Source organism: Leptodactylus fuscus, chromosome 6 (genome assembly GCF_031893055.1).
Source record: "Leptodactylus fuscus isolate aLepFus1 chromosome 6, aLepFus1.hap2, whole genome shotgun sequence".
Classification (NCBI taxonomy): Eukaryota; Metazoa; Chordata; class Amphibia; order Anura; family Leptodactylidae; genus Leptodactylus; species Leptodactylus fuscus.
The window spans coordinates 9930642-9994123 of record NC_134270.1 but is presented as its reverse complement, the minus strand read 5'-3'; the positions used below and the strand labels follow the sequence as shown (position 1 = coordinate 9994123).

Genomic DNA, 63482 nt, shown 5'->3' with positions numbered 1-63482 from the left:
GAGTTGAACAGGTGATGACATCATTATAGGTGGTGTGTGATGTCACCAAGGGGGCGTGGCTAATATATAGTTTAGGAACTATGTACAATTTGCGCAGTTGGCTATAGTAGTGCATTGGCCACGTTCCCTCGGCACATGTTGGAGGTGACAATGCCTGCCGTTTCCCATGCGCCTATATTTCGGGAAGCTGTTACGTCTCCTCCCGAGTGGAGCTTCCTTGCACATTCCGCAGACGGCCGCTCCAGTACGTGACCCCTACAGCCGCTTCCTGAACAATGCAGGAAAACACTCAGCAACTCTCCGCACAAATCCCATAATTATTGTATTAGTGATCGTATGGGGGGACATAAGGGAAGTCACCGCGAATGACTCGACTTTAGATGGAAGAAGAGGAAGGGGCCCTGACGTAGTCCTTGATCCCTCCAAGCCACAAGGCCAGGGACAAGTGTCTTGGGTGGCCAAAACTTCTGGAGACTCAAAATTAACCCTAAAAAGTGGAGACAGGTTGTGTAAGGTGGTGGCACCCCATTCCTTGACCAAGACAGGTGACCTTCTCTGCAACGCTTGACCCAGAAGGCCCTAGTCTGCCACACGAGACCACCCATTCTAGAAACCCAACAGGGTCTCTCGTAAGGGTCCTCCATCCTGAAAAAATCCAAGTGACAGCCATGCCTAGCGAATACACATTGACACAAATATGCCATACTTTTTGCTTATAGTATTGTGCACTGCACCTATAAAGTGGGTTGACCAACCCCAAGTGATTTTTGGGTGCCCACCATATGACCACACCTGACCTTTAGATGACCTCCGCAGCCTGCGTACACCCAGGTCTAATAGGTGTAATAGTTCATTTGTATCTATATGATAACCATGGAATGTATGGTTGTCATGGCCCCGCCCATTTTAATAGCATGGCTTAAAGGAATTATCCATTTTAGAAATTTTTTTTTAATGCACTAGAATTGTCCTGATCAGACCCTGCTCTACAGCCCAAGTGGTAGCCTCCATCCCAATGAGTCGTTGGCTGAATTTAACCCCTTGATTTCCCCATGTCATGCTTCCTATAGGCTTAGTGGTCATGGTGTTGTTGTGCGAGTTCCTAGTTACAGATTTGTTGACTGACCTTAGTCATCGGCAGTCATGTGTTGCAGTCTCGGCCACGCGAACTGCTGTGGTTTTCCGCGGCCTTGGCACACCCTGAAGACATCTATTGTGCAGCTCCAGGGGCTTAAAGGGTTACTTTTTTTTCGTGAGCTAAGCGTGACTGCCAGATGGGGAGCAATATGTTTGCAATCATTGACGTGTAATACGGTAGATGTTGTGTGAACAGTCTGTTATCTTGATGGAAACGCAATTCGGCTGTTGAGGTGTGTTATCTTGTTGGGGACTACCGATAAGCCAGGGCCCCCACCATGTACCATTATACTGCTATGGCCACGTAAAAAGTGTTCCTAAGGGTTGACCCATCCCTGGCACCTCCCGTCACCCTTGAGGACGCTGTCCCGGCTAGAAGGAGTGGTTCCAATCAGTTCCAAATTGCTATTTACTATTTGACATTCCCGAAACAGTCAACAAAGACCAAGCTCCAATCTGGAGAGCATTAAAGGGGTTGTCCATAATCAAAAAAACATGGCCTTATTATTTCAAAAACAGCACCTGAACATGAGCTCAACTCCATTGAAGAAATTGCGGCTGAGCTGAAATACCACCTACAACCATTAGCTAAGGGTGGCGCTATTTTTAGAAGAAAGAAGCCATGTTTTTCTAATCTTGGACAACTCTTTGGAGGAGAACATCCATGGATGGTATTTTAAGATATATATCTTACCTTGTTCTCTTGTTCTTTATAGGAAATGGCTCTTCTCGGTGGTTTCTGTCCGTCTGGGACCATCTTGGCATCAACATGGCTTTTATGTATCTTCTCTAAAGTGGTCAAGGCTCAGACCTCACCTACGGGCTGCGGAGAAGGACTACTCTCAATCTACTATAATTTATGTGACTTGTCGGCAGCATGGGGGATTGTCCTACAGGCCATAACCAGTGCCGGCATCGTGTCTTCCTTCATCCTTACCATTGTCTTAATAGCTAGCACCCCCTTCATTCAGGACAAGAGGAAGAAGAGCATGCTGGGAACTCAAGTCTTTTTTCTCCTTGGCACCCTCGGACTATTTTGCCTTGTTTTTGACATGGTGGTCAAGCAGTACTTCTCCACGTGTGCCTCTCGAAGGTTCCTCTTTGGAGTCTTCTTTGCCATTTGCTTCTCCTGCTTGTGGGTCCATGCAGGGTATCTCAACTACTTGGTGAGGAGAAACACCGGGCCTAGCGGTTGGTTGATTTTTGGCATAGCCGTTGCCCTTTCACTGGTAGAGGTGATCATCAACACAGAATGGTTGATCATCACCATCGTACGGACCACTGGTACGGCAGGAGATCCTTGCGCTATTGCCAACGAGGACTTCGTCATGGCATTGATATACGTCATGTTCCTCATCCTTGCCGGATTTATGACCGCATGGCCGGCCTTGTGCGGACGCTATGGTCACTGGAAGAAGCATGCGGTCTTCATTCTACTCACCAATTTTCTATCCATTTGCATTTGGATCGTGTGGATTGTTATGTACGTCTACGGCAACAAGCAGGTTGGAACCCCGATCTATTGGGACGACCCAACGTTGGCCATCGCTCTGGTATCCAACGCCTGGGCATTTGTGTTCTTCTATATCATCCCCGAGATCTCTCAGTTGACCAAGCCAAGTCTAGAGCAGACATTCGAAGAAGAACTTTACCCTCCAAGAGGGGTTGGCTACGAGACCATCCTCAAGGAGCAATCCTCCCAGAGCATGTACGTGGAGAACAAAGCGTTTTCGATGGACGAGCCACAGGCTGGTAAGCACATATGGTGGTCGCAAGGTGTGTGGGACCTAATGGGTTCTCCACAACTCTTATTTTGATATGTCAGAAGTTTTTTGTGAGCACCCACAGGACCTAAGGCACCACTTGTGAAGCTAGGGTACTTCCACCACCTAGTGGATCTAAGGGTCTCCACCAGGCACCTTGTCTAGCCTTGTTCTACGTGTAGTGTATAAACTAAACCTTATGGCAGATCAGAAGAACCTTGTTGATTCCAAAAATTGAACGAGTGGAGATCCTCAACATGGTTTGATCCATTTTATTTAGGTCCCCAGTGCCTGCCCATGGGCTGCCACAGCATATGGACAGGAAGTGTTGTCATAGGGACACAGTAGCAGAACTAGAACATGGCACATTTCTCATATATTCATGTCTATATCAAATTTCCACCAAGCCATACTCATATCCGTTTTTTCTGTTGTCAGCCAAGCGCCCGGTATCGCCATACAGCGGCTACAACGGACAGATGAGGAGCAGCGTATACCAACCCACGGAGATGGCGTTAATGAATAAAAATACGGTAAGAGCCAAGTGCGAGCCAGGGGCTGCCTGCAAGCGCCTTCTCCCAGATAGCAGCTACACTGCGGCTATTCATAGTATACCGGGTACTCATCCAAAACAGACACGGCTTCTTAAAGTCACAGCGCAATTAAAGGGACTGTAACCTGAGTCATTCCTGACTTCTCACTGGCTCGTCTCCAAGAAGGTGGGATGGAAGCAGTGGTTGTGTCTGCAGCATCATGTGCACTGTGTCTATTGCGTGCCTTATTAAAGGGGTATGCTGGTTTCTAGGATTAAAGGGGTTGTGCATGATTAGAAGAAGTCAGCTGAGCTGCAGTACCGCGCACAACCTGTGGACAGGAGTGGTGCTGTTTGTAAAAGCAACTGCACAGGTCACAGATATAGCTTGTCCACATGCAATCTACTAGGGAGCCCTGCACAACTACTACCAACACCACCACAACTACTACAATATAGTGTCTAACCACAAGGTATCTCCTAAAGTTGTGGTTGGGCACTGTATTGTAGTAGTCGTGGTGGTGTTGGTAGCAGTTGAGCAGGGCTCCCTAGTAGATTGCATAGTTTAGGACCTAAACTATGGAGAAGGCTAAAGCTGGCCTAACTAACTTTCCTAAGTCCTCCATACACATGCATACTCGGCTCAGCCAAATGGTGCTTGTGTATTGAAGTGGGAGAGTGAAAACCAACAGAGATGGTCGGCAGCTGCCATAGAAAATAGCAGGTTGCCCCAATACACATCTATAGCAGGGGGCCGGGCATGTAGCCCTTTTCCAGTTCTCTTTTTGCTGGTACAGGAATTTGCTGATAATCTTCTAGCACATGACTTACACTTCTCCATTCCCTCTGCTACAGACAGAACTTCCATATGACATAATCATTCCCAGAGCCACTGCCAACAGTCACCCAGCTGCCAGCGGAACGTCCACACTAAGAGCCGAGGATGCGTATCCGGCACAGAATCGGCACAGTACAAATAATGGACAGGTACGAATCTAATTCAATGACTTTGAAACAACATGATATCAACTACTCACCCTGAGTTACATCCTGTATTATACTCCAGAGCTGCGCTCACTATTCTGCTGGTGCAGTCACTGTGTACATACATTACATTACTTATCCTGTATTATACTCCAGAGCTGCGCTCACTATTCTGCTGGTGCAGTCACTGTGTACATACATTACATTGCTTATCCTGTATTATACTCCAGAGCTGTGCTCACTATTCTGCTGGTGAAGTCACTGTGTACATACATTACATTACTTATCCTGTATTATGCTCCAGAGCTGCGCTCACTATTCTGCTGGTACAGTCACTGTGTACATACATTACATTACTTATCCTGTATTATACTCCAGAGCTGTACTCACTATTCTGCTGGTTCAGTCACTGTGTACATACATTACATTACTTATCCTGTATTATGCTCCAGAGCTGCACTCACTATTCTGCTGGTACAGTCACTGTGTACATACATTACATTACTTATCCTGTATTATACTCCAGAGCTGCACTCACTATTCTGCTGGTGCAGTCACTGTGTACATACATTACATTACTTATCCTGTACTGATCCTGAGTTACATCCTGTATTATACTCCAGAGCTACGCTCACTATTCTGCTGGTGCACTCACTGTGTACATACATTACATTACTTATCCTGTATTATACTCCAGAGCTGCACTCACTATTCTGCTGGTGCACTCACTGTGTACATACATTACATTACTTATCCTGTATTATACTCCAGAGCTGCACTCACTATTCTGCTGGTGCAGTCACTGTGTACATACATTACATTGCTTATCCTGTATTATACTCCAGAGCTGTGCTCACTATTCTGCTGGTGCACTCACTGTGTACATACATTACATTACTTATCCTGTATTATACTGCAGAGCTGCGCTCACTATTCTGCTGGTGCAGTCACTGTGTACATACATTACATTACTTATCCTGTATTATACCCCAGAGCTGCGCTCACTATTCTGCTGGTGCACTCACTGTGTACATACATTACATTACTTATCCTGTATTATACCCCAGAGCTGCGCTCACTATTCTGCTGGTGCACTCACTGTGTACATACATTACATTACTTATCCTGTATTATACTCCAGAGCTGCACTCACTATTCTGCTGGTGCAGTCACTGTGTACATACATTACATTACTTATCCTGTATTATACTGCAGAGCTGCGCTCACTATTCTGCTGGTACAGTCACTGTGCACATACATTACATTACTTATCCTGTATTATACTCCAGAGCTGCGCTCACTATTCTGCTGGTACAGTCACTGTGCACATACATTACATTACTTATCCTGTATTATACTCCAGAGCTGCGCTCACTATTCTACCGGTACAGTCACTGTGTACATACATTACATTACTTATCCTGTATTATACTCCAGAGCTGTGCTCACTATTCTGCTGATACAACTTAATGTTGTATTTTTGTTTCTATTCCAGGCGAACTCTTCCCCGTACAGTCAGTGGTGACGTCCATTTTCTGCAGTTACCAGCGCCGGACACACTCCTCGCCTTCAGAAACCATCCAGTATAGTTGACTAAAGAAGTGTCTTGTCATTGACGGATTGGGGGATGGGAGGGTTAAAGGTCATTACAAGGTCAAATTTATCAACGACAGGTTAACGTGGCGTTACATAACACAACCACGTGCGGTTTAATGCTTTATTTGCACAATCCTTTTGGACGTTCACCATGAAGGCGGCCATTTTGTGCTCAGGTCTCAATGATGTCACTAGTGTCCTAGTGTATTGACAGGCCACATTCTCACTGCAACAAAATGGCGGCTTCTATGCCAAGCTCTGCAGGTACTTTCTAAGTGAATCGTATAATGTAGTGGTTTCCAACTTGGGGTAAAACTACAACTCTCAGCATGCTGTGACAACCTGTGGCTGGGGGTTGGAGGCAAAGTACTTGGGCCGGGTCCATGTGGGTAATGGTAGAGAAAAACACAACTACTGTGAAAGCAGAAACTCCCAACATCTCACTACTGTGTCCCAGTGATGTATTATACCGCCATATATGCCCCCAGAGATATACTGTACAACCATATGTATGCCCACAGAAGTATAGTGTGCCGCCAGATGTACCCCCAAATTTTCGTGTGCCACGTGCAGTATATGCCTCCAGAGTAGGGTTGAGGGATCGGGAAAGATCAGATCCCGATCAGCGATCGAACAAATTTCACGATCGGAATCGGCTGGAAAATTATCGAAATTCGGATTTTGAAATCTCAAGATCGACTCATCCCTACGGCATATATAATATACAATTAGGGTTGAGCGATCGGGATCGGGAAAGATCGGATCCCGATCGGCGATCGAGCAAATTTCACGATCGGGATTGGCTGGAAAATGATCGGAAATCGGATTTTAAAATCGATCCTGAAATCTCAAGATCGGCTCAACCCTACTCCAGAGATATACTGTGCTGTGATATGTTCCTCAAGAGATATACTAAGCTACAGTATATGCCTCCAGAGATATACTGTGCCGCCATACACGCGGCAAGAGATATGCAGTATACATCCCCATAGATATACTGTGCCGCCATATATCCCCCCCGAGTTAATCTGCTGCTATACGTTCCCCTCTTCTTCAACTCCGGGTGCTACTGTGTCAGTGTTTGGACCTTTGTGCGGCGCCGCCTGGAGGTGAAAAGAGGTACTGGCCGTGGCCTACGTGGTCAAACCCAAAAGGCGGTGGCGTGCACCAACCCTCTGAAGACCACTCCGTTATGTCTCTGCTGGGAGTTGTAGTCCCATAACAGGTTGTAGACCACTGACACAAAGTGATAGGCCTTATGTACTGACTGCTAGAGGTCTGATTGCCCATACCAACCAATCAGAGTCCAGCTTTCATTTTCTACTCTGCACTGCAAAATAGTGGTCACTGATCGGTTGCTACGAGCAAAAAGAAGACTTTTCCTGACCGGCCTTTTTTCCTCCATGAGGCCTATTAGTCTCTTTAGCCCTGTGGCAATAATGTCTGCTGCCGTACTGCTCCTGACTATATACTACACACATATATACCAGTGCCTTGAAGACACCCGATATGCTCTTAGACAGTCTGTGTATTTCACCGCTTGATAACGGAGCAGTCATGGGGGGGGGGGGGAGACTCCATATTTTTCTGTATATTTTATTGACGTGAGATTCTGTATAGAGAGTGTTATTTTTACACTTTGTTTTTGCGTATGAAAGTGACGAGCGATTGGATGCTGGTGTGAGTGATTCCGCTATGGGGACGATCACGTGGTGCTCGGTCACCGCGCATGCGCCGGTTCCTAGAAGAGCGAATATGTTCTATTTAAATCACCCAAGAAAAAAAAAAATCCTCTATCTCTTGGCTTCATAGCTGAATTTATGTTTCCGGTTAAAAATATATATATATTAAAAAAAAAAAAGTGAATATTTAAATTAAATTTTTTGGTTATATTGTAATTATTTGTGAATAAATTGAAATAAAACTGTACATTTCATGGCTGGATTGTAGTTTGTTATCGTGTTTCCTTCCTAAAAATCCCTTTAGGTACGCCCCCCTATAGCTAGTATTATGAAGGGTATTATGTAATTTTTACCCTGGCCACTAAGCCTAATAATAGCCTGATAATTGCCAAATTTGTAGGGGTTTTCTTTGCAGCAGTCAGCTGATTTACATAGCAGACAGTATTACAATAGAAGATAACACCTCTATAGATAACACCACTGAGCCATCATTACAGACAATAGATATCTTCATCCCTGGCGGGGTGTGAATACTTTCACAACACACAACCTAAGGTCATTCATTTTCCTAATCTCTCATTCCCCCTGCTCTTAGAGTACCATAAGAGGCGCAGTAAAGCAGCTGTAGAGTGACCCCTGGCCCCTCACCGTGGGGGCCCCACATCAGCCTGCCATATTGGATCTTGATAGAGGCAATGGAAATCATTAAAGGGTTAACACCAAAGCTAAGCAAACCAGTTCAGAACAAATCGGATTTGTCACAAAAATTTTGGACTCGTCCCTTACCCGAAATATATAGGGTTCATCACCCACGAATCTCTGTTGTATTCTGGGATCTTCAGACCATGGAGTATAAGGAGGAGGTGCGGAAACCTATTAGACACATTCACGTCTCCTTACCCCTCCTGGGCTCGCTCAGCTTCCCCTTCTGGCCTCTTGGGTGACGTCAGAACCCCCTGAGGACCATTGAGGCCTAGCCACGTGGGGTGCGCCAAACTTATAATGCTTGTGATTCCCGGGAAGCAAGATGAACCTCTCAAATATTGACCAAACAAATTTTACTTGGTTTCCCTATCTCTATGTATCACACCTGAGTTAGAAAAACATGGCTGCTATTATCCAAAAAAAACAGCGCCACTACTGTATACAGGTTGTTTCCGGTACTGCAGCTCGGAACCAATGACTTCAGCTGCAATGCCAGGACAGGAGAAGAAAGCAGCCATGTTTTTGTAACCTTGGACAAACCCTTTACCTGGTGAAGATTTACTTTGCAAAAACAATGTCGATGACGAACACAAGAAGCAGAATTTTCCACTGACGCCAAATAATCCAACTCAAACATCCCAGTCACACAACACGGGGCAGTTTTCCTATTTGCAAATACTCTTCTGTGTGTTTTCAATGAAGCAAATTATTTGTTCTTCCCCGGTCTCGGCCATAAATCCTCGGGGCGAGCCGTGATCAATAGTCACTTACAGGACGGCCATGTCATCACTTGCCAAAGTTTTTCCTCAAATCTGCAAAGATGGCGGTCACTGTCCATAAATGATGTGATGGTTCTCATGGAATAGAAGTCTTCACTGGTCACATCCAGAGGCTGAAAACCCATCGAAATTGTGTCTAGCCCTGGAACAGCTGAAGATCTGTGTATCGGTTGGAGGTCGGTAGAGGCATCTACACTTAACTAGAAGACAATCGGAGCACACTCCGGTGACATCCAAGATTCACTCTTTTATATAGGGTGTTTCATCCCCGTTCCGATATCATGGAGCAGGACAGGACCTGCTAGATAGTTACAGAACAGAGCACCAGAGCCACGCATGGCCTTAGGGAACTGTATATACTATGTGACTGATTACTTGTAGTAAGCAAACTCTTTTACCTTACGGCCTACCCATTTATATAGAACAAGACCCTAACCCATGACCTTCCACAAGTGATGCGTATCTAAACTCAATCCAGACCCCCTAAAAACATATAGACCCCAAACCAATTCTCCAAATTAATACATATACGAGATCAAACTCCCTAATATAATACAGACACAAATACACCCTAAATAAATATGGACCCCAGACCAAAACGTCTGGATTAGTAATAACTCCAGACCCCCTAAACTAATACAGACCCCAGACCAGACCTCTAAACTAATACAGACCCCAGACCAGACCCCTAAACTAATACAGACCCCAGACCAGACCCCTAAACTAATACAGACCCCAGACCAGACCCCTAAACTAATACAGACCCCAGACCAGACCCCTAAACTAATACAGACCCCAGACCAGACCCCTAAACTAATACAGAACCCGGACCAGACCCCTAAACTAATACAGACCCCAGACCAGACCTCTAAACTAATACAGAACCCGGACCAGACCCCTAAACTAATACAGACCCCAGACCAGACCCCTAAACTAATACAGACCCCAGACCAGACCTCTAAACTAATACAGACCCCAGACCAGACCTCTAAACTAATACAGACCCCAGACCAAACCCCTAAACTAATACAGACCCCAGACCAGACCTCTAAACTAATACAGACCCCAGACCAGACCCCTAAACTAATACAGACCCCAGACCAGACACCTAAACTAATACAGACCCCAGACCAGACCCCTAAACTAATACAGACCCCAGACCAGACACCTAAACTAATACAGACCCCAGACCAGACCTCTAAACTAATACAGACCTCAGACAAGACCTCTAAACTAATACAGACCTCAGACAAGACCCCTAAACTAATACTGACCCCAGACCAGACCCCTAAACTAATACAGACCCCAGACCAGACCCCTAAACTAATACAGAACCCGGACCAGACCCCTAAACTAATACAGACCCCAGACCAGACCCCTAAACTAATACTGACCCCAGACCAGACCCCTAAACTAATACAGACCCCAGACCAGACCCCTAAACTAATACAGACCCCTAAACTAATACAGACCCCAGACCAGACCCCTGTTCAGACTGTGTAGATATTCACCTCTCCTTGTTCCTGCCGCTCACAATCCTCTGTACCCCTGAGACCGCAGGCTCCTGGAGAGGTGAGTATTTTGGGAGCTCCCCCAGCACCAGAGAGATTTGCTCTGGGAAAATGGACAAATATGGAATTGCAATATAAATAATTCCCTTATAACAGCTCACTGGAGAATTCCTCATCAGAGAATTCCCTAATATATAAAGTGGCCTCGGAGTGTCACCTTAATATTTACCTAAGTAATAAACAGAAGGAATGCTACTGTATGGAGGAAGGAACGTGTCTGTGCAAGGAGGGGGAAGAGCCCAGGAGAGATATGGCAGGACTTCAGAGGAGATGGTTGTGTTTTAGTGAGTAATTTCGGTTTATGGGTTATTAAGAGGCTACAGTTGTAAAAATAGGCCAAAGAAGGAAGTGCTCGGCCTGGGGGGTTGGGGGCGGGGGGTGAGGGGCTGCGACTCGGCAACCTGTACAATGAAGAATCTGTTTTAAGACTTAAAGAGCCTGAAGCTCGGGGGCCTCTCTGCAAAAAATATACCTGGTCCCTGCATGTTACCTCCGGCGACTTTATGTGGCCCCATATAGATGCCCCTTATGTCCCTCTATATAGGACCTACATAGTGTGGAAGTTGTAAGCAGGTCTTCTCTAGCAGGGGCAATATGGCCATGTCTATGTGATGGCATCTATAGTCTTGGCTCTTCCATATGATCGGTCAAGTCTGTGTATTCTGTCCAGACATTCGGTAAAGGAGAACTAAACCGAATTTTTTGCATAGAGGGAAATAAAGTTCAGTTCTATTATGGAGTGTTTACAATGGCGGGCGTCGCTGTGATACCATTATGTGACATCGGTAAGTATGAAAATATAAGGATAAAGCGTTCCATGGTGCAGGTGCAGCACAAGAGAAGTCTGGAGACTGGAATAGGAGGGAGGACGGCAGGGAGAGCTCAGTGACTATAGACAGGGTGGGATACAGAGACGGAGCAAGCTGCAACTTTAAGGAGAGCTGGTAGATGAGTTACAGAACTTCATGTTTAATTCTCGAAGGAATGGACAACCAATGTAATGATTGACAGAGCGGCTACTATATCCGAAATGTGGTGTAACAGAGGGAGACGACTCCATAGATGTATGTGCGACCAGCAAATCCCAGCATAACCTGGGGCAGAATCCTCTCCTACCTGATCCCTACAAGGTCTGACATGTCTGCGCTGGTCACCTGAGGAATGCGAGGCTGGAATCATAAAGCTGAGACATCTAGAAGAAGATATCTGAATTATCTGTAAACCTATGGATACGATGCCGTGTATATATAATGTCCATATAGCACAGGGTCAGATGATGTATGTGCATTATACACTGCCATTGTCCAAGGTCCAAATCATAATAAGATCCCAAGAAAGGTTAAAAAGTTTTCAGTCTGTCATTAACAATAATCATTTACTAGAGACCCGAGCACATAGGGCGGTATACTACAATAGTGCGACATGAATGCAGTGAGGAATTTGTGCAATATCTAACATTTATAATATACCTCACAACTTTTGAAGAACCAAAAGAAGGACAAAATGTGTGGCACGCGTAGCGCGCCGCGGCAAATGTAGCCCCGCCCACTTTTGTGTTGACTTCGCCCACTCATTAAATTTTCATGTGCCTGCACACAGTATAATCCTCCTACAGTCACCTGTAAATTATATGTCCCCCCTCCATCTCTGCCCCCAGATTCTTTCCCCCCCATCTCTGCCCCCAGATTCATGTCCCCTCCATCTCTGCCTCCAGTTTCTTTCCCCCCCCATCTCTTCCCCCAGATTCATGTCCCTCCATCTCTGTTCCCAGATTCATGTCCCCCATCTCTGCCCCCAGATTCATGTCCCCCATCTCTGCCCCCAGTTTCACGTCCCCCCATCTCTGCCCCCAGATTCATGTCCCCCCATCTCTGCCCCCAGTTTCATGTCCCCCATCTCTGCCCCCAGTTTCATGTCCCTCCATCTCTGCCCCCAGATTCATGTCTCCACATCTCTGCCCCCAGATTCATGTCCCCTCCATCTCTGCCGCCAGATTCATGTCCCCCATCTCTGCCCCCAGTTTCATGTCCCTCCATCTCTGCCCCCAGATTCATGTCTCCACATCTCTGCCCCCAGATTCATGTTCCCCCATCTCTGCTCCCAGATTCATGTCCCTCCATCTCTGTCCCCAGTTTCATGTCCCCTCCATCTCTGTCCCCAGATTCATGTCCCCCATCTCTCCCCCAGATTCATGTCCCCTTCATCTCTGCCCCCAGATTCATGTCTCCACATCTCTGCCCCCAGTTTCATGTCCCTCCATCTCTGTCCCCAGTTTCATGTCCCCTCCATCTCTGTCCCCAGATTCATGTTCCCCATCTCTTCCCCCAGATTCTTGTCCCCCATCTCTGCCCCCAGTTTCATGTCCCTCCATCTCTGCCCCCAGATTCATGTCCCCACCATCTCTGCCCCCCAGATTCATGTCTCCACATCTCTGCCCCCAGATTCATGTCCCCTCCATCTCTGCCCCCAGATTCATGTCCCTCCATCTCTGTCCCCAGTTTCATGTCCCCTCCATCTCTGTCCCCAGATTCATGTCCCCCATCTCTGCCCCCATATTCTTGTCCCCCATCTCTGCCCCCAGTTTCATGTCCCTCCATCTCTGCCCCCAGATTCATGTCCCCACCATCTCTGCCCCCCAGATTCATGTCTCCACATCTCTGCCCCCAGATTCATGTCCCCTCCATCTCTGCCCCCAGATTTATGTCCCCTCCATCTCTGCCCCCAGATTCATGTCCTCTCCATCTCTGCCCCCAGATTCATGTCCTCTCCATCTCTGCCCCCAGATTCATGTCCCCTCCATCTCTGCCCCCAGATCCATGTCCCCCCATCTCTGCCCCCAGATTCCTGTCCCTCCATCTCTGCCCCCAGATTCATGTCCCCTCCATCTCTGCCCCCAGATTCATGTCCCTCCATCTCTGCCCCCAGATTCATGTCCCCACATCTCTGCCCCCAATGTCATGCCGTCCTCTCCTTCATCTGCCCCCAGTTTCACGTTCCACCTCAGTGTACACATTAAACTTACCTTCTCCTTGCTCCCCCGCCGCTCTCTCTCTCCCGCAGACAGTTATAGGCACGATGTGACGTCATCACATCGCGTCTACACAGCCAGTAGGCGGCGTGCAGCGGTGAAGCAAGGAGCTGACCTGTGACAGCTCCTTGCTTTAGCCGCGAATGTGTTCAACTCAGATCTGCGTCCTCTGGACGCAGATCTGAGTTGAAATCGGGACATACCTCCCTCCAACCGGGAACGCGGGACACATCACTGAAATCGTGAATGTCCCGTGGAAATCGGGACGGTTGGGAGGTATGTTATAATACTACTCCAATGTCCAAGAATATAACTACTATATACTGTATCCTATGGAAGGGACTGCGTCACCAATGATCATTCTTTTGCTGAAACTGTATATTATGGGGAACTTTGCACATCAGGACCACGCCTGGTGATAAGGCCTCATCTACATATTTATCAGTATACTGTTCTCCGGGGTATCTGGGTATATACAACACTATCTAATAATTCCAGATAATACTAGCTTTCCAGTATTTACCTAGTAATTGATAAGACCTTGTCAGAATACCAAGAACAGCAGCTGCACATCTACTATACAGTCTCTCACATTATACTGTAGATGATACGAGGTCCTCCGATCTCCAGGAGTCAGGAGATGTCCCAACATATGGGCTACTCTCACACTTATATAGTGTCTGCAAAGCTGGAGGAATAAATCAATATAGGATGATGTTTAGAGGTTTACATATATTGTGACCAAGGGGCAGGCATAGCAGGCAGCCGCCTAGGGTGTTGTGGGGACATCGATAGGACTCATCTAAGCATTACGTTGGTCCTACGCAGTAAATATTTGTCAGCCAAACCAACCAAAGGGGTCAGGGTCATAGGGCTATCTAATTTGTACAGTATGTTTGGAAGTGTTGGGGAAAATGGGTTGGGCATGTTGGATTGCAGCGTGTCTAATCCTTTTGTGATATACAATAGGTTATGGACCCCCTGTGTCACTTAAGTGCTTTGGGTTACTCCTAAAGGTGTTGTCTAAGCAGTCCTCTCGTTTTCTTCCTTTTGAGGCATCAGTCAAGAGAGTAGTCAGGTACAGGCTGAGGTCAGGGTTGGTGGAGTAGAGTTCATAGTTGGTGGTCTTGGAAACAGATCAGGCAACACAGGTTGGAGCTCACTGACCGTATAAAACAAAGCAAGGAATCAAGCAGAAGAGTAGTCAATTACAGGTCAAGGTCAGGGCTGGCAGAGTATGTTCATAGACAATGGTCCAGGTCAGGGAGCAAGGGTTTGGAGTGGTTGATCAAGCTGGGTTAAGGCAGAAACAGAGTGAGGTAACAAGCTGGGGTCAAATACAGATAGTCAGACAGAACTCTAGTAAAGCACACCTTGGCTGAAATTAGCAGGCTAGGAACCTATTTTGTTAAGGCCCCGTTTTGTGGGGGAACTTGCCTGAACAGGGACCAAAGAGAATTGGATGGGGACACAACTCTGATGTGCTCAAGACATAGCAAGGAATCAGGCTAAAGAGTAGTCAGGTACCAGCCAAGGTCAGGGCTGGTTGAGTATGTTCACAGTCAGTGTTCCAGGTCAGGCAGCAGAGGTCTTGATGAAGTCGGGTCGCACCTTGTTGTAAGACCAGCCTTGATAAATCTACGCTGATACGTCACAAAATAATATTCAGTGGCACAAAACTAACTTTTGGAATCGCAAATATTGCTCTGTAAACACGAGTACTTTCTGTGCACACAATTGCTGTATTGTTGCGTACAGAGAAGGTATTGTGTGACATATTTTTCCCGTATTTTGTGTTTACCCAATGCATCCTTAGCACCAGCGAGTCCTCAGCGTGGAAGGCGGTGGAAAATATTGTCGGATAATTTTTCTTGAGGTGTCAACCGTGTGGTATGAGAGATGAGGCAAACAGAGATAAGAGCTCAGAGGTTCAGATAGAGGCAGAGAGATAAGAGGCAGCCATGAGCCCGGCCATGTACTGAGCCGGGATGAGCTAGAGGTCACCGACAAGGAGAAAGCAAAGGTCAGGAGTTGGATGAGGACACAGAAGCCATGTGAGTGTATGAACCGCACCTACATGATAAGAGGATATTTATGACTAATACAAACCTTAGACAGTTCACATCTGCATCACGTCCTGCTTTGCCACAGTGCCAGATCTAGTACACGACTGAGACGTATTCATGGCATGTTCAGATGGCGGAAATTGGAATTAGAGACGGCCTCATAGCCAGAGGTGTAGCTTAAAACTCCTAGGCCCGAGGCAAAATCGGTGATGTGCCATTTAGAAGAGTGTCATGCTTTTGGGGCCCCCATTAGGTTCTGGGGCCTAGTAGAGACCGCTACTACTGCACCCACTATAGCTATGCCCCTGCTTAGGGCTCAAGATCCTCTCCAAAAACTGAAGCCAAGGCCTGTCTTATCGATCATGTGACCTTGCGCTGCAGTTGACTCTGTAAATGGAAAAAAATAAAAAGTTATGGGATTTGGAAAGCGGGAGTCAAAAACAAAGATGGCCTGTGGCAAGAAGGGGTTAACAGCGGGCTTACAATCTGCACCACAGATCAATTTCTGGATTTTTCCATAATGACTCTGCACTTTCTCCATCTCTGTCTAAAGTTGAGTTTCTGTTTGTTTCCATCTAAAAATCCTTAACAATGAATAATTTCCAGCCCGTTGTGTAAAGCCAAGCCCTTAAAAACCACACCCTGTGTAAATTTCGTGAAAATGTAAGCACTTGTCTCAACATGATCACATGATCGAGGAAGCTGTGGCAGATGACACGTTTCCCTGCAGTGGCCACTACAGGAGAAGTGTGGTATTACAAGAGGTCATTGTAATCCAATGGCCGCCATGGTTGGGCACAGTCCTCCAGAGCAGGAATAACTTGGAACCTACTACAACGACATCCATGGGCCGTCTATGATATCATTCTGCTTGTTTACTTCTTCTCATTGCCCCCCCTTAGGATATTTTCAGTGCTGGGCTGTAGTCCAGGCTCATCCACCGTATCCGAATTAACCACCGTGCCCACATTTGTCCCCCACCCCATTGAATTTATGGGTTTTATTAATATCACAGGGCAAACAGAGGAGTAAACACACGAAGGCTCTGAGATCTATCCCCCAGACGTCGTCCTTTCCTGTTCCTCCACTTCAGTTTCACACATACGTATACAAACATCCTGAAATATATCGCCCCTATATAAATTATTCAGCTCCTCGGCTGACCTCTCCATCCGTGGCAAAACAAATAAGACTTCCTCCTCCTGAACGGGGGAAGTGTTTTTGAGAACAGCTTCTCGTTGCTGATTCTCCCTAAATAAAACCCCTTTCACAGTCTGAGCATCAGGTTGACGCTTAGCAAGTCCGGCTCCACTTCGTCCTTTAAAGTGGCCCCTTCACCACCTCCCCAGGCTCCAATTCTTTGCACCCTCTATTAGGCGTCGCTTCACTGATTTCGACGCAGTTGGAATTTTTTCTGTAGCCCACACCATTCCTGAGCAATCTATGTTGTTAGTTTCAGCACCCAATATGCTAATTTGCCTCTCTACTGTCAGATGGGCAGTCCTAGGCGGGATCATATAGTCTGAGACCGCCCACCTGTCAGTCTAATTAGCGTATTGGGTGCTGAAACTAACAAAAATGATTGCTCAGGAACGGTGTGGGCTAGAGAAAAAATTCCAACGGCGTCAGAATCAGTGCAGCGGCAATTATTGAAAGATGTAAAGCATTGGAGGTAACGAAGGTGGTGAAAGGTCCTCCTTAAGATGTTCTCATAGGAGTGTCAGAAGCTGAGCTATGCGATGTTGTTTGCTGGGATTTTAACACATGGGCGAACCGCTCAAGATTTGATTCCCTTTGGGTGGCTCAGGTTCCTGATTCGTTTCGGGATGAAGGTTGGGAAAACTCGGAAGTGACATTATTATATTCTTGGGTCTCTTTAGATCCCAGCATCCTATATTTTCTAAGGTCTCTCTTCTCTTACCAGAACATGTCTCATTGCAGGATTACAGCCTGATGGTTGGAAGCCAAGAGGTGACCCCAGGATCTGGCAGAGAATCTGAAGGGAAACCTGATCAGTGTGGGCAGCGGGCCATGGCGGCTGGCGGCCCCAGTCACAGAAATCTAACACATTGTCAGGATGAAAGGATCTCGGCCAGAATGGATACACAAGGGGATTGAGGATAAAAGTCTACAGCGCCCAGTGAAGGGGTGAATGACGCAGAGAGGAAGCTGGCGCATGGAGGGAAAAAATATACAAAAATACTATGAAAAGGGTGAATATTCATATTCTAGGAGACGCAGCTGGGGATAGGGGTGAGAGGTGGCCAGAGCTCAGAGAAGGGTATCAGGCAAGGAGATAAAGGCACATATTATGGCAGTCACGGTTATGGGGACTATGTGGCGGTCAGTGTTATACTGGCCCTATTGCTGCTCATTATCTTTCTGTGATTGCTTCTGTTATGGGGGCACTATGGCAGACAGCAGTCCATAAGCTTCATGGTCGCTTTGCTTGTTTGGTCTGCTATGGGGGCACTGTGGCAGTCAGCGGTACATAAGCTTCATTGTTGCTTTACTTGTTTGGTCTGCTATAGGGGCACTGTGGCAGTCAGTGGTACATAAGCTTCATTGTTGCTTTACTTGTTTGGTCTGCTATGGGGGCACTGTGGCAGTCAGCGGTACATAAGCTTCATTGTTGCTTTACTTGTTTGGTCTGCTATAGGGGCACTGTGGCAGTCAGCGGTACATAAGCTTCATTGTTGCTTTACTTGTTTGGTCTGCTATAGGGGCACTGTGGCAGACAGCAGTGCATAAGCTTCATTGTTGCTTTACTTGCTTGGTCTGCTATGGGGGCACTGTGGCAGTCAGCAGTACCTAAGCTTCATGGTCGCTTTACTTGTTTGGTCTGTTATGGGGGCACTATAGCAGACAGCGGTACCTAAGCTTCATGGTTGCTTTACTTGTTTGGTGTGCTATGGGGGCACTGTGGCAGTCAGTGGTACCTACACTTCATGGTTGCTTTGCTTGTTTGGTCTGCTATGGGGGCACTGTGGCAGTCAGTGGTACCTAAACTTCATGGTTGCTTTGCTTGTTTGGTGTGTTATGGAGGCACTGTGGCAGTCAGTGGTACCTAAACTTCATGGTTGCTTTGCTTGTTTGGTCTGCTATGGGGGCACTGTGGCAGTCAGCGGTACCTTAGCTTCATGGATGCTATGGGGGCACTGTGGTGGCCAGGCTGATACCAGTTCTACTGACATAGTAATAGTGCTCACAGCTGCAAGGGGGCCCAGATGATAGAGGGGCCTGCAGAAAACCTTCAACAGACACTTGGGCTTTCTGATTTACTTTGCTGGCTAACAGTTTGTACATCGTAAATGTATTCCCTCTGCCCTCTTGTGCACTGGAGTGAGAAGATTTATCATACACAGCCTTCCACTGTCAGAAAGGAGAATATTCACTCTTTATTAGCAAAAGTAGGAGTTATCAGCAGCATATAGTCAAGGGGGGAGGCTGTGGCAGAAAAGGGGACATGACTATTCTGTGGGGTGCACTGACAGGGGGTGGGAATGATGGGGAGCGTGTATGTACAGACATGCTGAGGAGAAGTCTTCATGGTGGTCCGGGCCAGATAGAGAAGGAAAGGGGAATGTAAATGCTGCTAAAACATACAGATGGGATGAGACGGGCGGTTGTGAGATAGATTTACAGGGGATTTTCTGTTTTTGTGGGGCACGGCCTTCGTTTTTCGTTCTTCTCGCAGTTGTCAGCACCCCCCCAGTAGATTTGTCCTTGACGCTTGGGAGGAGGAAGGAAAGGTCATTGATTTTTGCATTGTATTACAGAACAAAGCTTAGTAAGCTAGAATTTAACTCCGCGGTATCATCCAGCAGAGATTCAGCCTCAGATCTCTGCTGCCGGAGCGTCTTCAATTCCTAATATTCCTTATCGGCATCTTACACTATAAAAAGATTTGGTTACCAAGACAGTCGTGGCCTTAAAGGGGCTCTAAGGAGATTATTAAAGTGGCACTCCACCAATGGAATAGAACTCCAAGTGGTCTTCAAGGCTCAGGACCTTGCAGTTGTCGTCAGCCATTGTGGTAGCTATGGAGAGATAGGTTTGGTCACCGCCATGTATACGTAGACACCTGCACTTTGCCCTTCACGCTCTATACACATAATCATCCCTTGTCATTGGATTAGTAGACAAGGCAAAGACTCTCGTACACAGAGTGTGAACAGTCACATAACAGCCTGCACGTACCTTTGGGGTGAGGAATCCGTCTATTTAATGAAGGTGGCAAATACCGTAAGAAGAGCGCGGTAATAGGGAGAAACTTGTCTCAGGCCGAAACCAAACTGCAGCTTCACTTTCAGCCGTGGGTTTGCGACCTTACGTTGAAAACAATCAAAAGCCAATTCTGGCCAAAATTTGGAGCCGATTTTGAGGCCGAACCCATCTCAAAATAAGCTGCAAATCCGTCCGTGTTAGGGCGGGTTCCCACCTGCGCTCGCTTTCGGGTTTCCGTCTTCTGCCGAGTGAAACTGGACAAGAACTGGAAACCCGGTGTTCAGTTTTCAGTCGCAGTCACTTGAATGTGTTTGCAAAGTGACCACCGTGAGCGTCTTCTGCCTCTCCGCGGCGAAACCGTTTTTTTTTAACCAGACACAAAGTCAGGCATGCAGGACTTTGTGTCCGGTTAAAAATGAAACGGTTTTGCCGAGGAGAGACGAAAGACGCTCACGGGTGGTCACTTTGCAAACCCATTCAAGTGACTGCGATTGAAAACTGACCGTCGGGTTTCCGTCTCTTGTCCAATTTCTCTCAGCAGAAGATGGAAACCCGAAAGCGGAGATCGGGCATGGGTGTGAACCGACTCTCCCATTTCTGCTTTTTTAGCGATTTTCTGCCATTGGTCATGAGGACTTAAAGGGATGTTATCAGTTCACACAGGGTTTTTGGATCAGAACCTGACGTGGAGGACGCCTCAGGTTCCGATCCAAAAGCCGGGCAGCCACGACTGAAAACCTGTTTACTGCACCGGCATCCAGTCGCGCACTCCGCTCTGGATTAGGCCGGAGGAGGGAAGGTCTTCAGGCTGAATCACGAGCTGAAACGGCCTAAAGAATGAGCGCCTCGTCTTGTGCCAACTCCCGGGCAAAAGCTCCTGAGTGGCTCCCATTGATTTCAATGGGAGCCGTCTTTTTGGTCAGGATTTTGAGGTGAATATGGCGAACTTACCCTAGGTGTCGGAGACCACAAGTACGGGGGGTCCGGAGTCCACTGTGTGAATGGAGGCGTCGTGTGCATGTGTGATCAGTGTCCATTAACTTCTACGGGACTGATGGACCACTGTACTAAGCAGTTCCCTAGTATCAGGAACATAGCTATAGGGGGTGCAAAAATGGTAGTCACTACCGGGCCCTGGACCTGGACTTTCGGGAGACCCCTAAGGCCCTTCTCCCCCATAAAATATACCACTATTCTAAATGGCACCATGTAGGTTGGGGCCCAGGAGCTTTATGTTACGCCTTGGCCTAGTATATTAATTTGGGAAGTCACTTCTAGGTATCAAAAAGCCCCGGTGATCTTTAGGACCCCAAAACATACAATAGTTATCTTAGCTAAGGTCCAGTTCTGGTCGTAGTTATTAGGCCTCCAACCCCCCCAAAACAGAAGTCTGGTAGCCCTCCATATATATTAGACAAACAAGGACCGTACCAAACATTGTACCATGTACGGGGGAGTTGTTGCCATGCCAGAGAGGTGTCTGTGGTTTCAGTATTTGCCTTGTGTGTTTGTTTATTGCACTTTCCGAGCTCTCGTCTAATGAAGACGCAGCAGTCCCTGAGGATCGCTCCACTGGGGCCCCCACCCCTTATAATGAAGCTTATTCTCTGCAGCCTGGGGGCCAATTAATTCTGTAAAAGGCTTCTTCAAGCAGAAGCTGACGACAAGTCCAAACATAACCAGGAACCCAGCTGCCGCTTAACCACGTCGCTGCCAGAAACGACGTGACTCACCGCACACTAGGCCACAAGTCAGATAGCAGAACAATGGTCTCCTTCATACAGGAGAAATGTGGGTCACCATAACGCTGCCGCCACCGCCGCCGTCACACCCACCTACCTAATAAACTACACTTTGGTGTTTTAAAAAAAAAAAAAAAAAAAAAATATCTGGATTAATACCAAAGGCTTACAGTTTTGCGTGTGCGTCCCCATGACAACCCTTCCTGGCTCTGTGACCTGGAAATGTAGGGTTATCACAAGAAAAATAGTCCACATAGCAACTAATCCGATCTGTCCTGTAAGGCCGGTCATAGACATGAGATTTCAGATAGTTGTCATAAGGATGATGGGATCGTTCGGAATCGGGAGTTAGTGCAAGTTAGAAGGCGGACAGCCGTGAGGGGTCCAAACACTGGCCAAAAATATCCAACATGGCCGATCTCCTTTTGGCACACCAAAGACTGCCATTGGCGGTATCAACTTGGTCGATCATCAGCCAATCGTTGGGCAAAACTAGATGAAAATCTAATGTATATGGCCAGCTTAAGAAAATACAGAGTAAATACTGACTGAAGGCCAAGGCCCGGAGCTTTTGCTTCATTTTAGTTCCTCCATTTGCTCTTCTCCCCGGTTGTAACATCTTGACTGTTGACCTCTTGTCCCATCTTTTGGCCACGTCTGTGACTACATTTGGCTCAAGAGTCCTCACTTTCAATGGCCAGTTCCTGTATTGCAGATGACACCGATCGGCAAGAACTACCCTCTAGCCAAAGTCTTCAAGGGGGTTGATGCAGAAATGCATCTTATGACTGAACTGTCTGAGCTTTGGAGGTCCCACTGCTAGAACCTCCACTGATTGCCAGAACGGTGGTCCATCTCGGTGGGACTGCCAGGTACAGAGGAGGACTATCTTCATCAGTCCCAGAGACTTTAAATAGAGAGTCCAGGACCATCACCCTACTTAAGTTAGGACATGAGCCCCAATTTTTTTTTGGATTCCCAACAATCGGAGCCGTAGCAATCAGACACAACCTATCCTGTAAATAGGTTATAGGTTGTTATTCCAGGACAACCCCTTTAAGCGCTCACTTAGAACTTGTAGGTTGATCTGCCCCAATCCAGTCATGGTATAGAGGGTTCATTATTGGGCACCATTAAACTTATATTGTCACATACCCAAAACCATATAATCTATGGTGCACCATGGGCCTAAAGCAGCATCTGGCGCATAAGAAGAAACCTGTATTTGTGGCATGTGGTGGTTGGAGGGTCCTGTTATAGATTTTTTCATTGGGGTCTCAGGACTTTAACCTAAGTGCCACCATGGTGGACCTCATGACCACGTCTCAGCTGGGCATACATATTATAGAATTATAGATAACAGTATGGAAACAACCTAACCGGGGTACCAAAGGGTGTCTCAAATCTTCTCTCTTCTACGGAGATGACTTGGAAGACGTGCCCCTAGTGTTACCTTCATGCCTGAATGCCTCCATGTATCTCAGGTGGAAATACTCCTCACACAAAGAATACACATGGAGTGACAGTGAGTGTCCTGCCAAGACTGAGCCCGGCCAGATACACATCGCACAGGCTCATGGGGCTGGGCCTGGAGCATTCCTCGGCCCCAAGTCACACAGAACACCTTTTGTTCTAGATCGCCAGGTGAAGAAAATATATTCCCATGACGCCACTCACGGTACGAGAGCTACGGCATTCCACGCATATCTCCCCTGACTATATAGACATCTATACAGTATATGTGTACTATCTGTCTGCCACTGCCGATGTGGGAACACATGGGTATGGGGCTTTAATAGTTAACTTGTACCTCCAGCAGGATAAATGGCAACATGGTGGACACTGGGGAGGTGGGGACGGGGCTAGGGGAAGGCCATTGGTCATTGTCATAGGCATATTGGGGCTGGCGCTTGGGGTCAGGCTTGCAGAATCCTGCTCTGACTCCATCATTATATAAGATATACTGCTCATCCTTAAAGGGGTTCTCTAGGGTAACCTGTTTTTGACCATATTAGCTCCAGTGTCTACTGCCGTGGTCTGTTCCTGATGCTCGTGAATCTTGTTTTGTTGAAGGTCCTGTCTGCACGTAGAGGCCTTCCATAGCCTAACGAAAGAACACGAGGCGCCACAGGTGACATATACGCATGATGTCTCAGTTCCTTTACTTAGACCACTGATCGGCCTCCACGGTCATGTGCAGACAGGACTTCGGCCAAAACAAGACCAAGGAGAAGCCGGTACGGAGCGCAGTGGGAGACAAAGGAGCACTGGGGACAGGTGAAAATGGCCAAAAACGGTTTACCTTAGATAACCCCTTTAAGGCTGAACAGGGATTATACTTCTCACAGCAGGCAGTAAATTCCATAGGAGCAGCTTAATACTCCCCTGGGGTCCGTACCAGAGCCCACCTATATTAGGTCAGATTAATGGCGCGCGCAGGGGGATTGTGGAGGCGCTGTGTTACCAAACTGGTTTGACTTGCAGCTACTTCTAAGGACGTTATCTCACAGACTCGCCGGTATTCACCCTTTAACCCCCATACAGGTATACGGGATATATATTGTAGGAAGCCTGGAGGCTACAGGTATACGGGATATATATTGTAGGAAGCCTGGAGGCTACAGGTATACGGGATATATATTGTAGGAAGCCTGGAGGCTACAGGTATACGGGATATATATTGTAGGAAGCCTGGAGGCTGCAGGTATACGGGATATATATTGTAGGAAGCCTGGAGACTACAGGTATATGGGATATATATTGTAGGAAGCCTGGAGACTACAGGTATATGGGATATATATTGTAGGAAGCCTGGAGGCTGCAGGTATACGGGATATATATTGTAGGAAGCCTGGAGGCTACAGGTATGTGGGATATATATTGTAGGAAGCCTGGAGACTACAGGTATACGGGATATATATTGTAGGAAGCCTGGAGGCTACAGGTATACGGGATATATATTGTAGGAAGCCTGGAGGCTACAGGTATACGGGATATATATTGTAGGAAGCCTGGAGACTACAGGTATACGGGATATATATTGTAGGAAGCCTGGAGGCTACAGGTATATGGGATATATATTGTAGGAAGCCTGGAGGCTCCAGGTATATGGGATATATATTGTAGGAAGCCTGGAGGCTGCAGGTATACGGGATATATATTGTAGGAAGCCTGGAGACTACAGGTATACGGGATATATATTGTAGGAAGCCTGGAGGCTACAGGTATACGGGATATATATTGTAGGAAGCCTGGAGGCTGCAGGTATACGGGATATATATTGTAGGAAGCCTGGAGACTACAGGTATATGGGATATATATTGTAGGAAGCCTGGAGGCTACAGGTATACGGGATATATATTGTAGGAAGCCTGGAGGCTACAGGTATACGGGATATATATTGTAGGAAGCCTGGAGGCTACAGGTATGTGGGATATATAATATACTAAATCTGAAGACTACAGGTATACGGGATATATATTGTAGAAAGCCTGGAGACTACAAGTATACGGGATATATATTGCAAAAAGCACAAAGGCTACAGGTATACAGGATATATATTGGGTATTAGTGCAGCATGTCTCTACATTAGACGCGTCTCCACATTCTCCACATCGGGAAAACACTCGAAAATGATTAGATGCGTCTCCACATAATGTGTACCGTAGTGCAGTATGTCTCCACATTAGACGCGTCTCCACATAATGTGTACCATAGTGCAGTATGTCTCTACATTAGACACGTCTCCACATAATGTGTACTGTAGTGCAGTATGTCTCTACATTAGACACGTCTCCACATAATGTGTACTGTAGTGCAGTATGTCTCTACATTAGATGCGTCTCCACATAATGTGTACCATAGTGCAGTATGTCTCTACATTAGACACGTCTCCACATAATGTGTACTGTAGTGCAGTATGTCTCTACATTAGATGCGTCTCCACATAATGTGTACCATAGTGCAGTATGTCTCTACATTAGACACGTCTCCACATAATGTGTACTGTAGTGCAGTATGTCTCTACATTAGATGCGTCTCCACATAATGTGTACCGTAGTGCAGTATGTCTCCACATTAGACGCGTCTCCACATAATGTGTACTGTAGTGCAGTATGTCTCTACATTAGATGCGTCTCCACATAATGTGTACCATAGTGCAGTATGTCTCTACATTAGATGCGTCTCCACATAATGTGTACCATAGTGCAGTATGTCTCTACATTAGACACGTCTCCACATAATGTGTACTGTAGTGCAGTATGTCTCTACATTAGATGCGTCTCCACATAATGTGTACCATAGTGCAGTATGTCTCTACATTAGACACGTCTCCACATAATGTGTACTGTAGTGCAGTATGTCTCTACATTAGATGCGTCTCCACATAATGTGTACCATAGTGCAGTATGTCTCTACATTAGATGCGTCTCCACATAATGTGTACCATAGTGCAGTATGTCTCTACATTAGACACGTCTCCACATAATGTGTACCGTAGTGCAGTATGTCTCTACATTAGACGCGTCTCCACATAATGTGTACCATAGTGCAGTATGTCTCCACATTAGATGCGTCTCCACATAATGTGTACCATAGTGCAGTATGTCTCCACATTAGATGCGTCTCCACATAATGTGTACCATAGTGCAGTATGTCTCCACATTAGATGCGTCTCCACATAATGTGTACCATAATGCAGTATGTCTCCACATTAGATGCGTCTCCACATAATGTGTACCATAGTGCAGTATGTCTCTACATTAGATGCGTCTCCACATAATGTGTACCATAGTGCAGTATGTCTCCACATTAGACGCGTCTCCACATAATGTGTACCGTAGTGCAGTATGTCTCTACATTAGATGCGTCTCCACATGTGTACCGTAGTGCAGTATGTCTCTACATTAGATGCGTCTCCACATAATGTGTACCATAGTGCAGTATGTCTCTACATTAGATGCGTCTCCACATAATGTGTACCATAGTGCAGTATGTCTCCACATTAGACGCGTCTCCACATAATGTGTACCGTAGTGCAGTATGTCTCTACATTAGATGCGTCTCCACATGTGTACCGTAGTGCAGTATGTCTCTACATTAGATGCGTCTCCACATAATGTGTACCGTAGTGCAGTATGTCTCCACATTAGACGCGTCTCCACATAATGTGTACTGTAGTGCAGTATGTCTCTACATTAGACGCGTCTCCACATAATGTGTACCGTAGTGCAGTATGTCTCTACATTAGATGCGTCTCCACATAATGTGTACCATAGTGCAGTATGTCTCCACATTAGATGCGTCTCCACATAATGTGTACCATAGTGCAGTATGTCTCTACATTAGATGCGTCTCCACATGTGTACCGTAGTGCAGTATGTCTCTACATTAGATGCGTCTCCACATAATGTGTACCGTAGTGCAGTATGTCTCCACATTAGACGCGTCTCCACATAATGTGTACTGTAGTGCAGTATGTCTCTACATTAGACGCGTCTCCACATAATGTGTACCATAGTGCAGTATGTCTCCACATTAGATGCGTCTCCACATAATGTGTACCATAGTGCAGTATGTCTCCACATTAGACGCGTCTCCACATAATGTGTACCGTAGTGCAGTATGTCTCTACATTAGATGCGTCTCCACATGTGTACCGTAGTGCAGTATGTCTCTACATTAGATGCGTCTCCACATAATGTGTACCGTAGTGCAGTATGTCTCCACATTAGACGCGTCTCCACATAATGTGTACCGTAGTGCAGTATGTCTCTACATTAGATGCGTCTCCACATAATGTGTACCATAGTGCAGTATGTCTCTACATTAGACGCGTCTCCACATAATGTGTACTGTAGTGCAGTATGTCTCCACATTAGACGCGTCTCCACATAATGTGTACTGTAGTGCAGTATATCTCCACAGTCTCCATATCTTCCAGAAGAACCAGTGACATCTGCCTAGTGATGACCTTTGACCCTGAACTACACATCAGCTGAGGTAAGTGAAAAAAGGCGGGAAATTGGAATTACAATGCACAGCTTACACTATCTTCACTTCCCTGAGCGAACCTGAGGAGAAAAAGTATATTTTATTCATTTACCACACATTTTGGGGTACATTCTCGTTTGTTACATGGTAATTTTGTGCCACCAGCGCGTCAGAGTTATGGAAATAAAATTGCTGGGCCTTGGATCTTTGGCATTGCGACCGGATGGAGTGCAAGAATTGAGGATGCTTCACGTCCTACGCCGAAATGAGCCGACACTTCGGGCCATTATTCAGCGTCGCATCACTCCAGGATCAGAAATTTGGTCGGACGAGTGGGCAGCTTATGCAAATATTCCAAATTGGCCTGGTGTTCAGTACACTCATCGTACTGTAAATCATCAACAAAATTTTGTAAACCCTTTCACCGGCGTCAACACCCAGAGAATCGAGGCAAATTGGGGTCATGTCAAAACAGAAATTCTGCAGAAGATGCGTGGTACCTCGCCGAATTTGTTGCCAGGATATTTGGCTGAATACTGGTGGAGACTGCAGCATCGAGAGACTCCGTTTACAACATCATTGCTGAAATTGCTCGTCAGTTCCCTTTACTATGAGTTTTTTTGAGCAAAATCATCCAATATTTTTTAAGTAAAAAGCGTTTTTCGAATGTGGAGACATGTTACACTAGAGTAAAAACGTGTGGAGACATGCTACACTAATGCCTATATATTGTAGGAAGCCTGGAGGCTACAGGTATATAGGATATATAATATACTATACCTGAAGACTACAGGTATACAGGGTATATATTGTAGGAAGCCTGGAGACTACAGGTATACGGGATATATATTGTAGGAAGCCTGGAGACTACAGGTATATAGGATATATAATATACTATACCTGAAGACTACAGGTATACGGGGTATATATTGTAGAAAGCCTGGAGACTACAGGTATACAATATACTAAATCTGAAGACTACAGGTATACAGGATATATACTGTAGAAAGCCTGAAGACTACAGGTATATAGTATATATATTGCAGAAAGCCTGCAGGGTACAGGTATACGGGATAAATAATGTATAAAGCCCGGAGGCTACAGGTATACGGGAACAGACTAGAAAAACACAGCCCAAAACAGGAGCATGCGAGAACAGGACAGTATACACACAGTGCACAGACAGATACATAACACATTGCAGAGGACCGAGCAGAATGAAATCGGTGGCGGCGGACAGGGAAGGACTGTGCAAAGTTCTTAGGGTCCATTCACACGAAGTAAACGTGCGCTCATTTTGGCAAAATACACGTGTAAAAATAAGACTCCCATTGACTTCAATTACATTTTTTACACGTGTATTTTGCCAAAATGAGCGCGCGTTTACTCCGTGTGAATAGACCCTTAGGTAAACTTATCAGGTCTATGGGCTGAACCAGGTAAAAGAACACACAGAAGGCTGGAGAGTCAGGGACCGCACAGTGTGAACTAGAACCAAGCCAGAGGCAGAGTATGCGGAGAGAGCGCGACAGTGGGAACAGACTGCTAGAATTAGATAGATCTATGTATGTATCTACCTACCGATATATCACAGATCTAAGTACTTATGTATGTATCTACTATCCATATTACAACCATCTATGTAACTAAGGTCTATCTAACCCAAGATTGTAGGGTTATAGATTGGACTTGATGGACTGAAGTCTTCATCCAACCTCATCTACTATGTAACTATCTACCTCTCTAAAATCTATCTTAGATCCAACTATAAAAGTATCTGTCAGATAGATAGAGGATAGATAGATAGATAGATAGGAGAGAGAGAGATAGATAGATAGATAGGAGAGAGAGAGATAGATAGATAGATAGGAGAGAGAGAGATAGATAGATAGATAGGAGAGAGAGAGATAGATAGATAGATAGGAGAGAGAGAGATAGATAGATAGATAGGAGAGAGAGAGATAGATAGATAGGAGAGAGAGAGATAGATAGATAGATAGATAGATAGGAGAGAGAGAGATAGATAGATAGATAGGAGAGAGAGAGATAGATAGATAGATAGATAGGAGAGAGAGAGATAGATAGATAGATAGATAGGAGAGAGAGAGATAGATAGATAGATAGATAGGAGAGAGATAGATAGATAGATAGATAGGAGAGAGATAGATAGATAGATAGATAGGAGAGAGAGAGATAGATAGATAGATAGGAGAGGGATAGATAGATAGATAGGAGAGGGATAGATAGATAGATAGGAGAGGGATAGATAGATAGATAGGAGAGGGATAGATAGATAGATAGGAGAGGGATAGATAGATAGATAGGAGAGGGATAGATAGATAGATAGGAGAGGGATAGATAGATAGATAGGAGAGGGATAGATAGATAGATAGGAGAGGGATAGATAGATAGGAGAGGGATAGATAGATAGGAGAGGGATAGATAGATAGGAGAGGGATAGATAGATAGGAGAGGGATAGATAGATAGGAGAGGGATAGATAGATAGGAGAGAGATAGATAGATAGGAGAGAGATAGATAGATAGGAGAGAGATAGATAGATAGGAGAGAGATAGATAGATAGGAGAGAGATAGATAGATAGGAGAGAGATAGATAGATAGGAGAGAGATAGATAGATAGGAGAGAGATAGATAGATAGGAGAGAGATAGATAGATAGGAGAGAGATAGATAGATAGGAGAGAGATAGATAGATAGGAGAGAGATAGATAGATAGGAGAGAGATAGATAGATAGGAGAGAGATAGATAGATAGGAGAGAGATAGATAGATAGGAGAGAGATAGATAGATAGGAGAGAGATAGATAGATAGGAGAGAGATAGATAGATAGGAGAGAGATAGATAGATAGGAGAGAGATAGATAGATAGGAGAGAGATAGATAGATAGGAGAGAGATAGATAGATAGGAGAGAGATAGATAGATAGGAGAGAGATAGATAGATAGGAGAGAGATAGATAGATAGGAGAGAGATAGATAGATAGGAGAGAGATAGATAGATAGGAGAGAGATAGATAGATAGGAGAGAGATAGATAGATAGGAGAGAGATAGATAGATAGGAGAGAGATAGATAGATAGGAGAGAGATAGATAGATAGGAGAGAGATAGATAGATAGGAGAGAGATAGATAGATAGGAGAGAGATAGATAGATAGGAGAGAGATAGATAGATAGGAGAGAGATAGATAGATAGGAGAGAGATAGATAGATAGGAGAGAGATAGATAGATAGGAGAGAGATAGATAGATAGATAGGAGAGAGATAGATAGATAGGAGAGAGATAGATAGATAGATAGGAGAGAGATAGATAGATAGGAGAGAGATAGATAGATAGGAGAGAGATAGATAGATAGGAGAGAGATAGATAGATAGGAGAGAGATAGATAGATAGGAGAGAGATAGATAGATAGGAGAGAGATAGATAGATAGGAGAGAGATAGATAGATAGGAGAGAGATAGATAGATAGGAGAGAGATAGATAGATAGGAGAGAGATAGATAGATAGGAGAGAGATAGATAGATAGGAGAGAGATAGATAGATAGGAGAGAGATAGATAGATAGGAGAGAGATAGATAGATAGGAGAGAGATAGATAGATAGGAGAGAGATAGATAGATAGGAGAGAGATAGATAGATAGGAGAGAGATAGATAGATAGGAGAGAGATAGATAGATAGGAGAGAGATAGATAGATCTATCTATCTCCTATCTATCTCTCTCCTATCTATCTCTCTCCTATCTATCTCTCTCCTATCTATCTCTCTCCTATCTATCTCTCTCCTATCTATCTATAGATAGGAGATAGATAGATAGGAGATAGATAGATAGATAGGAGATAGATAGATAGGAGATAGATAGATAGGAGATAGATAGATAGGAGATAGATAGATAGGAGATAGATAGATAGGAGATAGATAGATAGGAGATAGATAGATAGGAGATAGATAGATAGGAGATAGATAGATAGGAGATAGATAGATAGGAGATAGATAGATAGGAGATAGATAGATAGGAGATAGATAGATAGGAGATAGATAGATAGGAGATAGATAGATAGGAGATAGATAGATAGATAGGAGATAGATAGATAGATAGGAGATAGATAGATAGGAGATAGATAGATAGATAGATAGATAGATAGATAGATAGGAGATAGATAGATAGATAGATAGGAGATAGATAGATAGATAGATAGGAGATAGATAGATAGATAGATAGGAGATAGATAGATAGATAGATAGATAGGAGATAGATAGATAGATAGGAGATAGATAGATAGGAGATAGATAGATAGATAGGAGATAGATAGATAGATAGATAGATAGGAGATAGATAGATAGATAGGAGATAGATAGATAGATAGATAGATAGATAGATAGATAGATAGATAGGAGATAGATAGATAGATAGGAGATAGATAGATAGATAGGAGATAGATAGATAGGAGATAGATAGATAGATAGGAGATAGATAGATAGGAGATAGATAGATAGATAGGAGATAGATAGATAGGAGATAGATAGATAGGAGATAGATAGATAGGAGATAGATAGATAGGAGATAGATAGATAGATAGGAGATAGATAGATAGATAGATAGATAGATAGGAGATAGATAGATAGATAGATAGGAGATAGATAGATAGATAGGAGATAGATAGATAGATAGGAGATAGATAGATAGGAGATAGATAGATAGATAGATAGGAGATAGATAGATAGATAGATAGGAGATAGATAGATAGGAGATAGATAGATAGATAGATAGGAGATAGATAGATAGATAGATAGATAGATAGATAGATAGATAGGAGATAGATAGATAGATAGATAGGAGATAGATAGATAGATAGATAGATAGGAGATAGATAGATAGGAGATAGATAGATAGGAGATAGATAGATAGGAGATAGATAGATAGGAGATAGATAGATAGGAGATAGATAGATAGGAGATAGATAGATAGGAGATAGATAGATAGGAGATAGATAGATAGATAGGAGATAGATAGATAGGAGATAGATAGATAGGAGATAGATAGATAGGAGATAGATAGATAGATAGGAGATAGATAGATAGATAGGAGATAGATAGATAGGAGATAGATAGATAGGAGATAGATAGATAGGAGATAGATAGATAGGAGATAGATAGATAGGAGATAGATAGATAGGAGATAGATAGATAGGAGATAGATAGATAGATAGATAGATAGGAGATAGATAGATAGGAGATAGATAGATAGGAGATAGATAGATAGGAGATAGATAGATAGGAGATAGATAGATAGGAGATAGATAGATAGGAGATAGATAGATAGGAGATAGATAGATAGGAGATAGATAGATAGGAGATAGATAGATAGGAGATAGATAGATAGATAGGAGATAGATAGATAGATAGGAGATAGATAGATAGATAGGAGATAGATAGATAGGAGATAGATAGATAGGAGATAGATAGATAGGAGATAGATAGATAGGAGATAGATAGATAGGAGATAGATAGATAGGAGATAGATAGATAGGAGATAGATAGATAGGAGATAGATAGATAGGAGATAGATAGATAGGAGATAGATAGATAGATAGATAGATAGGAGATAGATAGATAGGAGATAGATAGATAGGAGATAGATAGATAGATAGATAGATAGATAGATAGATAGGAGATAGATAGATAGGAGATAGATAGATAGGAGATAGATAGATAGGAGATAGATAGATAGATAGATAGATAGATAGATAGATAGATAGATAGATAGATAGGAGATAGATAGATAGGAGATAGATAGATAGGAGATAGATAGATAGGAGATAGATAGATAGGAGATAGATAGATAGGAGATAGATAGATAGGAGATAGATAGATAGGAGATAGATAGATAGGAGATAGATAGATAGGAGATAGATAGATAGATAGATAGATAGGAGATAGATAGATAGGAGATAGATAGATAGGAGATAGATAGATAGGAGATAGATAGATAGGAGATAGATAGATAGGAGATAGATAGATAGGAGATAGATAGATAGGAGATAGATAGATAGGAGATAGATAGATAGGAGATAGATAGATAGGAGATAGATAGATAGATAGGAGATAGATAGATAGATAGATAGATAGATAGGAGATAGATAGATAGGAGATAGATAGATAGGAGATAGATAGATAGGAGATAGATAGATAGGAGATAGATAGATAGGAGATAGATAGATAGGAGATAGATAGATAGGAGATAGATAGATAGGAGATAGATAGATAGATAGGAGATAGATAGATAGATAGATAGATAGATAGATAGGAGATAGATAGATAGGAGATAGATAGATAGGAGATAGATAGATAGGAGATAGATAGATAGATAGGAGATAGATAGATAGATAGATAGATAGATAGGAGATAGATAGATAGGAGATAGATAGATAGGAGATAGATAGATAGGAGATAGATAGATAGGAGATAGATAGATAGGAGATAGATAGATAGGAGATAGATAGATAGGAGATAGATAGATAGGAGATAGATAGATAGGAGATAGATAGATAGGAGATAGATAGATAGGAGATAGATAGATAGGAGATAGATAGATAGGAGATAGATAGATAGGAGATAGATAGATAGATAGGAGATAGATAGATAGATAGATAGGAGATAGATAGATAGGAGATAGATAGATAGATAGATAGGAGATAGATAGATAGGAGATAGATAGATAGGAGATAGATAGATAGGAGATAGATAGATAGGAGATAGATAGATAGGAGATAGATAGATAGGAGATAGATAGATAGGAGATAGATAGATAGGAGATAGATAGATAGGAGATAGATAGATAGGAGATAGATAGATAGGAGATAGATAGATAGATAGGAGATAGATAGATAGATAAATAGATAGATAGATAGATAGATAGATAGATAGATAGGAGATAGATAGATAGATAGATAGGTAGGAGATAGATAGATAGATAGATAGGAGATAGATAGATAGATAGGAGATAGATAGATAGATAGGAGATAGATAGATAGGAGATAGATAGATAGATAGATAGATAGGAGATAGATAGATAGATAGATAGGAGATAGATAGATAGGAGATAGATAGATAGATAGGAGATAGATAGATAGATAGATAGGAGATAGATAGATAGATAGATAGATAGGAGATAGATAGATAGGAGATAGATAGATAGGAGATAGATAGATAGGAGATAGATAGATAGGAGATAGATAGATAGGAGATAGATAGATAGGAGATAGATAGATAGGAGATAGATAGATAGGAGATAGATAGATAGGAGATAGATAGATAGGAGATAGATAGATAGATAGGAGATAGATAGATAGGAGATAGATAGATAGGAGATAGATAGATAGGAGATAGATAGATAGATAGGAGATAGATAGATAGATAGATAGGAGATAGATAGATAGGAGATAGATAGATAGGAGATAGATAGATAGGAGATAGATAGATAGGAGATAGATAGATAGGAGATAGATAGATAGGAGATAGATAGATAGGAGATAGATAGATAGATAGATAGATAGGAGATAGATAGATAGGAGATAGATAGATAGGAGATAGATAGATAGGAGATAGATAGATAGGAGATAGATAGATAGGAGATAGATAGATAGGAGATAGATAGATAGGAGATAGATAGATAGGAGATAGATAGATAGGAGATAGATAGATAGGAGATAGATAGATAGATAGGAGATAGATAGATAGGAGATAGATAGATAGATAGGAGATAGATAGATAGATAGATAGGAGATAGATAGATAGGAGATAGATAGATAGGAGATAGATAGATAGGAGATAGATAGATAGGAGATAGATAGATAGGAGATAGATAGATAGGAGATAGATAGATAGGAGATAGATAAATAGGAGATAGATAGATAGGAGATAGATAGATAGGAGATAGATAGATAGGAGATAGATAGATAGATAGATAGATAGGAGATAGATAGATAGGAGATAGATAGATAGGAGATAGATAGATAGATAGATAGATAGATAGGAGATAGATAGATAGGAGATAGATAGATAGGAGATAGATAGATAGGAGATAGATAGATAGGAGATAGATAGATAGGAGATAGATAGATAGGAGATAGATAGATAGGAGATAGATAGATAGGAGATAGATAGATAGGAGATAGATAGATAGGAGATAGATAGATAGATAGATAGATAGGAGATAGATAGATAGGAGATAGATAGATAGGAGATAGATAGATAGGAGATAGATAGATAGGAGATAGATAGATAGGAGATAGATAGATAGGAGATAGATAGATAGGAGATAGATAGATAGGAGATAGATAGATAGGAGATAGATAGATAGATAGGAGATAGATAGATAGATAGATAGGAGATAGATAGATAGGAGATAGATAGATAGGAGATAGATAGATAGGAGATAGATAGATAGGAGATAGATAGATAGGAGATAGATAGATAGGAGATAGATAGATAGGAGATAGATAGATAGATAGGAGATAGATAGATAGATAGATAGATAGATAGGAGATAGATAGATAGGAGATAGATAGATAGGAGATAGATAGATAGGAGATAGATAGATAGATAGGAGATAGATAGATAGATAGATAGATAGGAGATAGATAGATAGGAGATAGATAGATAGGAGATAGATAGATAGGAGATAGATAGATAGGAGATAGATAGATAGGAGATAGATAGATAGGAGATAGATAGATAGGAGATAGATAGATAGGAGATAGATAGATAGGAGATAGATAGATAGGAGATAGATAGATAGGAGATAGATAGATAGGAGATAGATAGATAGGAGATAGATAGATAGGAGATAGATAGATAGATAGGAGATAGATAGATAGATAGATAGATAGATAGGAGATAGATAGATAGGAGATAGATAGATAGATAGATAGGAGATAGATAGATAGGAGATAGATAGATAGGAGATAGATAGATAGGAGATAGATAGATAGGAGATAGATAGATAGGAGATAGATAGATAGGAGATAGATAGATAGGAGATAGATAGATAGGAGATAGATAGATAGGAGATAGATAGATAGGAGATAGATAGATAGATAGGAGATAGATAGATAGATAAATAGATAGATAGATAGATAGATAGATAGATAGGAGATAGATAGATAGATAGATAGGTAGGAGATAGATAGATAGGAGATAGATAGATAGATAGGAGATAGATAGATAGATAGATAGGAGATAGATAGATAGGAGATAGATAGGAGATAGATAGATAGGAGATAGATAGGAGATAGATAGGAGATAGATAGATAGGAGATAGATAGATAGATAGGAGATAGATAGATAGGAGATAGATAGATAGGAGATAGATAGATAGGAGATAGATAGATAGGAGATAGATAGATAGGAGATAGATAGATAGGAGATAGATAGATAGGAGATAGATAGATAGAGGATAGATAGAGGATAGATAGATAGATAGATAGATAAATAGATAGATAGATAGATAGATAGGAGATAGATAGATAGATAGATAGGAGATAGATAGATAGGAGATAGATAGGAGATAGATAGGAGATAGATAGATAGGAGATAGATAGATAGGAGATAGATAGATAGATAGGAGATAGATAGATAGGAGATAGATAGATAGGAGATAGATAGATAGGAGATAGATAGATAGGAGATAGATAGATAGGAGATAGATAGATAGGAGATAGATAGATAGAGGATAGATAGATAAATAGATAGATAGATAAATAGATAGATAGATAGATAGATAGGAGATAGATAGATAGGAGATAGATAGATAGATAGATAGGAGATAGATAGATAGGAGATAGATAGATAGATAGATAGATAGATAGATAGATAGATAGGAGATAGATAGATAGATAGATAGATAGGAGATAGATGATAGATAGATAGATAGATAGATAGATAGATAGATAGGAGATAGATAGGAGATAGATAGGAGATAGATAGATAGAGGATAGATAGATAGATAGATAGATAGGAGATAGATAGATAGATAGATAGATAGATAGATAGGAGATAGATAGATAGGAGAGGCATAACCTGAAGTTGGGCCTGAATGCAAAATTTCTAAGGGGGCTTCAGGGATAGACAAATAGATATATATGAGATCTGACCAGTGACCACCCACGCATCTCCATGATGATAATGTTGTCACTTGTCTCCTCGATGCCAGCGATTTCCATTCTTTGCCCTCCAATAGCGCCTCCCCCTGTACAATGTGGTAATACCGCCCGATCCCTCACACCTGGAGCTTATGTTCAGTTTCTTTAGGTGGCGACAAAGACTTGTCATCACTTACAGAATAAAACAAACACCTTCACTCTCAGTTTGCTCAGACCCATAGTAGATTTTCCCTAAATCCTGCCTGACAGGTTAATCCGAGGCAGCAACAAATAAACCCCTTCAAGTCTGGAACTGGATAAACAAGAAGAAGTCATTGTATCTAAGTCACAATTCAAGACAATCGCCAAACGAATCACACACAACATGTGAATTTTCTAGACAATGGGGGGGGGGGGGGGAGGTCTGTCCAAATGCACACAAAACTCTGAAGCAATTTGCACCCTGGTAATTGGCGTAGACATTGTGCACCACATTTATTGGTGTAGTAAACAGTTTGTTTGCCGTGTCCAACAAGGAGCGTGACCTAGAGAGGTTGTAGGCCTGGATTGTCAAATAGGACACGGCTTAATACATGATCGTGAGTGTCAGAATTGATGCACAAAATGTGTCACAGTGACAAATCTGGAACATTTTTAGAATGTCCAGTCTAAGTTTCCATTGTGTACAAGGCACTATTTGTTGAGAGGAACAGGTTTGTCAGTAACCAGGTTTTGTGTGCCTTTATTTATTGGGAAAGCAACCTGTGAAACTCACAGCTATCAGAGAGATCAGTAGCAGAGGCTCACTTGATGATAGATAGATAGATAGATAGATAGATAGATAGATAGATAGATAGATAGATAGAGAGATAGAGAGAGAGAGAGATAGATAGAGAGAGAGAGATAGATAGAGAGATAGATAGAGAGAGAGATAGAGAGAGAGATAGATAGATAGATAGATAGATAGATAGATAGATAGATAGATATGATGTAGATAGTTCTTGCAAATTCCTACAGAATAATAATAAGCATAAAGACGCCCACATATTGTGTATACACGGACATCTGGTGAGGGCCACGGCCGATAAAGATCAGAAAAACCGCAGCAGGTGCAGGACCCTTTGCCAAGAATACAACACAATACAAATATAGAACTTCATGCAAATGTTCTATGGATGTGGCTCTATCCAGTAACTGATACCCGGTCCTGATCCCTACTCTGCAGGTCCGTACAGAATCTGTATGTCCCAACATATAAAAATCTAGAAAGTTTTCTCTTTGCAGTATGAGGACCACTAGTTACTAGTAAAGGGTTTCTTCAAAGACTTCCGACGGCTAAATCAGCGTCAGTCAGCTCCCGGTCAGCCACATGAAGACGTCGTCTATAGTGTCCTCCCACCCAAACCACGTCTTGTTTCCTCTTAGATCCTCTGATCAATGGGGGCTTTTTTTAAGGATCTGAATGCATGGTCTGTCCCTGTAGGATGAAGGGGGCTGCAGTATGGAGGAATAATATAGACGGTATGGCGGTAGATTCACACGGCCTCTTCGTGTTACTCGTAGCCAAACATACCGGGTATCTAATGCATTGATATAAGAGCAGTTACAAATAGTGTCCTTCCATTTGGTGGCCTATGTTTCCTGCACCGCCCACTGTTGGAGAAATGTGGTATTACAAGGCTACCCATTCATATAATCCATAGTCACGCTGAGTCCTCCAGAGCGAGGGCCTAATCACTAAGATTCAGCCAGTTCATCTGGTAGCGGAGACGGATTGGGAAGTCTTAAAAGGCCCAAATAACGGTGGTCCTATGAGTAGTCACCCAACCTTCCTAGGAATGGAGAGAGGAAACGCTATTCAGACATTTTTTGCTTTTGTGGACATCTGTTAAAAAAAATTCTAAGAAAACTCCCCTTCGGGCTCCAGTCCAGTTATTTTCCACTTTACGGCCGTGATTTCTATTTTTACTGGTGTGACCTGTTTTACAAGACAATTCCTCGGCCGGCGACTCAATGTGGTGCTTCACTTTGTTCTCCGTAAGATGCTGAGCTCCAATGCAAAATCTGTAATGGGGTCCCCCGCTTACCTTGCATATTACTGTATACAGACAGGGTGATCTTTGGGGGTCCCAGTAGAGACTGCTAGCAGAGTCGGGACCTCCTGTGACTACAATGGGACGGGATGCGGTCATGCTTTAATGTGCACGTTCACTGACAACAAGCAAAGTTTTTAGTAGTCTCCACAGCAGACCCACTATTGCAGCACCAAGTATGGAGTGGTGCACACACAGAACACCGGACCGTAGACAGGTTCAGTTTTCCTCTGGTCGCTCCGAAACGCGTGGCTGGAATGCTATTTGTGCGGTTTAGCAAGCTGAGGTCATGGAATGTGGATTAAGTCGTCTCGGGCTCTTTAACCTACTTTGTCAAAATTTTACTAATACTCCATGTCCGATGCAAAACCACCCACTGCTCGGCGGATAGTTACATGCCACATGCCGAGGGCAGCGCATTAGGCCACGGCGCTCTGTACTTAACCCCCGCGATATCAGAATATTCCCCTCATAACGGGCACAGCTGGGGTTAAGTGCAAGTATGTCCACCAGTCACCGGAGGGCTAGCTCAGGCCTCATCTCCCTCCTCCCAAAAAGAAGAAAAATCAGTATCAAAGAAGCGAGCTGCTCTATCTAGTCGCAGATGATTCAGCAGCAGCGCGATTCAGGCGAATCCTATGCGCACTTTGCGGGAAAAAAATAAAAATAAAAAATCAAGGGGGCCACACGGTGGCTCAGTGGTTAGCACTGCAGCCTTGCAGCGCTGGAGTCCTGGTGTTCAAATCCCGCCATGGGCAAAAAAACCATCTACATGGAGTTTGTATGTTCTCCCCGTGTTTGCATGGATTTCCATCCCATATTCCAAAAAAGACATACTGATAGGAAAAAAAATGTGCATTGTGAGCTCTATGTGGGGCTCACAATCTACATAAAAAAAAAAAAAAAAAAAAAAAAAAAATCGCAATATGCTACGGTTTCCAAAACCGTTGCGGTTTTGAAAAACCGCAGCACGTCAACGCCGGCGGCTTCCCCATAGATATAATTGTAATAGAAAGTCCACAGAGGAAAACTCAGTGAACTTTCTGTTCAAAGTGTTGCAGGAAGAACCGCAATGCGTTCACGCCGCTGTTGTTCCCGCAGCGCTATAGCGCGGCGGTTCCGGCCCGTGAGGCCTTAGCCTCAACCAAGCAAAACTGTGAGGTTTTTGTCTGCGGATTTTGATGCTTTTCCGCAGTGTGGGGCTAGGATCAGACGAAATTGCATTCACTATGCCGGTACTGTAAAACGGTGTTTTTTTTCCCACTGCGTTTCCGCCCAGTGGGGCCTTAGCCTAAAGGGGATTCCTTAAAGGGGTTTTCCAGGGGGTTTTCCATGATGATCGCTGATGCTGCGGCCCCTTCCCTGACGTCACGGTCTTCAGTCCCGTGATATACTACAGCTATGAGATAGTCGGGGTTACCCAATGTGTATGCCTCGCGACTAAACAGAACTGGACCCCAATTACAATGGTTATCGGGCAGCGTGTTAGCCACGTGACCATAGGGGGCGCACGCTACTTGTGCACAGAAAAGGTCTAGGTAGAAAAAAAAAATCCACACTATACTGCAGAGAGCAGGTAGAATAAGACCGAGGCCAGAGGCAAAATAAGTGTCGTGTACAAAAAGAAGCCGCTGCCCCCTGCTGGTGTGTATCCGGTATGGCAGGCGAACAACGTCCTGGAATAGAAACCACAAAGAAATCCCAAATGCTAAAAAAATAACCTGTTTATGAGAAAAACCGTAAGGGCTGACTGTGCTAAAATCAAGGCAAAGGTGACAAGGAACGGCAGGGCTGGGCAAAACAAGGCAGGACAAAGGGACACGGACTCAAAGCGATACCAATAATGTCTCGGGCCTAGAACCACCGCAGCATGTGACCGCATCCCTTTAAGGCTGACTGATAAATAAGGTAATCCCACATACGCCATCCCTATTATAAGTAGATTATTGGGACACTCTCTACGCACAAGGCCTGTGGACTCTGACCAATGACGCAGCGCCGAGGAGCCGTCTATTGCCTTGTAAAGGTGTTAGACAACAAGTTCTTATAGTTGTTGTTCCTTGCATGGTGTGGACTGTATTGGGCGAGGCTCCCCGTTGACCTCACTCTCGGGCACCACCCATCTGCCCAAGAATGGTTTAACCCCGTCCCCACCTTAGTCATTTTTCGCTTTTGCACCCCCACCTCGCTTTTGTGACATTCACTTGGAAGTAAAAAATGATATTACCCATAGTCCAGCCCAAATATCATGGATATACCAAATTTGTACCTAATTTTTTCATATTTTAATTGAAAAAAACCCTTTTTATTGATAGCATTTTGGGAAATCTCCAATATTTAGTGATTTTTTAAAATTTTTTGTTTAGTTCCCTTTTGGGGGCACGAACCTGCGATCACTAGAGTGCAATACTACAGTATCTGGATGTAGCAGAGCTCAATAGCCATTTTACTATCGCAGGCTGGGAGCCTTCAGAAGACTCCTACGCTATGGTGGCTATTTCCCCCAGAAGTCATGGGACAGTGAGACCTCAGAGTCACCATCACGTCTGACCACAAAGCTGAGGAGTAAGACGCAGCAAACTGGAAGTATCTGTATATTTTGTGACCAGATACACTCCGAGATTGGGATGGATATCGAAAACTTAGGATATACTTCAGCTGCAGTACCATTCACAACCACTACACGGTATATTGAGCTGTGCCTTCAATCACCTGATCATTGAGAGTATTGTGATCTCAACCAATCTGATGCTGTTTATCCTACGCCATCAATATTAAAGCCTCAGAAAATCCCTTTAAGCAATGAAGGCGATTGGACACTTGCTTGACTCAAACGTTCACCGACCGAATAATAACCAAGCAATAATATGGCATCCGCGGTCTAAAAAATTATTTTATGGCATAATTAAGATGGTCTGACTTCTCATGCCAAGACTCCTACCATCCACATTGTCCACGTGGTGTAAAGTTGGGCCCAGGTCAATGAAGATAACTGAAGGGACTAGGAGAATAACAAGAAGATCCTCAAGGTAGAAAGGTAAATGGCGTCATGCTACGATATATAAAAACATTTCAAGTCTTGAGAAGTCTAGCTGTTTCACAGGTCAAATGGAGGGTCCTGCCAAATATTGGTAACCACCAAGTAGATAGAGGGCGCAATTCAATATCTTATATATCCACCAGCAGTAGACCCACTCAGCCATACCAGCCGCCAAGACGTCCCATCATCCGTCCTGTGCCGGTAACAAACGTCTCTTATAGGGTCCATGGTCCAAAAAATCTGGCCCTCCATAAAGAATTCATCCAAAAGACACCCATCAGGACCCATCTCGCTGCCAAGTTCTGTCAAGTTTCCTCTGGTCATGTATGGTGAGGTTTGGATCGTTTGGACTCTTCACTTTCTAATTGCTTTCTCTTTTTAAGGTTACGGTAAGCCTGGACAACGCGCTCGCGCTCGTCCTCCAAAAGTCTCTTCCTTGCCAAAGACATGGCAGGTGGGGGCGCTGTGGAGGTGGATTTGTCCAAGATGCTTTTCAAAAGGAGCTTCTTCTCTCCTGGCTAGAGATGTAGAATGAAAAAAAGATGGACTGTTAGACATGGAGGTCTACGGAAATAGGAGCAAGTCCTTGATAATCGGGCGCAAATCCTGTCCTATCTATGGGCACTAGTTGTATTATCCGGATCTACACAGTAAGGTAGTTGTCTGATCCGTGTTCAGGACAATATTTCAAGAAAAATACCAATGGTTTGGTACCTGGTAACTCAATAGCAGCTGGTTAAGATTGGAAAGATTGGACACTGGGATAGGTCAAAGCTAGTTATCTCAATGGCAGGTTCAAAACTACCTCAACAGCAAACCAAACTACCCCCAAAAAATCATAAATTGGGTCTTTATGTCCAAGCAGCCACACGCAAGCAAGAAACTCCACCATATCTAGAGGGGGTTTGAAGCCACCACCATTGGCCTGAGGAGCAGATTCTCATGGGTTTGGTAGAGGACAGAAGAACCCTTTGAACTTGGTGGGACACAGACGGTGAGAACTTATCACACATTCACTAAAGATCTTGTGATTCAATGGACACAAATCCCCTCTCCCACCTCTCAAGATCTAAAGGAAGGTCTCCTGAACTGTTGGAACCAGTGGTGTAACTACCGGGGTAGCAGGAGTAGCGGGTGCCACAGGGCCCACGACATAAGGGGCCTGGCAATATCCGCTACCGCCGCGTTTTTGTTTTTCTTCTTAATAGGCCGATACCAGCTGGAGTTACTTCAGCCAGCAATGGGCCCTATTTACTTACCAATCCTGGCAGGGGCCGGGATCGGTAAATGACGCCGCGGGCCCCACAAACACTATTATCTTTTCAGACCCCTGAGTATAATGATCGGAGGCCCGGGAGAGGTAAGGGAACATAAAAAAATATTGTCACTTACCTCTCGGGAAGGCTTCGGGCCTAGTTGTGTCACATGACCAGGGCCTGCGTCCCAGGTGATGTCCTGAACCTCAATGAAGATGACACCACTGAGGACTGCAGCGGAGCCGGAGATAGGTAAGTGACTGTTTTTTTTTTTTTTTTATGTTGGCCCCCCCCCCACCGGTCTCCAATTATTAGACTCTGGGGCCTGAAAAGACCCCAGAGTATAATAATTTTTCATGGTTGTGTACAATGGAGCGTAATAGTATGTGCAGGGGCCACTATGGGGCATAATAGTGTGTGCCGTGGCCACTATGGGGGATAATAGAGAGCGCAGGAATGCGGGAAGTGGTCGGTTGGGGTCTTCGTCGTTGGTCGGGGGGGCATTTCAAAAGTTCGCCACGGGCCCTGCCATTCCTGGTTACACCACTGGTTGGAACCATGAAATAAGGTTGACCAAGCCCATGTGTAGGTCCATGGATTTGGACCGAGATGTTTACAAACTTCTGAGCAAGTAGAGAAGGTAACATTGAAAGGTCCATGATCTCAACTAAGTCTTACACTAGGTTCACACTAGCGTTCTGGTCTCCGTTCTCAGCTTTCCGTCTTCTGCCGTCAGAGCGGGTCCGGCCGTGAGTGTTTTATGCTCCGCAACTAAACCGTTTTTTTAAAACCGGACACAGTACTGCATGTCCGACTCTGTGTCCGATTTTAAAAAACTGGTTTCGCCGCGGAGAGCCTAAATCGCTCACCGCCGCTCACAGCCAGACATCTTTCAAACCCATTCAAATGAATGGGTGAGAGACTCCTGCAGGTTTCCGTCTCCTGCCTCTGTATTGTGCAGGAAACGGAAACCTGCAGAACGGAGACGGGGCGCAAATGTGAACAAGCCCTGACAAGGTTCCAAAGCTGCAAAGTGTCCCAACCCACTTGACTGTGACTCATTTCCAACAATCTTTCGAGCAGTGATGGAAAGCCAACAAGATATGAAGGTGTTAAAGTTAGGATCTGCTGTTGTCTCACCTTAGTTTCGGCTGCACTTTTCCTTGGTTTTACGGTGAGAGTTGGAGGCGCCATTACCACTTCCCCAAACATCACTTTATCTGTTCAAGAAGATAAGCCAACAGGTTAAAATGCATTCCCAACAGGACCTGTGCTGTACCTTTAAAGGGATCCTATGACTAAAACTCAATTTTTTCTCCCTCTCACGTAGGAATAGCCTTAAGAAAGACTATTCTTCACCTATCTTTAGATGTCTTCTCCTCGCCACCCTTTGGTATAATTCCTGGTTTTTGTCGGTATGCAAAAAAGCTCTCTTGCAGCACTGGGGGCGGTCCTTAGCGCTGAAACAGCACCAGGGGCGTCCCCAATAGTTTGAGAGAAATTTCTAGAGCCACCTCCATCTTCTTCAGGAACGGGTTCTTCGAGACTTCTTCCAGCGGTGGATTCAAACATCTGGGCCTCGGGCAGCCGACTGCGCGTGCCTGCCGGCCACAAGAAAATGACCACTTACAATACTGTGTAAGTGGCCATGCGCAGTCAGCTTTGCCCTAGGCCTAGAAGTTTGAAGCCACCGCCGGAAGAAGACCTGTTCCTGAAGAAGATGGAGGTGTAGCTGGAGAGTTCTCTCGCAGCATTGGGGACGCCCTCAGTGCTGTTTGAGCACTGAGGACCGCCCCCAGTGCTGTGAGAGCTCATTTGTATACCGACGAAAACCGGGATTTATACCGATGGGTGGCGCAAAGACGACATCTAAAGGTAGGAGAAGAATAGACTTTCTTAAGGCTATTCCTATGTGGTAGGCAGAAAAAATTGAGTTTTAATGATAGGATCCCTTTAAATAGTATTGCCATACTGCCCCTATCACCAGCTACCAAGATGAATGTGGACCTTAAGGAAGAGTTTTAGGCAGGTGGGTGGCCGGATGACAATCGCTCTACAGAAAGCCAAAAATGGCTGACAATAGAGGTGGTGGAGCAGCTGCTCTTCTCATAGTCACCTGTGAACATGTCTTTTTCCAGACGAGTCTCCTTCTTTTCCTCCTTCTTTTTTAAAAACTTATCGAGACGTCTTCGGTCAAACCTGAAACGGAACACAATGTTTGGAAGCAACCTCATCTAGCAGCAGGAGGTAAGACACCGTATCACACCTACAGCTGTCATCTTAATGCACACTTGGCCTTAGTAAAAATACAATCCAGGGTGAGCAAACCCCAAGACAACCCAAACCCTGGTCAACTGCAGTTGGCTAATATGGAAGAAGACTCCAATGGTCTCCATAATGAAGGAGACCATTACCACCAGTAAGTAACACTCCTTCACAAACTAGAACTCATTTTTGGTGGAGTTTTCGGTGGTGGGTGCACGTTGTACCAGCAGACTAGATCACGTCTTCTACTTCTCCACTACTCACTCTTTCTTCTTCTCAGACTTCTCCTTCTGGGGAAGCTCCTTCACCAACTCGCCCTTCTCATCCACTTCCTTCTCTGGCATCCGATCCGGCTGGTTCTTGCAGAGGAACATGACGTGTTCAGTTTCCCGGTTCATTCGAGTGATATAGGAGTACGCAGATTCATTCTTGTTCTGCTTGAACTTGGGGACCTTGATGTCCGACTGTAGCTCCTCATGACTTGGGCCCTGTTTCTTTGCTGAAAAAAAAAAGAGGGGCCTATAACAAGTGATCACATCTCAGCAGGGGTCAGACTCCCAGCAACCATATAATCATGTCATAGTCTAGCAATATGCCACCACTTCTGGGAGCAAGGATTCAACTTACCTCTTGCTCCTCCACAGGGCAAATGTGGTATTACACAACTACTACTGAGATCAGCCTGCTGTCTGTGTAATACAGGGATTTTTTTAATTGGACAATGAAATAAAAATTCAAGTTTCTTAATCAAGTGGATCTAGCTGAACTTCACTTTCATCGCAAGCCCATATGTGTATTCACATTCCGAGCCGGAGGAATCTTTGAAAGTTCGTGCGTTGGATCCCACACATTGTTAAGTGAGTGTTCCAATATTATACATTGCATTCAAGTGTCACGCATTGAAGATTGGATTTTCTTCATTATATGCTGGAGGGCTGTGTTTTTTCCCCTGCGAGTACTAATACAGGGATTACCCAAACATCAAAGAGGATTGACTAAGAATTTTTTTTTTTTTTTTCCAATTAATTTTTATTGAAAATATTTTTTAAGAATACAAACAAGAAATTTATAGCAACAGTTTAGAAATATAAAACCGTATAACAAGGGTAAGGTGTAACAGTGGTAGCACCGCAGTATGGTAGGGTAGTGAGTGAAAAAAGAAGAGAGGACAATATTGACTCATATTTCCGATTGTCCTAACCAAATTTTAAAGGTAGTACATTCGATGGAAAGGTGGAAAGAAAAGCGGGATATTAGGCAAATATGTTCGTCTATATTCCTATGTATACTCTATGGAAGGAAGGCTTTGAATGTACCCAAAAAGTTACTATATTAGAGGAAAGTAGCCGGATTCCAGAGTTGCCATTTCTCTTTTTCTAGTAACCAACGTTTCTTTGGTGAGGCAAATTTTAATTCCAAATCTTTTGCACCATTAACTCTTTCTCTGACTTCGGAGATGTGCATGGGTTTTGAGCTTTTCCAGGAAGATGCAATAATGCTTCTAGATGCCAGTATAATATGGGAGACGACTGTAGCAGTGGGTTTCTGTAGGAGTTCAGTGTTGAGGAAGCATAGTGCTAGGCTTGGGGTAGGAGTTAGGCGAAGGTTAAGTGAGTTGTTGAGAGCAGAAAAAACAGTAAGCCAAAAAGTGTGAACCATAGGGCAGGACCACCAGGCGTGGAAATAAGTGCCTTTATTACCGCATCCTCTCCAGCATAGATCAGGATAGTTTAGATCCATTTTGGCCAGCTTATCGGGCGTAATGGACTAAGAATTTTTTTTTTTTAAGGGGCAACACGGTGGCTCAGTGGTTAGCACTGCAGCCCTGGGTTCGAATCCCACCAGGAACAACATGTGCAAGGAGTTTGTATGTTCTCCCCGTTTTTGCGTGGATTTCCTCCCATTCTACAAAGATATACTGAAAAAAATGTACATTGTGATCCCCTATATGGGCTCACAATCTACCTTAAAAAAACAAAAAAAGAGAGGGGGGGGGGGTTAGATTAGGCTGGGGAAGGTGAACATACACACGAAATAAAATAAAAAAAATCCAAACCCCACAACATAGTCTCCTGTCCTCAGAGCTCTGGCGTCGACCAATGAGGTCATATCCCGCTGCTCTGGTGTTTTCTTGCAGGGACTTCCCCTTGAAGAAGACACAGGAGCAGCAGGACTGGACCCACTGGAGCACCAGGGACAGATGAGTATGTTTTTCTTCCTCACCTTCCCCGGCCTAATGTATTGATCTGTTTTAATTTGGGCAACTCCTTTAATATATTAGAAATTTAATTTCCTAAAGCATACAATCCCTTTAAGATTAACCCTTTATCCTCCCACCTGGCTTTTTCTTCTTTTTCTTTGGATTTTTCATCTCCATACGGCTCTTCATGATCTCTCGCAGCTTGAAGGGGATTTCTTGGGCGTCCAGGTCCTTCGGTTTACTATTCGTCTTCTTCTTTTCATGTCTGGGGACAAATACACCAAAGTGTTATAAGCGGATCATTATATACAGGGAAGCTGCGGCCTGGAGATTATATCAGATTCTCAGCATCTCTTCCTCTACATCAAGCAGTAACCCAAATATCCAAGTCCCTCCATGTTACCTCTACACATTGAGGAGCTTCAGCTGCCCCAGTACCCCCTTTTTTTTTCAGGAATCTCCCAGATATTTCATGACAACTGACAAGTTTGCTTTATGATCATTTGCCAATAACAGCAGACCAGTTGCTTTGTCAGATTTTTTTGGAACTTTCTAGTCTTTCCCTTGGAAAAAATAGCAAGTATTCTTAAAGTATAACCATATCAGAGGCCTCAGCAGTCCCGAATATCAGGCAGAAGTGCTGAAAGGAACAGGGAGCCATGACGGAGCCCAGGAGAGGTGAGTAACATTGTTTGATCATCTTCCAAGAGCATTCCATTGTTATAATTGTAGGATATTGAATGTAATATATTATTATTATAAGTTCCGGACGAAATTGCAGGTAGTACTTGGGAAATATTGTAATAACTGATGGGAACAAAATCATGGCGGTTATCCTGGTTGATGTTCGGTTTCGGTTATTATCCCATTAGTTGCCTGTTTTTCTCTTCATTTCGCACAGCCCATACACTGTACACAATGAGGAGCAAGGGAAAGAGTGAAACAAATACAGGATTCCACAGAAAGGAGACAAAATCTGTTAATAAAGTAGATTACAATAATAATGACACAAAAATCTGCCAAATATAAATATATACTGGACCGACAGCGCTATCCTGGATTATATACATGACCAGCGGCACTACCTGAGGGTATATACTGGACTGGCGACACTTCCCTGAGGTATATACTGGACCGGCGACGCTTCCCTGGGGTATATACTGAACCGGCGACGCTGCCCTAGGGTATATACTGGACCGGCGACGCTTCCCTGAGGTATATACTGGACCGGTGACGCTTCCCTGAGGTATATACTGGACCGGCGACACTTCCCTGGGTATATACTGGACTGGTGACGCTTCCCTGAGGTATATACTGGACTGGTGACGCTTCCCTGAGGTATATACTGGACCGGTGACGCTTCCCTGAGGTATATACTGGACCGGTGACGCTTCCCTGAGGTATATACTGGACCGGCGACACTTCCCTGGGGTATATAATGGACTAGCGACGCTTCCCTGGGGTATATAATGGACCGGCGACGCTTCCCTGGGGTATATAATGGACCGGCGACGCTTCCCTGGGGTATATAATGGACCGGCGACGCTTCCCTGGGGTATATAATGGACCGGCGACGCTTCCCTGGGGTATATAATGGACCGGCGACGCTTCCCTGGGGTATATAATGGACTAGCGACGCTTCCCTGGGGTATATAATGGACCGGCGACGCTTCCCTGGGGTATATAATGGACCGGCGACGCTTCCCTGGGGTATATAATGGACCGGCGACGCTTCCCTGGGGTATATAATGGACCGGCGACGCTTCCCTGGGGTATATAATGGACCGGCGACGCTTCCCTGGGGTATATAATGGACCGGCGACGCTTCCCTGGGGTATATAATGGACCGGCGACGCTTCCCTGGGGTATATAATGGACCGGCGACGCTTCCCTGGGGTATATAATGGACCGGCGACGCTTCCCTGGGGTATATAATGGACCGGCGACGCTTCCCTGGGGTATATAATGGACCGGCGACACTTCCCTGGGGTATATAATGGACCGGCGACGCTTCCCTGGGGTATATAATGGACCGGTGACGCTTCCCTGGGGTATATACTGGACCGGCGACGCTTCCCTGGGGTATATAATGGACCGGTGACGCTTCCCTGGGGTATATAATGGACCGGCAGCACTACCCTGGGCATATACAGGAGCTGTATAATAGCTCTGCTTTGCGTATTTCTTGAAGGAAACCAGAGACAGAAGATGGAGTTGCCTGTAGCAGCCATTTGCTAAATGCAAGCAGCCTTCTGATTGGTTGCTGTCGGCACCTTCACTTGCTCTGCCGGCAGTTGCCAATACATTCTGGACCTAACCTGCAGTAACATCAGACTGAAGATCATTACAAACCCTCGAGGCTTCCCCGGGCCTGCCCCTGCACCTGCAGACCCCGCGGATTTGACTGCTCGCCGCTTCCCAGCACCCGGACCTGAGGGCCCCTCGGGTTTCATCGCTCCTCGCTTCCCCATCTTGCTGTCAGTACAGTAAACCCACGTGGGCCGCACAGGAGCGAGAACTTCCGGCTACTGAATACTACGTCATCATGAAACATGCGCACTCAGGCTCCTCTCAGACACGGCGGCTGCTGAGGTTGGAAATGCGTTGATGACGTCACACAGCCGCCATATTTGAAACTGGAACCTTTTGCCCTTAGCGTGAATTTGTGTCATTTCCGATTTTCAATGTCAGTGGACTGGAGAAGATCCCAAAAAGAAAGGGGGGAAAACCAAATACCCCAGACGGTGGCAGGAAGAGCGTAGACATGGTAACCATGCGGGAGCACGTGATTAATAGAATACTATAACTTTATCACCAATGTCAGCCTTACATAACCTCACAGAATGATGAGTGTCCCCATAACAGAGCCAGCAACAGTGCCCCCTAGTTATGTCAGTGTCAGCACCCTCATAATGTGATAGATCCAGTTACCCCATAATAGAACCAGCCATAGTTACCCCATAATAGAACCAGCCATAGTTACCCCATAATAGAACCAGCCATAGTTACCCCATAATAGAACCAGCCGTAGTTACCCCATAATAGAACCAGCCGTAGTTACCCCATAATAGAACCAGCCATAGTTACCCCATAATAGAACCAGCCGTAGTTACCCCATAATAGAACCAGCCATAGTTACCCCATAATAGAACCAGCCATAGCGCCCCCATAATAGAACCAGCTATAGTTACCCCATAATAGAACCAGCCATAGTTACCCCATAATAGAACCAGCCATAGTTACCCCATAATAGAACCAGCCATAGTTACCCCATAATAGAACCAGCCATAGTTACCCCATAATAGAACCAGCCGTAGTTACCCCATAATAGAACCAGCCATAGTTACCCCATAATAGAACCAGCCATAGCGCCCCCATAATAGAACCAGCTATAGTTACCCCATAATAGAACCAGCCGTAGTTACCCCATAATAGAACCAGCCATAGTTACCCCATAATAGAACCAGCCATAGCGCCCCCATAATAGAACCAGCCATAGTTACCCCATAACAGAACCAGCCATAGTTACCCCATAATAGAACCAGCTATAGTTACCCCATAATAGAACCAGCTATAGTTACCCCATAATAGAACCAGCCATAGTTACCCCATAATAGAACCAGCTATAGTTACCCCATAATAGAACCAGCCATAGTTACCCCATAATAGAACCAGCCGTAGTTACCCCATAATAGAACCAGCTATAGTTACCCCATAATAGAACCAGCCGTAGTTACCCCATAATAGAACCAGCTATAGTTACCCCATAATAGAACCAGCCGTAGTTACCCCATAATAGAACCAGCCATAGCGCCCCCATAATAGAACCAGCTATAGTTACCCCATAATAGAACCAGCCATAGTTACCCCATAATAGAACCAGCCGTAGTTACCCCATAATAGAACCAGCTATAGTTACCCCATAATAGAACCAGCCATAGTTACCCCATAATAGAACCAGCCGTAGTTACCCCATAATAGAACCAGCCGTAGTTACCCCATAATAGAACCAGCTATAGTTACCCCATAATAGAACCAGCCGTAGTTACCCCATAATAGAACCAGCTATAGTTACCCCATAATAGAACCAGCCATAGTTACCCCATAATAGAACCAGCCGTAGTTACCCCATAATAGAACCAGCTATAGTTACCCCATAATAGAACCAGCCGTAGTTACCCCATAATAGAACCAGCTATAGTTACCCCATAATAGAACCAGCTATAGTTACCCCATAATAGAACCAGCCATAGTTACCCCATAATAGAACCAGCCGTAGTTACCCCATAATAGAACCAGCTATAGTTACCCCATAATAGAACCAGCCGTAGTTACCCCATAATAGAACCAGCTATAGTTACCCCATAATAGAACCAGCCGTAGTTACCCCATAATAGAACCAGCCATAGTTACCCCATAATAGAACCAGCCATAGTTACCCCATAATAGAACCAGCCATAGTTACCCCATAATAGAACCAGCCATAGTTACCCCATAATAGAACCAGCCATAGTTACCCCATAATAGAACCAGCCGTAGTTACCCCATAATAGAACCAGCCATAGTTACCCCATAATAGAACCAGCCATAGTTACCCCATAATAGAACCAGCCATAGTTACCCCATAATAGAACCAGCTATAGTTACCCCATAATAGAACCAGCCGTAGTTACCCCATAATAGAACCAGCCATAGCGCCCCCATAATAGAACCAGCTATAGTTACCCCATAATAGAACCAGCCATAGTTACCCCATAATAGAACCAGCCGTAGTTACCCCATAATAGAACCAGCTATAGTTACCCCATAATAGAACCAGCCATAGTTACCCCATAATAGAACCAGCCGTAGTTACCCCATAATAGAACCAGCTATAGTTACCCCATAATAGAACCAGCCGTAGTTACCCCATAATAGAACCAGCCATAGTTACCCCATAATAGAACCAGCTATAGTTACCCCATAATAGAACCAGCCATAGGGCCCCCATAATAGAACCAGCTATAGTTACCCCATAATAGAACCAGCTATAGTTACCCCATAATAGAACCAGCCGTAGTTACCCCATAATAGAACCAGCTATAGTTACCCCATAATAGAACCAGCCGTAGTTACCCCATAATAGAACCAGCCATAGTTACCCCATAATAGAACCAGCTATAGTTACCCCATAATAGAACCAGCCATAGTTACCCCATAATAGAACCAGCCGTAGTTACCCCATAATAGAACCAGCCGTAGTTACCCCATAATAGAACCAGCTATAGTTACCCCATAATAGAACCAGCCGTAGTTACCCCATAATAGAACCAGCCATAGGGCCCCCATAATAGAACCAGCTATAGTTACCCCATAATAGAACCAGCCATAGTTACCCCATAATAGAACCAGCCATAGTTACCCCATAATAGAACCAGCCATAGTTACCCCATAATAGAACCAGCCGTAGTTACCCCATAATAGAACCAGCCGTAGTTACCCCATAATAGAACCAGCCATAGGGCCCCCATAATAGAACCAGCTATAGTTACCCCATAATAGAACCAGCCGTAGTTACCCCATAATAGAACCAGCCATAGTTACCCCATAATAGAACCAGCCATAGTTACCCCATAATAGAACCAGCTATAGTTACCCCATAATAGAACCAGCCATAGTTACCCCATAATAGAACCAGCTATAGTTACCCCATAATAGAACCAGCCATAGTTACCCCATAATAGAACCAGCCGTAGTTACCCCATAATAGAACCAGCTATAGTTACCCCATAATAGAACCAGCCGTAGTTACCCCATAATAGAACCAGCTATAGTTACCCCATAATAGAACTAGCCGTAGTTACCCCATAATAGAACCAGCCATAGTTACCCCATAATAGAACCAGCCATAGCGCCCCCCCATAATAGAACCAGCCATAGCGCCCCATAATAGAACCAGCTATAGTTACCCCATAATAGAACCAGCCATAGTTACCCCATAATAGAACCAGCCATAGCGCCCCCCCATAATAGAACCAGCCGTAGTTACCCCATAATAGAACCAGCCATAGTTACCCCATAATAGAACCAGCTATAGTTACCCCATAATAGAACCAGCCATAGTTACCCCATAATAGAACCAGCCATAGCGCCCCCCCATAATAGAACCAGCTATAGTTACCCCATAATAGAACCAGCCATAGTTACCCCATAATAGAACCAGCCGTAGTTACCCCATAATAGAACCAGCCGTAGTTACCCCATAATAGAACCAGCTATAGTTACCCCATAATAGAACCAGCCGTAGTTACCCCATAATAGAACCAGCCGTAGTTACCCCATAATAGAACCAGCCATAGTTACCCCATAATAGAACCAGCCGTAGTTACCCCATAATAGAACCAGCCATAGTTACCCCATAATAGAACCAGCCATAGCGCCCCCATAATAGAACCAGCTATAGTTACCCCATAATAGAACCAGCCATAGTTACCCCATAATAGAACCAGCCATAGTTACCCCATAATAGAACCAGCCGTAGTTACCCCATAATAGAACCAGCCATAGTTACCCCATAATAGAACCAGCCATAGTTACCCCATAATAGAACCAGCCATAGTTACCCCATAATAGAACCAGCCGTAGTTACCCCATAATAGAACCAGCCATAGTTACCCCATAATAGAACCAGCCATAGCGCCCCCATAATAGAACCAGCTATAGTTACCCCATAATAGAACCAGCCGTAGTTACCCCATAATAGAACCAGCCATAGTTACCCCATAATAGAACCAGCCATAGCGCCCCCATAATAGAACCAGCCATAGTTACCCCATAACAGAACCAGCCATAGTTACCCCATAATAGAACCAGCTATAGTTACCCCATAATAGAACCAGCTATAGTTACCCCATAATAGAACCAGCCATAGTTACCCCATAATAGAACCAGCTATAGTTACCCCATAATAGAACCAGCCATAGTTACCCCATAATAGAACCAGCCGTAGTTACCCCATAATAGAACCAGCTATAGTTACCCCATAATAGAACCAGCCGTAGTTACCCCATAATAGAACCAGCTATAGTTACCCCATAATAGAACCAGCCGTAGTTACCCCATAATAGAACCAGCCATAGCGCCCCCATAATAGAACCAGCTATAGTTACCCCATAATAGAACCAGCCATAGTTACCCCATAATAGAACCAGCCGTAGTTACCCCATAATAGAACCAGCTATAGTTACCCCATAATAGAACCAGCTATAGTTACCCCATAATAGAACCAGCCATAGTTACCCCATAATAGAACCAGCCGTAGTTACCCCATAATAGAACCAGCTATAGTTACCCCATAATAGAACCAGCCGTAGTTACCCCATAATAGAACCAGCTATAGTTACCCCATAATAGAACCAGCCGTAGTTACCCCATAATAGAACCAGCCATAGTTACCCCATAATAGAACCAGCCATAGTTACCCCATAATAGAACCAGCCATAGTTACCCCATAATAGAACCAGCTATAGTTACCCCATAATAGAACCAGCCGTAGTTACCCCATAATAGAACCAGCCATAGCGCCCCCATAATAGAACCAGCTATAGTTACCCCATAATAGAACCAGCCATAGTTACCCCATAATAGAACCAGCCGTAGTTACCCCATAATAGAACCAGCTATAGTTACCCCATAATAGAACCAGCCATAGTTACCCCATAATAGAACCAGCCGTAGTTACCCCATAATAGAACCAGCCGTAGTTACCCCATAATAGAACCAGCTATAGTTACCCCATAATAGAACCAGCCGTAGTTACCCCATAATAGAACCAGCCATAGTTACCCCATAATAGAACCAGCTATAGTTACCCCATAATAGAACCAGCCATAGGGCCCCCATAATAGAACCAGCTATAGTTACCCCATAATAGAACCAGCTATAGTTACCCCATAATAGAACCAGCCGTAGTTACCCCATAATAGAACCAGCTATAGTTACCCCATAATAGAACCAGCCGTAGTTACCCCATAATAGAACCAGCCATAGTTACCCCATAATAGAACCAGCTATAGTTACCCCATAATAGAACCAGCCATAGTTACCCCATAATAGAACCAGCCGTAGTTACCCCATAATAGAACCAGCCGTAGTTACCCCATAATAGAACCAGCTATAGTTACCCCATAATAGAACCAGCCGTAGTTACCCCATAATAGAACCAGCCATAGGGCCCCCATAATAGAACCAGCTATAGTTACCCCATAATAGAACCAGCCATAGTTACCCCATAATAGAACCAGCCATAGTTACCCCATAATAGAACCAGCCATAGTTACCCCATAATAGAACCAGCCGTAGTTACCCCATAATAGAACCAGCCGTAGTTACCCCATAATAGAACCAGCCATAGGGCCCCCATAATAGAACCAGCTATAGTTACCCCATAATAGAACCAGCCGTAGTTACCCCATAATAGAACCAGCCATAGTTACCCCATAATAGAACCAGCCATAGTTACCCCATAATAGAACCAGCTATAGTTACCCCATAATAGAACCAGCCATAGTTACCCCATAATAGAACCAGCTATAGTTACCCCATAATAGAACCAGCCATAGTTACCCCATAATAGAACCAGCCGTAGTTACCCCATAATAGAACCAGCTATAGTTACCCCATAATAGAACCAGCCGTAGTTACCCCATAATAGAACCAGCTATAGTTACCCCATAATAGAACCAGCCGTAGTTACCCCATAATAGAACCAGCCATAGTTACCCCATAATAGAACCAGCCATAGTTACCCCATAATAGAACCAGCCATAGCGCCCCCCCATAATAGAACCAGCCATAGCGCCCCATAATAGAACCAGCTATAGTTACCCCATAATAGAACCAGCCGTAGTTACCCCATAATAGAACCAGCCATAGTTACCCCATAATAGAACCAGCTATAGTTACCCCATAATAGAACCAGCCGTAGTTACCCCATAATAGAACCAGCCATAGTTACCCCATAATAGAACCAGCTATAGTTACCCCATAATAGAACCAGCCATAGTTACCCCATAATAGAACCAGCTATAGTTACCCCATAATAGAACCAGCCATAGTTACCCCATAATAGAACCAGCCATAGCGCCCCCCCATAATAGAACCAGCTATAGTTACCCCATAATAGAACCAGCCATAGTTACCCCATAATAGAACCAGCCGTAGTTACCCCATAATAGAACCAGCTATAGTTACCCCATAATAGAACCAGCCGTAGTTACCCCATAATAGAACCAGCTATAGTTACCCCATAATAGAACCAGCCGTAGTTACCCCATAATAGAACCAGCTATAGTTACCCCATAATAGAACCAGCCATAGTTACCCCATAATAGAACCAGCCATAGTTACCCCATAACAGAACCAGCCATAGTTACCCCATAATAGAACCAGCTATAGTTACCCCATAATAGAACCAGCTATAGTTACCCCATAATAGAACCAGCCATAGTTACCCCATAATAGAACCAGCCATAGCGCCCCCATAATAGAACCAGCCATAGCGCCCCCCCATAATAGAACCAGCCGTAGTTACCCCATAATAGAACCAGCTATAGTTACCCCATAATAGAACCAGCCGTAGTTACCCCATAATAGAACCAGCCATAGTTACCCCATAATAGAACCAGCTATAGTTACCCCATAATAGAACCAGCCATAGTTACCCCATAATAGAACCAGCCGTAGTTACCCCATAATAGAACCAGCTATAGTTACCCCATAATAGAACCAGCCGTAGTTACCCCATAATAGAACCAGCCATAGTTACCCCATAATAGAACCAGCTATAGTTACCCCATAATAGAACCAGCCATAGTTACCCCATAATAGAACCAGCCATAGCGCCCCCCCATAATAGAACCAGCCATAGCGCCCCATAATAGAACCAGCTATAGTTACCCCATAATAGAACCAGCTATAGTTACCCCATAATAGAACCAGCCATAGTTACCCCATAATAGAACCAGCCGTAGTTACCCCATAATAGAACCAGCCATAGTTACCCCATAATAGAACCAGCCATAGTTACCCCATAATAGAACCAGCCATAGTTACCCCATAATAGAACCAGCCATAGTTACCCCATAACAGAACCAGCCATAGTTACCCCATAATAGAACCAGCTATAGTTACCCCATAATAGAACCAGCTATAGTTACCCCATAATAGAACCAGCCATAGCGCCCCCATAATAGAACCAGCCATAGCGCCCCCCCATAATAGAACCAGCCATAGTTACCCCATAATAGAACCAGCTATAGTTACCCCATAATAGAACCAGCTATAGTTACCCCATAATAGAACCAGCCATAGTTACCCCATAATAGAACCAGCTATAGTTACCCCATAATAGAACCAGCCATAGTTACCCCATAATAGAACCAGCTATAGTTACCCCATAATAGAACCAGCTATAGTTACCCCATAATAGAACCAGCTATAGTTACCCCATAATAGAACCAGCCGTAGTTACCCCATAATAGAACCAGCCGTAGTTACCCCATAATAGAACCAGCTATAGTTACCCCATAATAGAACCAGCCATAGTTACCCCATAATAGAACCAGCTATAGTTACCCCATAATAGAACCAGCTATAGTTACCCCATAATAGAACCAGCTATAGTTACCCCATAATAGAACCAGCCGTAGTTACCCCATAATAGAACCAGCCGTAGTTACCCCATAATAGAACCAGCCATAGCGCCCCCATAATAGAACCAGCCGTAGTTACCCCATAATAGAACCAGCCGTAGTTACCCCATAATAGAACCAGCCGTAGTTACCCCATAATAGAACCAGCCATAGTTACCCCATAATAGAACCAGCCATAGTTACCCCATAATAGAACCAGCCGCAGTTACCCCATAATAGAACCAGCTATAGTTACCCCATAATAGAACCAGCCATAGTTACCCCATAATAGAACCAGCCATAGTTACCCCATAATAGAACCAGCCGCAGTTACCCCATAGCAGTGCTGGCCACATTGCCCCTATAACAGCCCCCTTACTATATTTTCCTCTTCACCATTCAGTCTGTTGTGTCTTGCAGCTGCTGAGTTGCCTTCTAAGAAGATTTCCTCCGTCCTCCTCCTCGGCCTCCATCTTACTCGCCCGAGAAGGACTTTATTCTAGACGATCTATAACAACCAATGACCCGGGTCAAGGTGCAGAGACCCTAAACCGTCCGGCCCCAACGGACAGCGACCCCCTGCAGACTAAGGGTCCGCTCCTTGGAGATCTTCACAACCTCAAGGAGCCTCCCCTCCCTCCTCCTCCCAGTCACTGCTGTATGAGCGGCTGCCATAACTGTGTGTGGATCGCCTATGCTGAAGAACTGCTGGAACTGTACAAAGATGGCGGAGAGCGAGCCCTGGACGCCGTGGAGAAACAGATAGACGATGAGAACATTAAGATGTTTATAAAGATGGAGATTAGGTTCAGAATTCAGAGCAAAACCCCTCCATGAGTCCAGGTCACCATGGTGTAAGGAGCAGAGGGGGGGGTGCGGGTATAAAACCACCACTCAACCATTGACAAACGTTCTGACCACCTGATCGGCCCGCTCTCGTCCTCTCTAACACCTCGTGCTGCCATCTTGGCTCCATATAGGCATTGTCACAACTGCAGGATTGAACGCTCCCCCTTAAGAAAACCCTACAACAACTTTCTGGCAAGGTCTGCCTAGCTGTGGCGGAAGCCATATTGTGGACTTAAAGGGACGGGACTACAGACCTCAACTTGAGATCACGTAAAGATAATGGTGGTGTCAGTATCAGTCACCCCATTGTCCTAGAAGGCAGTACAGTGTCCCTTTAAAGGAAATACACCGCATTAGAAAAACATGGCCGCCTTCTTCCAATAAAGATATATCAGGTATTGACTTCTATAGAGCTGAGCTGCAGTACCAGACACAACCTTTGGACAGGTGTGGTGCCCTTTCTGGAGGAAGACGGCCATGTATTTCTGTATCACCCCTTTAAGTGTCTCTTAGTGAGTTGTCCTGTCTGTGGAGTTTTTAAGGTAAAATATTTATTTAATTTGAAGAGTGAAGATTCTTGTGTCAATTTCGTTTGACAGAGAGTAAAATACGTTCGCCCCAATGTGAGCTGGGTGACGGAACGGTGACATGAAGGGGCACAGAGGGGCAAATCATTCCCAGGGGTAGAGGCCTTGGGGGGGGGGTGAATTAAGATGAGCACAAGTCACATAGCAGAGCTAACCAGGGTGCCCTCGTAACAGTGTCAACATAAATGATAAGGTCACTCTGGCTGCAGCTCCCCCATAACAGAGACAGGTGCAGTACTCCCATAACAATACAATCCCATACTTTTTGGGACTTGGGATTCTATCTTTAAAATCACATTTTTTCTCAATTACCCTTAAGAAAGACTATTCTTCTCCTACCTTTAGATGTCTTCTCCGCTCCGCCGTTCAGTAGAAATCCCGGTTTTTGTCTGTATGCAAATGAGTTCTCGCAGCACTGGGGGCAGTTCCCAGGGTTCAAACAGCACTGGGGGTGTCCCCAATGCTGCGAGAACTGTCCAGCGACACCTCCATCTTCTTCAGGAGCGGGCTCTCTCTGCATCTTTTTTTTTTTTTTTTGAATCAAAATTTTATTTTCAAAATATAGGGGAACAAGGGGTACAGAAAGGAAAACTGGGAATAGCAAGTCAAACAGAGCATACATCCAACATATCGACCCATAACAATGCATAAACAGGGTCGGCTAATGCAAGATATAACAGTCACAAAATATGTATGGTATCTAGGGTAGGACAGGAGACAAGAAGGAGGGAGAGGTAGAGGGGAGAAACAGCGGGGAGAAAGAAAACAAGAAAAAGAGCTAAGAAAGGAGTAGATTAGGCAAGCAGAAAAGAGAGAAAGAAAGAGAGAAGTGGGGGAAGATGACCGAGTCAGAATTTGTGAACTAACCAAGGGGTCCAAACTTTCAGGTATGTATCATGAGTGCGGGAGGACCAGCTAAGCAGTTCTTCAAAGCGGTTGATTTGGTGAACTTTCTCCTTCCAGAGTGACAAAGACGGAGAAACAGTTTGCATCCATAAAAGAGGGATGAGAGACTTAGCAGCAGCAATAAGGTGAGTTATCAATTTGTCTTTAGAGGGATTGTAGGACTGCGAGGGTTTATGTAGGAAAATCATTTCAGGAGTCAAGGTGAAGAAGGGGTAGCTCATGGCTCTGATCTGCGTTTGAACGGCATTCCAGAAAGGAGATACAATAGGGCAAGACCACCACAAATGCAAGTAGGAGCCAGGGCCTGACAAACATCTCCAACATCTGTCAGTTGACGAGAGCTTCCGTTTGTGTAACCATTCCGGTGTGTGGTACCATCTCGTTAGTAACTTGTAACTATTTTCCTGGAGACGGACGCATGGGGAGAAGCCATGAGAGGTACACAGAGCTGTATCGATTTCTTCCATGGTCAGAGAGATATTAAGTTCACGTTCCCAAGCGGAGATAAAGGAAGGCTTGCAGGATTTGGGCGGGTCAACAAAACTGTGCATAAAGTGGGAGACTTTGCGTAGCATTGATGTCTTGGACACCAACAGTTTCTCAAATTCAGTTAGACAGGTGTGGAGGGAGAAACGGTGCTGGAGAGCAGTAAAAATCGTGTTAAGATGTCGTTCATGTAGGAAGTTTAGGGGAAAGCCCGTTAACAGTTGACGAATTTCAGGTAGTGGCAGCAATCCTGTCTGGGAGCAAATATCCAATAAAGTATGAGAACCAAATTTGTTCCATAGAGGTGCATAAGCAGACTCCTCCAGACCTAGTAGACGCGGGATTAGGGAGAGGGGTAGCAAAGGCGAGGGCTGAGGCATAAGATCATCGATTAGGGCAGACCAGGCAACGGAGGTATCCGGAAGCAAGGAAGATACAGCGTTCTGCAATCCTGACCGTTTATGCGGGAACCACAAGGTAGCACCCAGGGACACAGACAAGCCATGCTGAAGCAGGATTGCAGGTAACTTAGAAGTGAGAGGGAGCGCTAGGTCTGCCCACCAGTTGAGGCGGATAGCTGCGTGATATTTGGAAACATCGGGCAGACCCATGCCCCCTTGTCGTTTTGGTTTAGTGATTTGAGTCCAGGACACGCGAGGCGGCTTGCCCCTCCAAATGAATCTTGAGAACATGCTTCTTAAGGACTTGAAAAAGGAGGAGGGAATGGAGATTGGTAACATGGCCAGTTTGTACAGGATCTTTGGAAATAGAAAAGTCTTTATAAGGTTTTTCCTGCCAAACCACGACAATGGAAGATCCTCATAATTGCGCAAAGAGAGTTTCAAGTCGTCCAATAATGGGAGGAAGTTGGCTGAATACAAGGACTCAATGGAAGATGTCAGACGTATGCCCAGGTATTTAAGAGACGAATGTGACCATAAGAAAGGAGTGGCTTGTTTCAGAACAGCAACAGACGATGGAGTTAGCGTAACATTCAAGACTTCAGACTTAGAAAAGTTGGCCTTATAGCCCGATAAGTGACCATAGTGAGTCAGAATATCCATTAAGGCAGGGAGGCCCGATTCTGGGTTGGACACAACGAACATGACATCATCTGCATAAGCCGTTGCATGAATTGAGGCGTCACCAATCGTCACTCCAGAAACTCTC

General features: G+C 44.2%; 3 protein-coding genes across 3 annotated transcripts in view; 2 read left to right on the top strand and 1 right to left on the bottom strand.

The window, feature by feature from the left end:
* The window catches only part of GPRC5C (G protein-coupled receptor class C group 5 member C), a 13148-nt gene extending 5210 nt beyond the window's left edge, over nt 1-7938 (top strand). Inside the window, exons 2-5 of the mRNA XM_075279328.1 lie at nt 1854-2889; nt 3339-3433; nt 4288-4419; nt 5912-7938. Coding sequence (XP_075135429.1) covers nt 1857-2889; nt 3339-3433; nt 4288-4419; nt 5912-5941 — 1290 coding nt within the window. The 5' untranslated portion in view covers nt 1854-1856 and the 3' untranslated portion in view covers nt 5942-7938. The remainder of the gene's footprint in view (nt 1-1853; nt 2890-3338; nt 3434-4287; nt 4420-5911) is intronic.
* Nucleotides 7939-42994: 35056 nt separating this feature from the next.
* Nucleotides 42995-51307, bottom strand: CCDC137 (coiled-coil domain containing 137). Its single transcript, XM_075279347.1, has 6 exons — nt 51167-51307; nt 48952-49079; nt 46879-47113; nt 46466-46548; nt 45490-45569; nt 42995-43611 (listed from the first exon to the last, which is right to left on the bottom strand). The coding sequence occupies exons 1-6, from the start codon at nt 51283-51285 to the stop codon at nt 43414-43416; spliced, it is 843 nt and encodes a 280-aa protein (XP_075135448.1). The 5' UTR covers nt 51286-51307; the 3' UTR covers nt 42995-43413.
* A 178-nt stretch (nt 51308-51485) lies between these two features.
* On the top strand, nt 51486-60918 carry OXLD1 (oxidoreductase like domain containing 1). The gene is made up of 2 exons (XM_075278176.1): nt 51486-51581; nt 59905-60918. Exons 1-2 carry the CDS (start codon nt 51579-51581, stop codon nt 60319-60321), a joined length of 420 nt encoding a protein of 139 aa, XP_075134277.1. The 5' UTR covers nt 51486-51578; the 3' UTR covers nt 60322-60918.
* Nucleotides 60919-63482: the final 2564 nt, after the last annotated feature.

Coding starts and splice junctions, on each gene's coding strand:
- CCDC137 (XM_075279347.1), bottom strand. CDS start 51,285: ATGGGGAAGCGAGGAGCGATGAAACCCGAGGGGCCCTCAGGTCCGGGT. Junction 46,549..46,878: donor AAGTCTGAGAAGAAGAAAGA/GTGAGTAGTGGA, acceptor GTTCCGTTTCAG/GTTTGACCGAAGACGTCTCG. Junction 43,612..45,489: donor AAAGTGCAGCCGAAACTAAG/GTGAGACAACAG, acceptor CTACATCTCTAG/CCAGGAGAGAAGAAGCTCCT.